Source organism: Thalia democratica, chromosome 1 (assembly GCF_965202585.1).
Source record: "Thalia democratica chromosome 1, ktThaDemo2.hap1.1, whole genome shotgun sequence".
Lineage (NCBI taxonomy): Eukaryota > Metazoa > Chordata > Thaliacea > Salpida > Salpidae > Thalia > Thalia democratica.
In genome coordinates, this window is record NC_139165.1 from 55,033,005 (window position 1) to 55,095,025 (window position 62,021).

The window sequence follows — 62,021 nt, forward strand, 5'->3', positions numbered from 1 at the left end:
CTTGTTAAATTTCTCAATGTCAAGTTAAATTTTGGCGGGGTCCATGTAACTAACAAGTACTCTTTTTAAATCTTACTGTTTTGTTTAAAACGAACAAGCCATGTCTTTTTTACACTAGCACTTTAACTAAATTGAATATTTAATTATGTTGTAATTACGATTTGTTTTTATTATTACTGTTTAAAAAAGTCTAAAATATAAATGATAAAATTTATTTTGTAGGTTTTAAATACAAAAAACTCAACATCAATTATCTCAAACCTCAAGTATGTAAATATTGCTTTTTTTTTGTATATATACACAATTACAAATAATACAAAGCAAGATAACGATCTACATAAGTATTACATAAATTCAATAGTTCATATTTAAGATTTTTGTACCGTTTGCAAAGTATTTATAAGTTAAATTTAAAAATTAAAGTATTTTATGTTTTAAAAAGCTTAATAAAAAGTTAAGTCATTAAATTTTACTTACTAACCACTACCTAATAAACTATTAAGGCTACACTAGAAATTGTTATTTTATTTATAGAGAAAGTTTTTTTTTTTTTAATTTGAACTTGTTTTGAGTGCTTTATAAATTGATGTTATCTCAATGTTTTGAAAAGGTATGTTTTTACTCTCTTTACACTACTCTGTATTATGTGAACTTTTCAAAAAGATATTGTTTTATTTTTTCCGTATAAAAAAGTGATTAACAAACTATTAACGACGACCAGTAACAAAATACACCTGTAAGAGCCAAAGTACGTTTACAATATAATTAATAAATATGTTTAACAAACTATGTTCAGTTTCTTCAATCCACGCATGTACGCCATAATTTTCAAAATCATCTTCAAAATCAGTATTCAATAAAACGTGGTTATTGTTTGTAGATAAAATTATAAATTTGTTGTAATAGTCAATAGCACTTAAATACGGTTTTAAGCTATTAGTAAGGTCACAGTAACAAGTTGTAAAGTTCATACATTCGCCAATACTGTGAAATCTAAAAAAAATATTCGTCCATTGTTATAAGCAAAACTTTGGATTAAACTTATCGTTTTCCTCATTTTTGTCTTTTAGTTTGATAACTTTTTTTTTAAGTTTTATTGTGATTTTAAATTTATTTTTCATTAAATAATAACTTATACAATGCTTAGATTTTTTAAGCTAACAAAGCAAAGCAACATAGCATTTTCTACAAAAAAGAAAAAAGTTTCTATAAACTATAAAATAATTACATAGACAAGTATAACTTTAATGTTAATATATATATATACGTAAAAAATAAAAACAAATTATACAGTAATCTTCCTTTATTCTACCAACATATGTTTCTGTGTGTCAACGAATCAACACACTTCAACTGGGTTGTTAATAGGAAAGATAACTAAATCAAAATTTACTTTTTCAAAATAAAAAAAGAGTAAATTTTGATTTAGTTATCTTTCCTATTAACAACCCAGTTGAAGTGTGTTGATTCGTTGACACACAGAAACATAAGTTGGTAGAATAAAGGAAGATTACTGTATAATTTGTTTTTATTTATATTCCAGTGAAGTTACTTTACTAGGACCTTTTGTTAGCAAACAATTAAAACTATATTTTGAACAGTTACGTAAAAAATATAAATTTCGATGCTATCTATCCTGAAAAATAGCTAAACCTGAAATGAATAAAAATTTACAAACAAAATTTGTGTAAACGCTAGTACTTTTCTATCTTAAGAAATAGTTTTATGTTTTTGAACTCATATTTTTAGAAGCTCATAATAGTTTATAGCTTATAAATCGTTATAAATCGTAGCAGAATTAGAAAATGAAAAAAATATTTTCTTTTGTTTTTAAATTTTGAGTTTGCTTACTTACAAAACTATTTATAAACTATTTTTTCGAGCACTAACGATTTCAAGTTAAAGTGATCCATTTTTTATTAAATGAAATTGTGTAAAGTATAACAATTTAACGCTAAGTTATTAAGTTACAACATTATTAATTCCTTTTTAAAGTGACAGTAAATTATAGAACTAAACAAAAGTATAAACATTTTCTGTCAGCTGCTTTGTAATATTTACATGGTGTCAGTCACTTTAAATAAAAGTATAAACTTAAAATATTTTTTTTCAAACACCGTTCCGTTTTCTTCTAAACCACTTTCATAAAGACTAGCATCTTCTATACGGTATACACTGTAGAAGAGATCATTTTTCATTCCCACTTTATTTTCATCGTGACATTTATAACCTTTTGGAGGACCCCAACGTAAAATACAGTTGAAGTCTTCCTTGCAATCCCAAGTAGGATTCGTAACTTTGTAAAACTCTGTAATAGTATATACTGTATCGTACAACAATTCTTATTTAATGGTTAACTATTAATACATTAAGTTTTTTATATAAGATTAAGTTATTGTGTACTGAAAGTAACATAATCGCAAAAAAAATTATTTAAAAGTTATATAAACTTTTAACCAAGTTATTTTTCTTTAATTAGTTTATAATTTTATTTCAATTTCACAAATATTAGTATTTAAATAAAGTTTTATAGAGCAAACAAAACCAGGATAAATTAAATTAGTTCATGAATTATAAAAAATTTAAATAATTTGTAACTGTATAAAGAAACAACCTCCGAAAACTTCGTTTTTCGAAAAAATAAGCACAGTGTATACTATAACTATTATTCTCATTTTACTTAATCTAAAAACTAAAGTTGTATTTGCAAGTTTTATTCATAAACTCAATAGAATCATATGATTTTTTTTTAATCCTTTTTAAAATCTAGGGCTTTAAGATTTATACTAAATTTCTAATTTTATCTTAAGCAGTTTTTTATAAAGTACTATACGAGCATTGTTTATATAATAGCTCTCTTAAAGTTAAGTAGCACTGTAAATAAACATTTTTGTAAAACTTAAACAAAATCTAAAGTGTGTAACTTTATGAATAATAAAAGAATTATATGGCTTTTTTTTGTATTAATTTAATTTGCTTTAATGCAACATAAAAGCTCATTTACTTTTAATAATAAAGGGCTGAAAAAAAAAAAACAATGAACATTTAATTTACTGCCAGAGTTCGGTGAATTATTATTGACCTGTTAAAGTTTTATTAAAACGGTAAACAGCACATAAAATAAAGCCTTTTAACACTAAAACCATTTAGTTTTGTGCTTAAAATTTATTAGCTTATCATGTTCTATAGCGCTTTACTTTAAGTGAAATTTAAGTTTCATAAAATTTAGCTGACGTATAATTGTATTGCTAAATTTATTTTAAATTAAATTCACTTTTTATACAGCAACAGTTTAATACACTAGAAGTATTTAATATTTAACAGTGTTAAAAATTTTACTTCCTTTGAAATGTTCCATACAAAATTTTAAATACCATTCTGTAAAAAATATTCATACTTTTTAACTTTAATATAGTTTTAACTCAATGTTTCAATGACATGCAGAACAATTTATTTCAATCATTCTAGCTTTTTCTAATATTAAAGTTTTAAAATTTAGTAGATTTTAACATCTATCTTAAACTTATAAAAACCAATCAGGCTGTTTATTAAAAACTGTTTAAATTCTTAAAAAATATAGATAGTAAAACAAAAAAAAGTTCATAAAACGTAGACAATAATAACTTTGCAGGTTTGAAAAAAAAAATTAAATAATTACTGTCTAATCTGTTTTTTTTTTCATTAGACTTCTGATAGCTTAAATAAATAGTTCACATATTTAACTAAAAAAATATCTATTTTACTTGAAAAACATATACTAATACAAAACCAGTTTCAATTTCAAGCAATTTATATGTTTACTGTGACAATTAACTTTTCGAATAGCATACATTGAAATTTAGCTCACTAAGATTGTTAATTTAAAGCTTTTTTAAACTTACTTCTTTGTCTTCTCGCTTAATATTTCGATGAAATTCAATATTTACTAAACAGAAAAACGACTGACTCCTTTTAAAGTAAAAAAGAGACTTACACTTGCAAAATTAGTTCTAGACGTAAAAAACTTACTGTCTAATAACAACTTAAAAAGGCATTTGCTTTTTCGTGATATTTGAAACTACTCATTTTTTTCTACAAACGTGTTTATAAACTGACATGAAGAAATAATGACTTAAAAACTAAATCTTTTTACTTTGTAATAAAAGTTTGTAACTGTTAAGAATTTTTTTGTTAAATGTTTTATATAAATGTATATGTGTTTAAAATACACACTTATTAACCCTTTTACTTTTTTATGTACTAACTTAAATTTTTAGCAAATTAATTTGTTTTTGTCACAACTTAATTTTCTTCGTTACAATATAATTAAATTATTGACAGCAACTCTTTGATAAATAACAAAGTAAATTTTTAATGTTTCTTAATAGCATTTATAAGAACCAGTGTAAAAGTTTTAGAATAATTTTTTTTAAGTTGTTTTTAAATTTTACATTGAGATAAACAAACAAGAATTCTAATTTTTAATTTTTAATTTAAATTTGCATATTGTTCAGTTTTAGCAGTGGAAATATTTTTTAATTCAAGACTGTAGTTATGTTAAATTTTTGTTTTTGAACTTAGAATATATTTCAAAACTTGTGTTTTTTGATACAGAAAACGTATATCTTAAATTTTCTAGTTATATTTGTTTACTAACTAAGACATCAATTGTATCATTCTGCTAAAACTACAAGAAATGTAGTTTTAAGTAAAATTTTAAATACTTATCACAGTTTTTTTATTCTTTTAGTGAATTGTAACAAGTTAAAAAGTTTGCAATTATTAAAAAAATATTACAAATTACGTTAGGTAGTGAAACAAAAACTTCAAAGTTTAAGACTATAAAAAGAACAAAATAATTTGAAATGATAGATGACTAATTAAGCGAAAGTATGAAACTTTTGTGCAAGTTAGCAAAGTAGTAATACAAAAATCTTACTAATATGAGAATATTTTTGAACTTAATCAGTCCGGATGATATCATGTGACGTTTTAAGTTTTTTGCAAAGTAGACAGTTATATATCAAAAGTATTTTATTCAGAAGCAAACTTATTTTAGTTGTTTGTCAAAAGTAGTGTGAATATGTTTTTTTGTTTGTTTTTAAACATTTCGATACTATGCTTTTTAAGCTTAACCATGATTTTCTTAGACTATATACCAAAAACATTAACTACTAGTTTTAATTAACAGTTTTATAAATATATATATTAAAGTTTCTCGTATAATATAAACAATTTTATATTTTATACTTTATTTGGTTTATATAAAAGTACTATTATTTAAAAAGCTAATCAAAAGACTAAAAATTTAATGCTAAAATAACGTTTATGATAAAATGGAAACTTATTTTGCAATAGAAAAAAAATCAAGGTTCAATAGTGTTCTAAATTTAAAATTTCATAGTGCTTCGTTTTTTTTTTTTTTTTTAAATTACAAAGAAAATTTAGTATTTTATTAATATTTGGAAAAGTTATAATTTACGTATTATTTATAATATTTTTATTCTATTGTTTGATACAGCGGATTATATTAAAAAGCATAAAGCATCGACTCATTTGGTATGTTCTTACTATTTATTGCATAAAGTTAGTTTTACTTTTGCTAAAAACATTGTTTAATTAAATTAAATTATTAATCAATTCTTTTTACAGATGAAATATAGTGTTTATTTTATAAAATATAGACTTTAAAATCGTAATCTGAAAGATAGTTCAATATTTTATCCTTTTTTTTAACTAATTTAGTTCAAGTAGTTGAAGAAAAACTATATATTTTAATTTACAAAATAAAACTTATTAGAACTTAAAAGTTTAATTTTTTAAGTTAAAAAGTACAGGGAACTATTTAACTTATTTAAAGAAAAACGATATATTTTAATTAAAAAATAAAACTTTATTAGAACTTGTGAATTTAATTTTGTAAGTTAAAAAGTACAGGGAACTGTTTAAATCTTAAATTTTAAGTATTATAAAAATAAAATGTTCTTTTCATAATTTTTTTATCTACATGTTTGTAATATTTAGATAACAAGCAGTTTAAGTTGTCTCAGTGTAAGTAATATAGTTATAAGTAAAGTTTTTTGTTTTTTTTTTTTCAATTTAAGTAAGCAATTAAAAAAATAATAGTACTAGAAAGTAACAAAGATTTTTTTTAATTGATAATTTACTTATAAACGATTTAAATTTTAAATATATAATTTTAACACGAAAATTACGTTTTAATATACTAATTCTTGAGCTACTCAAGTTAACAGCTATTCCTACACGACACAACTTTGTTGGTTTAAGTAACATATATGAAGTAAATTGATTTGTAAGTTAATAATAATAGCATGTATAATTGACTTTTAAGTACTTAAAGAAACAAAGCTTACTTCATTGATACCTAACTATAAATTTAAAACGAGCTTAATTAAATGAATTTCGATTTTAAATAAGTTTAGATTATATGCAAAAATGCATATGAAACAATTATACGGTTTTTTTTGAAATATTACATTTTATGTTTTATCATATTACCAAGTAGATAGTAAAATACTGACTGAGGATCTATTCTGTTCATCAGAACAGTGGAACAATTGTTTCAAAAAACTTAGTGTTGTATTAGTATATACCGGCACCTGCAAACCGTTAAAGAGACACTCTCTTTATTAAAATTTACTAAGTGTTAGAAGTATATTATATACATATATATTGATGAGACACTAAGTTTTTACTGATGCATATGTTTCTATGTTATGTTAAACAGAACAGATCTTCTGTTAGTTTAATACAGTAATATGATAAAACATAAGTTAAGGTACAAATAAAATTATGCAAAAAAACTATAACGTTTCTTAAATATATGTATATATATATATATATATATATATATATATAAAATAAGGTTAATGTTTAAACGTAAACACTTTCAACTGAGCCCACTTGAAGGGCTTTTAAATAATTTATTCAAATGGCGATTTTAAAATTAAAGCTTTGTGAAACATATGTTCCAGAATTTTTAAAATCGCTATTTGAATAAATTATATATATATATATATATATAAAATAAGGTTAATGTTTAAACATAAACACTTTCAACTGAGCCCACTTGAAGGGCTTTTAAATAATTTATTCAAATGGCGATTTTAAAAAATTCTGGAACATATGTTTCACAAAGCTTTAATTTTTAATAAAGCTTTGATCATCAGCCAGTTAAATTCAAAATACAAAGCACTGTACTAAACAAAGATACAAAAGTTATGCAAAAAAACAAAAAACAGTATGACGTAATATTGTACATTACAAATATTCAGTACAAAAATCGATCTACCCTCTAACTAATTAAACAACTAAAATTAACGAAAACAACAGTTATTTGACTATAAAATGCTTTAAAATTTGTTGTGTTTTAAAAGAAGCTTTTTCATATGTCTACAAGACGATATAAATTCGCTTCGCTTATTTAAACAACCTTCCTTTTTTAACGCACACATAACGGCTGTTGATTCTTTTAAGCACAGCCTACAAACAGGGTTGTTACCATCTGCTATTGGCTGTGCTCTTTTTATCACCTCCCAAGTTAATTTAAAATCAATGTTTTTGCGCTTAAGGCCGCAAACATACTTCGAAAGCTCAGTTTCATTTTCGTATTTTAAAATCGCCATTTGAATAAATTATATATATATAGAATTAAGTTATTTAACTTGATAAATTACGTCTTTCACACTGAGCCCACCTTAAGGGCTTTATTAATAAAAAGGTTAACGTGATGAGTGCATAGGCACGAAACTCGAGTCCTTTGAGTTTTACATCTTTAAATAAACCTTTTTATTATATATATATATATATAATTTATTGAAATGGCGATTTTAAAAATACTGGAACATATGTTTCATAAAGACAAAAAAGCTTGTCTTTAATCTTCAGCCAGTTCAAATTTAAAAATTACAGTTATTATATTCAGCCGTGATTTTTAAATTTGAACTGGCTGAAGATTAAAGACAGCCTTTTTGTCTTTATGAAACACATGTTCCAGTATTTTTAAAATCGCCATTTCAATAATTTATTTAAAAGCCCTTCAAGTGGGCTCAGTAAAAGGTGTTCAAGTTTGAATATTAACCTCATTTTATATATATATATATATATATAATTTAATAAAAAACATTAGTTGTTCCTTGGTTTACTGAACCAACTAGATAGGACATTTATAAAGGTTTATTGTAAAATCAAAGGATAAAAAATTTAATTATAATTTTACATTTCAGATCTTCAGCCATAAAATTTATAAATTTCTAAAAATAAACGAAGACAAAATACTTAAAAATACAAACATCATTACGTAATTTTTATTTTTATGCAAGAAGTTTTTTTTCAAAAAAAACCAACTGCACTTAAAACAAAAAAACCTAATGTACAAAAGTGATTTTAAAACTTTTTGAACTTTAAAAGTGTTTTTTATTGTGTGTACAAAAAAAATCATTACTTTTCATAAAGACAGTCCTTTTTATTTAATGCATTTACAACGGCGGTCGCTTATTTTAAGCAAAATCAACGCAACGGCTTATTACTATCGGCTATAGGCTGTGCTCTTTTTATTACTTATCAAAATAAACACTTTATGGTCCATATTTTAACGCTAAGTGACAAACATATTTCGAAAGCTAAGTTACATTTCGTATGTACTTTAGTTTCAATAATTAAATAGCTTTAGAGATGTCTTTATTACGTGATCGCATACTTTTTTAGTCAAAACTGTTAATTAAGTAAGTTATATAACTGATTACGATTTTTTTGTTTATGACTTCCTTTTATTACAGCTTAAAAAGTTATAGAGGAAAATAGATTTCTAATTTAATTTTTCTATAAACTAACAAAATAACTTATATGGAAATATAACCTTCTGTCATAATAAGTAATTTTTAAAAGATAGTTGATTACTTTAGTAATTTTTTACAAAAATAAACTGTAGTAAACTCAGATTTAGGTCTAATACTGAGTAGTTTTACAAGCTTTTCGAGCAATTATTTTAATTATCTAATAAAAATTCTTTGTATTATAAATTTTTTATTGGTATAGTTTTCAATCTGCGACAATTTACGATGCTTTACTTGAAAAGCGTTACATAAAAATACTAGACAAGCTAGGAAGTTCTGAAAAAACTAAATTGATAAAGTTTGTTTCTAAAACTAAAATTTGTTTTTATTTTTTTTTAATTATTAGCATCATTTAATTAAATTATAGAAAGACAAAATGTAACTTTTTTGTATTTCTTAAACAAACTATGTATATCAAAAAGTAAAAGACTTTATGTAAAATGAAGATAGATTATTTTTTGTTCAAAAATATATACACAAAATTTGCTGCTAACATTAACAAAGTAAAACTAATAGAAAAAGTTCAGAATTAATACTAAAATAATGTATAACAAAGTTAATATTAAAACTTTTAACTTAAACATCAAAAACGAAGTATAAGATAGTTTATAAAACACAAACTATTTTGTAAATAATTAAGTAAGGTATTATCAACTCTTTAAGTCATTGTTTCTTTAAAAGTGTAGTGAAAACTTTTTTGAATATCAAAGCGTTTTGAAATATTTAAGTTTTATATCTTAATTTTCAATTATTGTTTAACAAAGTTAAAATAAAAAAATAGTATTTAAATAAAAAATTCAATTTTAAAGAACTTTTTTTTGACAACTTTGAGTCATATGTTTATAAAATTAAAAACATTACTGCTTTAGATAAAAATATGGTTTAGGCGACAGTCTAATTAATTTTCTCAGTATGTACCCAAAAAACGACTGCCAGTTTGTACAAATACAAAACAAATTATTTTGCTTACTTTTTTTGCCTACAAATAACAGCACCCTATTATAGATCAAAGATGTCACAATAAAAAAACAGCTTTTTGAAATACAAAAAAGTTTTAAAAAGAAAGCTAGATACGATAACTATTTTTTTTGAGGAAAATAAACCAAACTAAATAGTTTGCAATCATTTTAACAGGTGAGCAAAAAACGGCTTGCCAACTTGCTTTATTTTTTGGGCTGCAAAGTATTTCTAGTTTGAAAAATATTTTTCCATATCAACAAAAATTGAACTTTTTGATAACAAATATTTCTATATGTGCCGTTAATTGTTTATTATTTTTTTTAATTACACAGTATAGTGCTTAATACACGATTAGTTCCTTGGAATCTTTCCATTCAAAGAGTTGTTTTAATTATTTTGTACAACTTTTCAAAATAACGCAGAACGCTATGATTGTTTATTAAAAACACGACCTGCATAAGATTTAAAGGCCCACCTAAAACTTACATCAGACTTTACTGGCAGTCAAAAGTAAATCATTATGAAAATTACTTGTTTTTTCATTGTCTTATAAAAACTTGTTTTGTATCTTCAATATTTTGTAAAACTGTGTAAACTTGATTATATTATAAAAACATTGGCTTTTTATCTTTTAATTCTAGACACTAGCTGAGTTTTGTCTAGTTTCTTATTCAGAGTCAAGCCGCCGCCACGAGGAGAACTATAACACTGAAGATGACCCGCAATGAAAACGATGCAGTGCATCAGCAATAAAGGAGTGATCTTAGATGTGTACCCCTGAAGACTCAACAGAGTCTTATATACTACTGTTCGCAAAAGTTGCGCTTTTCCTTTTTGATACTAAGAGCACATGGCAAAAAAACTCAATTAAGTAATAGTGAATTAACTTTTTATAAAAAATAGCCAGCACTAACCTTTAGACAATCTTTACCTAATTCTGCAACCAACTACAACCTAGTCAAGAGCTCGCCTCAAGAGAGTCATAATTACTAGCTCATTACCTGCGCTTGGCTTTTTTTCTACACCGCAAAAATGATGCACTGTGCATATCAACATTTTAGCAGTATTTGTTACCTAAATATCATTTTGTTTTTTCATAATACTAGGTTTAGCACAAATACAATAACAAGGTTTTGTTGTTTCAACCTTTTTTATACTGTAAATATAATTGTTAAACTGCTGCTTTTTAAATCTAAAACGAAATTTTTACAAAATCAGAGTCACAAGTAAAAAAATCCTACTTTAAACAAATCAATTAACTGCTTATTATCAATTACTTTTTCTTATGTATGTAAGAGTTTAGAGATTCATCAGTACAATACAAAAAAAATCAAGCTTAAAAAAAAAAATTCCTCCAATTCAAATTAAGTTATAAATTTTGAAACAAATATGTCACTTATTTCTTTATATGTTTGTATTTATTCAACACATTTATAACCATAAAACTACACATAGTGTTTAATGAGTTTATTGTGTATAAATTTTAAGTTATAATTTTTAAACTAAAACAGTTTTCATGAAAATTTTAACAGACATTGAATTAAAGTATACAATAAAAAAAGTGCAAACTATAAAGAAGAATGACATAATTAATAGTAAGTACAATTTCTTTAAATCAGATTTTTAAATGTAAGTAAAAAAAATTTTTATGATTATGTATAATGATCAAGCGAATCTCTTTTAATATTTTCTATGTTTAAAACTGTAAGATATATTGCAGAAAATCTACTACAAACTAAAATGTACTTGTAAACCTCAACTTATGATAAATGAACCTTAAAAACTTTTTAAAAGTTTTTGCTTAAATATACAAGAATCATGTTATTTAAAAACTTAGCTTTTTATTTAAATAATGAAAGTATTGTTTGAATATATTAATTATACATTTAAATTAGTTCAAACTAATAAAACAAATATGTTTAGGTTAAAAAACGTAAATACTTTAAGCAAATAGATAGAGAAACAAAATTTGTTATTATAGATTCCAAGAATGCTTAACTACATACAATTCTTGAAGTAACTAAATACTAATTTGCAACTTTGACGTTTGAAAAACATTTAAAATTTGAAAATAAATTATGAAATAATGTATATATTTTACAAGCAAAGTAAAAACTTTTAAATAACATTATAATCAGGCTTTTTTCTTATTAAACGACAAGCAACGAGAACCAAAACTATAAGGACTACTCCAACAATCATACCACCAATGAAGGATGCACCATCAAATTTTGCTCCTGAAGGAGTTGTTGTAGGTGAAGCTGCAGTAGGTGAGGATTTTGTAGGTGAAGCTGCAGTAGGTAAGGATTTTGTAGACAAAGCTGTAGTAAGTGAAGTTTTTGTAACTGGAGTTGTTACAACTGGAGTAGTTGTATTTGTCATATTTGCTGGTTTTGATGAATTTGTATCAGGTTTTTCTGTTGAACTTATTATGGTTGTAACTATGACATTTGCAGATGTTGTATTATCAGTAGTATTTTTACTCATCAATGAGACACTTGAAACTTCATTTGAAGCTAAAAAAATTAATACAACAATGAAAATTAAATAAATCTTCATTGTGTGAATATCTGTAAAATAAAAACATCTAAGTAACCAAAATCATGTAAGTTTTAATATTTTTTCAGGAAATGTGTTACTTTTACCTCACTTACTGAACACAAAGCTGTTTTAACAAAAGGGTTGATCATGCCAATTCGATCATCAGACCACAAGTTTTGGTAGACTGAGACCGGTTTCGTCCTTATTAGGACTCATCAGTCAGTCACAACCGAAAAACTTGTAGTTGTCAATCTACAAACGGTTTATCATGCTTTCTTGTGGTCTGATGATCGAATTGGCATGATCAACCCTTTTGTTAAATTTTGAGCTTGTCTCACGGCAAACGAAAGTCCGGACTTGTTCTGCAGACTTTTGCTGATTTTGTTGATTGAACACAAAGCTATATACAAATAAATTTAGCTTACCTCATCAGAATTTCAAAAACAAGAAACTGCTGAACCTTTTTACTAAGTATTGAACTTTTTTTATAACTATTAAACATTAAATACTTAAAAGTAATGGTAATGCTTTATTACAAACAGGATACAGCCAGCAAAAGGTAAAATGTGGACCACAAAATAATATTTTTAAACTTTGCAAGATATTCTAGAGTTTTCTAGAGAAAACAGAAATAAAAAATTTTATACTAGATATTTAGGGTATGTTATGAAGAGTTAGAAATAAAACTACAATTGCGGCAACAATTTTTTACTAAAAGTTTGCTCTCTACTACAAAATGTCTGCCGATCCTCGGTATAGGCAATGAAGTATTTGTAAACAATTAACTTTTACTTAATTGGGTTAAAAGAAAATTTAATTTGGACAACCTAAAATTTTATAAAAATTTAAAAAGTACCAGAAGGTTTAAACAAAAACATTATGATAAAATATTTTTTTATCATAAACCAAACTATGATTTAACTCAATTTTACTTATAATAACCATACTTAAGTAAGTTCTGAAGGTGGCTACTGGTTTTTTATAAGCTGTTTCTAAGTTTTTATATGAAAACTAAATTAAAGGTACAAAATTGTTTTTAGTAAAATAAAATCACTGAAAAGATATTTAAATTTGACTTAAAATGTTTTTATAATAAACAAAACCAAAAAGAGATGTTGTAGTATATAATAGTTATTTCCAAAAGATTATCTAATCTGATTAATAGTGTCTGGCACATAGTTCTACATTATATAGTTATATGTATCAAGTTTTTTTAAAAAGTTTGAAAATTAGGTTTCTAAGCCTCCATATCAGCATATCTCAATAATAATTAAATCTGAAATAAATTCTAAATGTGGAAAAAGATCAATTTATTAGGATTGTAATGGTTGTTATTTAATACTTATTAAAAAAAAAGAGATAATTCACAAGGACTCAAGTTATAAAATTGATTTTAATTCGTACTGTCTGTATTACTTAATAAATTTAGTTCATTTAATCAGAATATTCTTAAAATATAAAAAGATCCTTTTAATAATGTATACTTTTTATAAGCATTTACTACAACTTTAAACATATTGATATATAATTTTAATTTTAGAACTACAAGCTGGCAACATGTCTTTTAGTAGTTTAATGAAAAATTTTGAAATTTTAAAAACAAATTTAAAGAGTTTTTTTTTAGATTTTAGTTTAAAAATGTATTAAGCTACTAATATAATAAAAACTTATTAAAATTGTATTTTTCTGTAAACAGGTTGTGATTTTTTAATCATAAAAACTATCTGAAAGTCCTTAGTGACCTTAATCTTTCATAAGTCATCCTGAGTTTTCTCAAGTCTTTAAAAAACAAAACTTTTCAAAACCAATAAAAGTCAAGTTTTTCAAATAAGTCGGTAATAAAAAAACAAAATATGGAAACTAAATCACCACATTCAAAAACTATAAAAAAAAACTCCTGAGATTTTCAGAAATCTCAAAACTATCCTGAATAAAGAAAAACAATTCTAAGTCAGCCTGAATTTCAAAATATCCTGAGTTATCCTAGATTTTGAAAAGTTTCAAAATATCCTGAGTTATTCTGAGTGTGTAGCAACGCTGTTTATATTTAAATGGTTTAAGTTTATTTTAGAAATATTCAATTAATCATTACAAAAAAAAAACTACTACTAATTGTAAGTATTGAAATTAACAAAATGTGTTATGTAACTACTAAATTTTATGGGGAGCCTTTATCAAATCATAATTATAAATTAAATATCTTGGACCAAATCGCACAAATCCGTTGAAGTGTGCACAACTCCGGTGTGTTAACTTGCTTGACACACAGAAATATTTGTTATTCAAATAAAGAAACATTACAGTACAAATTTGCTAACTTTAAAACTATATTTCTAAAAATTACACACTAACAAGGCATTAACTTTTTTTAAACATAAAATAACTGTTAATATTAAAATGAACACTATTATAATATGTATGTGTCGTATGTGGTTTTATAGTTAACAGGGTTGCCACTTGTTTTTTCAACAACTTTTCCAGGTTTTCCAAATTTTTTCCACGTTTTTAAAAGTACACATTTTTGGGTTTATTTATAGTTTAGAGTTAAGTTAAAGGTAAAAAACTGTGTTAAATAGTATAAAAACATTGAAAAGTTACTGTAAAACTAATTTAAATATTTTACTAATAGAAAAAAAATTTAATGGTGACAAATTTTTTTTATTTATATGATAGATTTTTTGAGTCAAACCAAAATTTTATTACTAAACATATGAAAATTGTTAACATTCCAGGTTTTTTTAGTGATTTTTATTCAAAGTTACAGGTTTTTTTCAAAACTTCTCAAATTCCAAGTTTTTCAAGGTTTTTCCAGGTAAAGTGGCAACCATGAGTTTAGGATTTGTTTAGCTTTTTAAAGCCAGATAAACATTTTGCTTTCCCTCATAGAAGCAAATTACTAGTTTTACTTTTTGTTTTTAAAAATAATATATTTCTGTTCTGTTAATATTTTTAATTATTATACAACTCCAAAAACATATATATTTCATTAAATTATAAAAACTACTTTTAGCCTAATAATCATAGTACATTTTTGTCATACTAATAATAAAACTTATTTTGTTTGATTATGTATACATTTATCAAAAAGTTAATAAAAAATATCTCATCATTTTAGTGTATAGTCATTTTAAAAAACTTGAAATCAAAAATTGTTTTTCTTCTATTTATTAACAAAAACTACTTTAAACTATAGTTTGAAACAAATTAGACACAGTAATCAACCCACAGGGGAGACTGAAAATTAATAGTTTTTTATTTTAAAAAAATAATTACAATGTTTCAAGTATTTTTAAGTTGGAAATCTGTAATAAAATATTTTCATATTTGTGTGAATTAAGTTTTTTGTTGAGAATATTAAAATTAGAAACTAATTATTTGTATGTGTTCATAGGTTATAATTTATTAATATTATCTTAAAGGTTTTAAAGCGTTAATATTTTTCTAAATTGTTTTTTATTTTTCTAATTTCTAGTTTTCTGAACATTCACACAAATTTTAAACTATTTGTCATTTTTACCATTACTATTTTATTACAGATTTCAAATTTGAAAATCTGCTTTGCGTGAAACATTTTAAATGTTTTTCTTTAGAATAATGAATTATTAAGGGCACAAGGGGGGTAAAAAACAGTTTTTTCACAATTTGATTTTATTTTATATAGTTTTTACTAAGCTACAAGATGCTTTTCACAGATTTTAAAAATCAAAAATATTTTTTGAGATATAGCCGTTCAAAGTCAAATACAACAATAGGTTACTTATGGGATGCAACCTAAAACAGAAAATAACTAGAAATCACTAAAAATCTATCTCCTCCAACATTTTTTAAGATAACTACTTCAAAATTTCGGGAAGTGTTCGTTGATATATTTGGAAAATTCTGTCAGAAAGAATTTAAAAAAAAAAAATAAAAAATAATAACTTTATATTAAAAAAAAAGCAGTTTTTTGCTATATTGCAAACCCCCCTATGCCCTTAAAAACTGCTTTTTACATCAAGTATTCACAATTTAAATTTATTTTACAAATTTTATGTGTGCTTAAAATAAATAACAATAGACATTTAAAAAAGCTTTATTTGACACCATCATAAAGCTTTAAACACTTAATTTAGCATAACTTCAACTAGATATTATAAAAAATCAAATTGTTTTAATTATTAAAATTTTAATTTTTCAACAAAAAAAGATAAATAAAATAAAAATTTACCTCTTATAATAAGCTAACAAAAATTTTATTAGACTTTCTGATGAACTTAACTTAAAACTAACAATGTAGGTTCCCACTAATATTGTATAATCAGAAGTTGTATTAAAAGAGATATATTTTTTAGTTCATATTCTGATTTTTATGTAGTATATCTTATATATAATATATTATCACTTATTCAGGTAAATATAACTACAGCTATCAAAAAGTCAATTAAAGTTTCTGTGAAAATACTTCAAATAAGTAATACAAAAGTCTATTGCTCTTACAAGTTAAGTACTTGATTTAAACTTTATCAGGTTGCACAAACAACACTTTGACAAACAAACTTTTATCAAAAGAATAACTTTAAGGGCATGGGAGTAACACTTTTTTCAAAATTTAATCTTATTTTATATAGTTTTTACTAAGCTACAAGACGCTTTTACAGATTTAAAAAATTCAAAATAATTTTTGGGATATAGCAGGTCAAAGTCGGAGGCAACAACAGGTTTAAACTAAAATGCCAGAAAAGACTATTTTACTAAAAATCCACCTTTTCTACTCAAAATTTTATGAAGTGTTTCTAGATATATTTAGAAAATTCTGTTACAAAAAAAAATTTAAAAAAATTAAAAAATAAAAATTTTATATAAAAAATAAACAAAAAAAAACAGTTTGTTCAAAACCAAATGTTAAAATTTTATACTGGATAAGTTGTTGATCACTAATTCCTAGTAAAAGGGTGGGAATGAAATCAAATTAGAAAATATTGACATAAATTTAAGCAATGTATAGTTAAAAACAACATATGCCTTTATCTTTAAGAAAAATTTAAGTTACAACTAATTCATTGATTTACAATATTAATAGGAGTCAAAATTAATAACTTAGATATTTTCTAATGAGTTTATTTCTTTACAAGTTATTTCATGTGTATAATTACAATGATCAAAGAAAATAAACATTTTAGATACTACTTTAAAACAATAACAGTTTATTGGTCATCAAGCATTTTAGTGCACATATGCACAAATTCTTTTATCAACTAAGAAATTATTAAAACACTTATATATGTTAAAATTAATATCTATTTTATTTTGTTAAATTAAATTCTTACAAACTGTATTTTAAACTATTCTTATAAATTTTGAATACAAATACTTCAACGAAATGAAGACATAACTAAATGTATTTGTGTAACTAACAAATTTTAAATAATCAAGCACAACCAAAACAAACTAGGAGTGATTAATTATGGGCAGTTTAGTTTTTATAGTTTAGATATTAGTCTAAATTAGTTTAAAATAATATTATATGTTTTGGTTTTAAGAATTCTATTCAAATAAGATTTATTTAAGCACTGACAAGGTCTTTGATTAAAACTTAGTTTGTAAAATAAACTCTTGAAAGAATAAATTCATTAGCTTAATGTAACAAAGAGCTATAAAACAAAATTAAATAATATTTTTATAAACCTAATTGGTAAATTAAATTTTAAAATGATATCAAAAAACTTTTAGTATTTTTAATTTAGGTAAAATTTTTCCAACAAGTGATTAGAATATGCCACGCATTAGGTAACATTTTATAAACTATTAATAGATATCAAAATTAATTCATGTTTGTTTTTAGGGAAGACAAAGTAACATTTTCTATTATCTGCTAGCTACAGCAGTACTGCTTGAATTTGATTGGCTGAAATTTGTCAATAAGTTTATTTTAAAAGCAGAGTTTTCACCAGTAAATTTAAGGCGCTTCTGATAAGCTAATATCCTACATATTTATTTTAATTTTTGTTTTAATTAAAATAAAAAATTCAATTTATTTTCTAAAAATTTCGATTCAGAAAAAGGATACTAATTAAAATATTTAGGTAAGAATAGGGGTTTATAATTTTACTATACTGATGTTTTAACACTTTACCTAAACTTCATTATTGTTTATTAAACGACAAAAAAAGCATACAAAATATTTAATCCTAGAACCTCGTGCACGAAAAAACCTTTCGGCTATCGAGTCGTACAAACATCATTTAGATACCTTTTTACGTCTTGTCTAGGACAATGACATGCATAATGTTATGAATGAAAAAAATCCAAAACCATATAACTATACTTGTAAACAGGCATTGCTTTATTTACTAGAGCGTTAAGTTATTAACTTAAAACAAAAATAATACCTTAATTTTTGTTATTAAACTAATTATTTTGCTTTTTAAGTTGAACAAACTTTTCTGCTAACAATTAGATTCGAAAAAAAGTTTAATGTAATGAAATATTTAGTTAAGTAACTACTACTTACTTCATACAACACTAAATATTGTAAATCTCTTCAACATGTTGTAATTTTTTTTGTTTAAATATTTTAACTGCATTCAAATAGAACATAAAAATTCTTAGTTAAACCTCTACAGAAATAAAAAAGGAGAAAGATGAGGATATTGTAATAGTATAATGATAATCTTTAGTTTTTTAAAACAATCTTTTTTTTATCTTCAAAAGCGAATGATGTAGGATAGTTTATTGACACGATTTATAACAAGTTTAAAAGTTGTTAGTGAAAGATTACACAACAAACAAAAGCTAGACTAAAATAATTTTAATGAACTCCATTACAATTAAGCACTGTTTAACTATAAGATATCCAATGCATTATTGTCTCTAACAATTATAAGTACTTTTAAGAAGACAACAAAAAGTCTTATTTTATTAACTGGCCTTTAAAACTGAGACACTTTTAAATGGTAATAATGAATTCAACGTTTTAAAAAATATCTTAATAACTACAAATTTTCAAAAGTAAATTTCTAGTTGATATAAACAGCATAAAATGTTTATGTTTTTATACGTAATGACTTATTATAAGATTTGCTATTTTATTAGATATTTCCGCTGATAAATTTATTTTTACTTTTATTTTAAATGATAAAATGAAATAAAAGATTGCGCTAAAAATAGTTTTTTTAGTTTTGTTTCTTTTTCAAACTTTTTTCTTTAAGTAGGCTCATGCTTAACAACATAAAACTGATATATTTACTAGACTTCGAAAAAATTGAACATAACTACTTAAGCTAAGAATTCATTGCTTTTGAAATTCAGGCAACTCTGCATTCAAGCAGAGTTCTTAGATTGACTGTGAGTATAACGCTATATAAATACTTGAGTCTTTCAAGTTTAAATAAACAAATAGTTATGGACATGTGATATCAATAAAATACGTGAGTAAAAATACTTAAAATATGACAACCGTGCTAATAAGTTAGATTTTAGTGCATAAATAAAAACGACACGAAATTCTTTAAATCAGGAACTGATCATAATGTTTAAATTGTTTGTTAAAGCTCGAAAGTAGCAAACAGATGAAAATTTTTTTTGAATTTTATTTATAATAGAACTAACAGGATTTTAGAAATTCAAAACCTAGATAAGCTTAGTTTAAATAATAAGAAAACGCAAAAACTTACCACTAGGCTGAATTTGTTATTAGCTAGTTTTTATCATTAAAAACTAAAGTGAGATTTGGGCACACTTTTTAATATATAAAAACATATTTATACAAATACTGAAAAATACACTTAAATGTCAGTTTAGTTAGCATGTTTGCTGAGTTGCCAAATTATAAAAAAAAATATTTTTTTTTATAACGTTATCCGTAACGTAACCCACATCTGACCTCAACCAAACACATTGACAATTAATCAAAAATTAAAGTTTAAAGAAATAAGATAAAAAAACAATCTGAAAAAAGCTTTTCTGCTGACTCAGTACTTATGAAAATCAAATCAGACTGACTTTTAAGTTTACTAGCCCAAATTGTTCAACTTTTTATTAAAAATTAAAAAATTATGAATGTTACTGGGTAAATGGAAAACACATTTAAATTAGAAAAAAACAGTAAGACTTAAAGAAAGTAAGTAAAAAATCTTGTTTTCAATTGAATTAAAACAACTTAATCCACAAGACAAGACATATAATTCTAAGTTTTTTTGTTTAAAACAGTTAAGAGTTGTAAATATTAAATAAATTATAGACCTAGTTACAACTATTGTGAGTTTTATTGCTTTTCTTAATCAATTTTGAACCTTTGAATTAAAAAATTGAAATTATTAAAGTATGATACCAAAGCTTTTTCAAAAAACTAAGAAGACAAATTTTAATCAGTTAGGGTGCCTGAATATCCTCTTTTACTGCTCCTTACATGGGCTGAATATTCTACACATGTGTCGCTGATTGGCTGATCTATTTTCATAGAGATAAAGCTATCCAACCGTAAATTTTGATGCTATTTATCATATTTTGGAGCCACAAGTTGTTACAAGTTAGCAAAAGACTTGGTTTAAAATTCTAAAGTCTGTAAAAGTATTAAACCTTACTAGTTTCGGAAATTTGTATACAATTTAACTGTAATACATCTGTAGGATGAGAAAAAAATATTAAATAATAATTTAAGTTAGGATTATTTATTTTAACTTCTAATATAAGGTTATGAGTGGTGGGGTCCATTATTTTTGTTTAAAAATTTACAGTAATTACCTAGGATGAAATTGCACCAATGTCAAGCTGAAATTATAATGAATTTAATGTCTTTCTAACCATTATTTTAGGCTAAAAATCAATGTTTTATGCTAACTATGTTTAGCCTGAAATATACTTAGTTTTAAACAAGATTTAAATGCATAGTGAGAATAAAATTTATTTATGACAAACTAAAGTATTCGAATGATTATGTTTTACAATATCATAATCAATACAAAAATTGAAAATATTTAATTGCTTTATATTGTTTAATAAAAGCATTTATATATTTAAGTTTTATTAATTTATGATATATAACTCAATTTATGTACTTATAAATATAAATTTTTAGCCAAAAATTATAGTTAAGAATACATCAAATACAACATAATTTCAGTTAGATATTGGTGCCAACATCATACTAGATAATTATCAAATTCACATTGGCTTTTATGTAATAATATATATATATGATTGCCACACACTAATGAGCTCAGAGAATTTTCAAACAATAGAAAATTTCAGGGAAACTCACAAAAATTTTAATTTTTTTAAACTCTGGGAAACTCAAAGCAGTTTTAAGATTTTTAAGAAAACCTCAGGAAATTTTTTTAAATAGCTTATTAAAAGTATTTAAGGATTTGAAAAAAATTCTGGGAAGGTTAAGGTTACTCACAGAAGATTTTATGGCTCAAAGAGTGGCAAACAAGTATCTATTAGGATTTAATTTATATTATTTCTTGAAGTATTAGCTTATAATATTTACAGTTATAGTTAGTTTTAATTAAGTTCAGGTTAAATGTATAAAATAAAGGTCACAGGGTAACTTAGGCCTCTGATTGTTTTTATAACTTTGTTTTGGATCTAAAACATTGTTTGAACAACAGATATCTAATTTGCCACAATAACTTTTTTTAAGGGTATAGGGGGTTAAAAGCCAATCACTTCCATGTTTTTGTTTATTTATATAACTATGATTCTTTCATTAAATAAGCATAAGGAAATTACAGTTGAGGCCAGGGGGTTACATCCATGTAAGATACTCACTAAATTTTTAAAACATATATGTTTTATATTTAAAGGGTATCTTTAAGAAGTACGCATACGTGTAAGGTACGCACAAATTTTTCAAAATATATATCTATTACATTCAAAGAGTATCTTTAAGAAGTATGCATCCGTGTAAGGTAAGAATAAACTTAGGGGCATAGGGGGGTTAAAACACTTTTTTTTAGAAATAAATATTAGTTAAAGGTTAGTTAAAGGTCAGTTATTCATTAAGAAAAAGTGTAACCCCCCTGTAAAAATAAATTTAGGGGCATAGAGGGGTTAAAACAATTTATTTCGTAATGTGATCTTGTTTTGTATATTTTTTAATAAGCTACAAGTTGCTTTTTACAGACTTTAAAAATTCAAAACAACTTTTGAGATATAGCCGGTCAAACTCGGAGGCAACAATAGGTTCCATATGGGAGGCACAACTAAAACAGCAAATAACTAGAATTCACTAAAGATATATCTCCTAGCATTTTTGAAATTACTATCACAAATTTATAGGAAATGTTCCTTGCAATATTTGAAAATACTGGTGCAAGGAATTATTAAAATTATTAAAAAAATATATATAAACATTTTTTTTTTTTTTATAAAATATTTATTTTTTTTTTGCAAAAGTTTTTTTAAACATTGCAAGGACATTTCCTAAAAATTTGAGGTAGTTATCTCAAAAAACCTAGGAGAAGATATATTCTTAGTGATTTCTAGTTATTTGCTGTTTTAGTTGTGCCTCCCATAAAGAACCTATTGTTGCCTTCGACTTTGACCGGCTATATCTCAAAAGTTGTTTTGAATTTTTAAAATCTTGTAGCTCAGTAAAAAGTATATAAAATAAGATCACATTCTAAAAAAAGTGTTTTGACCCCCCTATGCCCTTAAACCTTATCTTACACGGATGCGTACTTCTTAAAGATACTCTTTGAATGTAATAGATAAATAATAATTGACTTTTTATTTATTTTTTATAATTATATGTGGTTACTTACATAATTATATAAATAGATAAAAATATGGAAGTGGTGGGCTTTGAACCCTAACACAGGTGTTTCTGAGCAAAAATACACTGCCTTAACCACTCGTCCATGTTGTCTGTGGTATAACAGCATATTTTGCATTTATAAATGTAAAAAATTTAACAATTTTTCAAGAGTTTTTGCTTTGAATAATTCATTTATTCATAAATACTAATTCAATAAAAATATGATAATATAATTAATTATGTACCTATTTTGTTAACATAACAAAACAACTAAATTAATATTTAAATTAATTTTATCATTATATTTAATCAAGTATAATACTTGCTATTTAAAAAAATACAAACAACAAAACAAAAATTATACGTAATACACACAACAAGTTAATACATAAAACAAACAAGATAATTGACTTACTTAAACTAAATTAAAGTAATAATTACTTTAATCTAAACTGTTATGCCTAAGTATAAGCTTAATATTTTAACCTACAATTAATAAAATCCTACGCCTACCCCTTACACTCATTTTATTTCTAAACTATATAGATCTCATAAAATTTACTCCTTTATTAAACTAACTCTTAATTATTTTTAGAGCTTTGTTTTTCAATAATTTTAAAACTTTTTCAACTATACTTTTATGTTTATTTTCGTAAAAAAAAAATATTTTAAGTTTATATTAAAAACTTGCTTTAATATTTTTTTTTACTATTTTTTGTTTATATGTGATAAAAATCTCGAATCAAGATGTTTTGTAAGCGTTTTGTGTTATTTTTTATTTAAAATTTTGTTTTCTCTGAGTGTTTTCAATGAAAACAGCTTGAATACAAATGAAAAATTTTGTTTTAAAGAACAAAGAATTAATAAAGTTTATTACTAAACGGGTTATCTACCAATGAGAATTTAAAATAAAGTTTTTGATTGTACGAACCTTGATTTAATTCCTTTGGTTAACTTGTTTTGACAATATATTTAATATTCTATCATTTATTTATTAAAGGGTTATAAGTAGAATTCAAATTGTTTATAAAGTGTATTCTTGTCTCTTAAAACGTGAAATTTTGTTTATGCTTAATTTTTCTATAAACTTTCATCAAACCATCTTTTAATAATATTTTGATATTTACATACAAAAAGTTGATCTATACATGACGTTTAAAAGACGTTTTATTGTTTATTTTATATACAAAATGTACTAAATACCATTGTTTTTATTGAAACTGATTAAGTTATAACGTTTATAGGTTTTCTTTTTTTTTTCCGAGTTTTAACATAAAAATTTAATCACTATTGATTATTTTATATTTTTTTACCCAAAAGTACGTTTCTTTTACTTGTTTATTTTAAAATTTACGTAAATTTGGTTTTTTATAGGTAATTATTAAAAAAATTAATAATACTTAGTGATTTATAAAAATACTAATTAAATTATTAAAAACTAACTGTTTTATGTTATATTACTTAAATTAGTTATTTTTTAAGTTAACTTAGTACATCTATCTTTGAAACATTAGAGTTGTTTTAGATTTTTTATTAACAACATGTTTGCTTTTTTAATGTTATCGCATCATTTTGTCCCTGGTTTCGTAATAATTTAAAAAAATTAAAAACTTTTTTATGCTTTTTAGCGCTACAAATTTTAAACAAATCAGCGACGCATTGGTGGAATATTCAGCAGTCCTTACATGAGCTGAGCTTGAGAGAGGTTGCAGAAGCGGGGAAATTAAGCAAGCATTTGAATAGGGGTAGCTTCTGATTACTACTACTGTTTTTGAACACTGCAGCATTTAGTGTAGTATTCGCCAAGTATTCGATGTAATTTTGTTTCGGAGAATTCTCATATAAAGAGTCAAAGTTGGTCTTTAAAAGAGGTATTGGCGTCTTCCTTAAGGTCTGTAGTTTTGCAATTCAGTCTTTGATTTTTAATTTTTGACTATTTTGTTCAAAAATGACGTCACTAAAAAAAGTTGTTTTTGACGAGCATAAAGTTAATTTTATAGGCAAATTTATTAATTTTTCAAAAAACAAAAAACTTAAATGTCAATTATTTTCCTTATCTTAAAAGCTATCTAAAAAAATTTTTATTTTATTTTAAAGAACGCACCTTTGTCTTTAATTTAAAAAAAATATATTTGGTTTGGGGTTGGAATTATTTCATGTGGTCCATCCAAAAATAAAGGTTTTTTATTGTTTTTTTTATTAATATGGTATTTAAACCAAAAATAAATATTTTTTTTTTAATTTTATTTCTTTTTCCCTTAGTTTGCATCTTATTTAAACTCTTAAATGTTTATTTTATAATTAAGGGCATAGGGGGGGGGGTAAACACCCTTTTTTGTTTTTTTATCTTATTTTATATTGTTTTTACTAAGGTACAAGATGCTTTTTACAGATTTTAAAAATTCAAAATAATTTATGAGATATAGCCGGTCAAAGTTGGAGGCAACAATAGGAACCTTATGGGAGGCGCAAACTAAAACGGCAAAAATAGACTATTTCACTAAAAATTTATCTTCTCCTAAGTTTTTTGAGATAACTACCTCAAATTTTCAGGCAATGTTCCTGGATATATTTAAAAAATTCTGTTGGAAAAAATTTTGAAAAAATTAAAAAATAAAAATTTTATATAAAAAATAAACAAAAAAAACATTTTTTTTTTAGTTTTTTTGTTATAAAATTTTAATTTTTTAATTTTTTTAAATTCTGTTCCGACAGAGTTTTCTAAACATTGCAAGGAACATTAGCTGAAAATTTGAAGTAGTTATCTCAAAAAACGTAGGAGGAGATAGATTTTTAGTAATTTCTAGTTATTTGCCGTTTTAGTTTGTGCGTAGTTTGTGTAGTATACATCATTTTGATTTGGGGCCAAATCGTAAAAAATATTAACATTAATTACAAAATAAACATTTAAGAGTTTAATAACATGCAAACTAAAGGAAAAAGAAAAAAAAATATAAAAAAAAATATTTATTTTTGGTTTTATTACCATATTAATTAAAATAAACAAAAAAAAACCTTTATTTTTGGAGGGACCCCATGAAATAATTCCAACCCCAAACTAAATATATTTTTTCTGAATTAAATATAAAGGTGCGTTCTCTAAAATGAAAAAAAATATTTTTAGATAGCTTTTAAGATAAGGAAAATAATTGACATTAAAGTTTTAAGTTTTTTGAAAAATTAATAAATTTGCCTATAAAATTAACTCTATGCTCGTCTGTTTTTGAGTAGCTTGAAAATCATGCATGTCATTTGCTTATAAGAAGTAATTCGTATTTGCTGAGTTAGCAAAAAAGCGTTATTTTCATATTTTTTTCAATTTTAAAATTAAAAAAATATTTTTTTAATTTTTTTTATTGTGGTTTAGGAATAAGGGCATGAAAAAAAAGCTTTAAATTTTTTTGGTGACTCAGTAAATATGCAAATGATTTCCATGGTTTTCAAGCTTCTCAAAAAAAGTAATGGAAATATGAAGCCACCCCTGAAAACGGTAGTTAAAATCTGATGTTACCCCTATTTAAATGCTTATATATGATAAGAATTTTAATCTATAATATATATCTATAATCTGATTTTAACCTTTTTAGGCCTTTTTCATATAAAACTTGCAAAGGAATTATTGTAATCTTATTTACCAAAACATAATTTATGTGAAACAAATTGTTATAAAAGAGAGTTAGTAGCACTTATAAGTGTGTTTATTTAAAATTTGTTTACATTTATTATTAAAAAAAAATTTTGTAGTCTCATATATGTGTATTTTTAAAAACTCTATCACACATGATTAAAATTTTAAAACTTACATTAAAAAATGTCAACAAATCACAGTTTTGTGATACATATTGTATTTAATGTTTTATATGTGATTTGTAACAATAATAAATTAATGTGAACTGATAACAGTGTAAATTACCTACATAAAAAAAATTGTTAATCCTAATCTATTATGATATCAATATGAACAAAGATTAAAAAAGAATATTTAAAAAAAAATTAACAAGATATATTTAAAAATAAATTTTATAAATAAAAAAGTTTTAGTAAAAACTTTTATATTTTTTGCTGAAAAGTTAAGAATTTATTTTAAACTATTGTGTTAGGGTCACAAATCTTTTTTTTAATTTAATGTAATGTTTTTCCAATGTTTCAAAAGTTAAGTTTTAAAAAAATGAATTTTGTTTTTTTAAAGTGTTATTTAATAATAAAAACTTATAACAAACAAAATAAATCTATGTTTTTATTAGTATTTGATTAAGGAAAAAAAAAAAGATCTCAACTTTTTACAGTGATCATTATTTATTAGGATAAAATTGAAAAAATATTTATTATTGGAAGACTTGAAATGATAAAGCTTTCATGGAAAACAATATTCATAGTTTTATTGTTTGTTAAGTTTTCTTTTTCAAAAAATTATCTGTATGAAGTTAAAGAAAAAGTAAAACCTGTAGCATCAACAGAAGATCAGTATATTGCCTTTAAACAGTTATTGTACAGAGTTCTCCATGAAAAAGATGCTCAAGACATAGAGTTTGAAATAAATCCGAAGTATGCACCAAATATTGAGGTATTAAAAATAAAAAATACTTAGTTTTTTACATAATTCAAGTTTTATTTTGTTATGTTAATTGCATATACTATTAGTCTTTTACAGCTTTTTACAATTCACACAAGTTTTTGAGGTATAACCCATTGAAGTTGGAGAATACAAGAAGCTCCTTATGGGAGAAGAAAACTAAAGTTGTAAATGAATAAAAATTGTTAATTATCTATCTTCTACTATTTTTTTTGAGATAAATACCTTAAATTTTCAAAAAAAGTGTTCCCTGTAATATTTAGATAAGTATTAATAATATTTATATATAGTATACACATAAAAATTAACATCTGCTTATTACAAGTTTTTCTACATATAGCAATAAACATTTTCTAAAAATTTAAGGTATTTATCTCAAAAAATGTAGCAGGAAATAGATTTTTAGTAATTTCACTGTTTCATGTTTTTTCTCCCATAAGAAATCGTTTGTAACGTTCAAATTTTAACTGGTTTTACCTAAAAAGTCAATTTTACTATTAAAAGTTTGTGAAATGCAACATGTAACTCAATTAGAATTACAAAATAAAGTAAAGTTAAAAATTTATGATTTACCTTTTCTATGGCCTTAATAGTTGACTTGATTTAAAATTAAGCTTTATAGATGCTAACGGACGAAGGAAAACTAATTATATTTGCACCAACAGCTGTTGATGCTGCCTATGGTTTAAATTACTACTTGAAATACTACTGCAAGTTGGTTATTTTTTTAAAAGACTGATTTTAGTTTTGTTTGCTAAAAATGTATTTATAGAAAGCATATGTCATGGGCTGGAGATAATTTAGGTAGATTACCTAGACCCTTTCCTGAACTAAATCCAGTGAAGATAACAGCAGGAGTTAACTATCGTTACTATCAAAATGTTTGTACTGTTAGCTATTCATTTGTTTGGTGGGATTGGAAAAGGTTGGTGTACTAAATAGTTTTAATAAAAATTACCAAGTTTAATTCCTAAATAAATATTGAATATCTTAAAGTTTAAAACAATACTTTTTAATTTACTTTTTGACCTTTTAATCCCCTTTTCATAGTTTTATTTTATTGTTAACAACAGTATGTAATTTTGTTTAGACTAAAAAAAAGTTGTGGTTTGGTAATCAAAGTGGTGTGATCAAAACTTTATGTTAATTTCCTGCTTGTATCACAGCATATAAAAGTCCAGGCTTTGACTATGATAAACTTTTTAAATTCTTTTTTTTTTAATCAAGCGTACCAGCTGTCTTGCCAAGTGGACATTGTAAAAAATGTTGCATGACAGTTAGACAAGGCTGATGTCACTGATCATACCAGCAAACGGTAGCTTCATGTAATCATCATAAACTGTTTGTAGATTAAGGACTGCAAGTTTTTTTGTTTGCAACTGTCAATTTTCATAAAAAAAGCATCTGGGTCTCAGTATACCAAAAGCTTGTGGTCTGATGATCTAAGTTGTATGATTTAAGTTTTATATTATTTGTTTTAAAAGTATATAAATTGTTTAATAATTTTCAAACTTAAATGTATTTGTTTGTTATTAAAAAAATTATAGTACTGTAATTATTAAATTAGTATAATATTTAAATGAAAAATATTGACAAATACATTGCATTTTTGTTTAAGTGGAAAGTTTTTCAAAACACACTTATCTACTACTATTGTGTTTAACTAAGTGATAAAATATAATATCAACATGTATTAAGGCTAGATAATGGTTATGTCATGGTTATGTCATAATGAGTTTAAATAAAAAATGTGACATAAATACTGTTTAGATAAGAATTTTGTAAAAATTAAATAGATACAAGAGTAGTAGATAAGTGTGTTTAAATTTTTTTTTACTTAAATAAAAATGCAATTTATTTTTCAATATTTTTATTTAAATTTTGTACCCAAAAAGTTATTTAGTAAAATATTCTTTTCAGAGTTCAATAAACAAGTTTTGTATTGTTAATTATACAGTAAAAAAAAAATTAGGATCTGTCAAATTTTATTGAGTATAAAGTATTAAAACACATCATAGTTTGGAATTTATACTAAAAAAGGACAGTAAAAATTATGATTTATTAAAGCAATTTAAATAAATTCCCAACAATGTGATAAACTTGTCATCTGCATTTCAATTAGTTTGTTAAACACAACTTTTTTATACGTATCACAAAATGAAATTATAACAAATTATAAATAGGTGGGAACGAGAAATTGACTGGATGGCACTTAATGGAATAAATCTTCCACTTGCTTTTAGTGGACAGGAAGAAATTTGGGACCGTATTTACAAATCTTATGGTTGTACACAAGAAGACATGGACAGTCATTTCACTGGTCCTGCATATCTTGCATGGTAAGAATTAGTTTAAAGATTATTTAGTTTCAAGTTGGAAATTGTTGCAAGAATTTTATAATGAAACTTTAGGGGAAGAATGGGAAACTTAAAAGGTTTTGCTGGTCCTCTACCAAACACATGGAAGAAAAATCAGTTAAAAATGCAACATTTAATACTTAAAAGGATGCGCGTATTAGGTATGATACCAGTTCTTCCTGCGTTTGCCGGTCATATTCCTGAATGTTTAACTAGAATATTTCCAAAGGTAATATTAAATTTACTGAGAGGTATTTCAGTTAAACAGTAACTTTTTGTCTAAAGATAATAAAAGACTTAATTATTAAAAAAAAACCTTCTTTTATCTTAAACATTGGTTATTTCCAAGTTTTTAAAGTTATTTAATTTAAACTTTAGAACTTAAATATTTCTATGTTCTTTAGTTTAGTAATTTAAGCATTTAAAAAAATATTTAAAATTCTACTTATATACATGTAACAAAATAAGAAGACATATTGTGTAGTTTTTGTTTTTAAATTTAGTTCTATACACTTGATAGATACTTTTAGGATTTTTTATACATTTTAAAATTATGTGTAAAAAATTGAAATTTTAATATTGTGTGTTATATGGTGAGAATAAGCAAAATATTTCAGACATTTCTAATGGACATAATTTATTCTAAAACTATAATATTTTTTAAAAAACAATTTTGTATCACTTATGGTTATAAATGAAAATAAAAAAATATAAATGCAATAACTACAGGGTTGCCAAAAAACCTTGAATCCTGGAAACACCTGAAAATTGACAATTTCGGCTAATAAAACTGGAAAAACCTGGAATTTGAGAAAAAAATACCTGGAGTTTTGAACAATTTTTACATGTTGATTTTTTAAATTTTAATTAGACAAAAAAATTTAACAAATAGATAAAAAAATTTGTCATCATCAAAAACTGTTTTTATTTAAAAACACATTTAAAGTAGCTTTACAGTATCTTTTCAATGTTGATATAATACTTTGCACAGTTTTTAATCTTAAACTTAGCTTTAAAAAATAAACCCAAAAATGTGTACTTTTAAAAGCCTGGAAGAAATTTCTCAAAAAAATTTGGCAATCCTTTAACTAGATAAAATTGTTGCCTCATTTATACTTAAGCTTCAATTTGATATTTTGATCGGAAGTCAATTGACAAAAGTTATGATTGTGTAATGAATATTAAAATATGAACATTATTCATAAACTTTAATTTTTTATATTTTTTCTCAACACTATAAAAAGTAAAACAGTCAATAAAAAAACAATTAAAGCAACTCATTTAAACATAAGCATATCGTATTGAAATAGTTTTGATTAAAATGTTGTGGAACAAAACTTTAAGCCTTCACCATCTTCCAAGATCATATTGTAATATAAGTTTGATGCAGCACTACCTTTTTTATGTTGTTTTTTGTAGAAAAGAACTTAGTTTTACAAGTTTTAGTTTTATCTAAACCAACATTTGCAGGCCAGTACACTCCTTAATGTTCATTTTGTTTTGTTTCACAAAAATCTTGTCTAGTTTCTTGTGTCTTTAAACTTTGCTCATAATTAATCATAGATTATGAGTTTGATAAAAATGATTTCTGAAGCTATATGTTTTGTAAAGTTGGCAAAACAACAAGAAATACTACTTTAATTCTAAAAAAACTTAGAGTTTTATTGACCAAAAGTTGTTCTTTGCCATATTTAAGCAGAAAAGCTGTCCCTTTCAATCAAAAAAGCCAAAGGTATACTATACATACTTAGAAACACTAGTGGTGAATTACATATACTTACAGCATTTTTTACCAGAAATTCCTAAAGAAGTTTGGCAACCCTGTAATTAGAGACAGAACTCCAATAAAAAAAGCAATAAAATTTACCACTTGAGCTTCATAGATTTATGACTATGTTAATAGAACAGGGTGCACGATTATTCAAATTAAGACAATTCAAATTCGGACAATTCAAATTCTTAAAAAAAATTGAAAGAGTCACAACTAAAAAAGTAATGTATATTTGTCAAATATAAAAAATACATATGTAAGTCCTGTTAATACATAAAAGCCATTTTTTTTTCTTTTTGGAAAACATTAAATATTTTTTGAGATAAGGCTTAAATAAAGTAAAAAACATAGTTGTTTTTAGTAATTTCAAAATATCTTTAAATATTCAAGATTTTGCTAAAAACAAAAAGTTTCTTGTAGTTTTAGATAAAATCTACATATGTATTTTTTATTTTTTTCATATATATATTACTTTTTGAGATATAATCTTTTAAGTATTTTTTTAAGAATTTGAATTGTTGGAATTTGAGTTGTCCGAATTTGAATTGTCATGTAACCAAAGAACGTCTCAGTTAATATATATAACTAAAAAAACAAAAAACAAACACCCTGCTAAACCCCTTAGATAATAGATGTTATAAGAGAACAACTAAGCAGGAGGAAGTGCTTTTGCTGTTTAACAAAGTTTTTTAAACTATGTAAATGCATAAAATTAATTGAAAACTTACTCATTTTGTTAGCTAAAGGACAACATGTTTAACATTTAAAGTACTTGAAACTTAACTCATGTAAATTAAAATTAATTTAAAAAATAAAAATTGTATTTTGGTTTGTTTTATAAGCATTTTTTTTTAATGTTTATCAACAAACTTAGATTATTTACTTAAAAAAACCAAAACGTTTCGTTAAATAGTTTTGAGATTTTACCGAGCTTATAAAATTTTAGGTATTGTTTCTGCCCTTTTTTGCCTATTACAAACAAACGTACCAGATATCTCGCAAGTGAAAAATTTATTTAACCTTGCACAGAAACCGACAAAATTGATGTCAGTGATTATAATAGCAATCAGTAGCTTCGTTGTAAAACATGATAACTGTTTGTAGACTGTCAACTGCAATTTTTTTTACCACTGATGACAAGTTTCAATATCAAAAAAACCTAGGTATAAGTCTACGGAGAGTCCTGGTCTGATGATCTAAATGGTGTAATCAAAACTTGTTGATAAATATGATTGTATAAAGGTTTGATCGTATCACTTCGGTCATCAGACCACAAGCTTTGAGTAAACTGAGATTGAAGTGGTATGATTAAACCTTAATGTTAACTTGAGCTTGTCTTAAGAAATACAAAAGTCCAGGCCTAAGACCTGTAGAATTTCGCCGATTTTTTTCTATAAATAAGATTGGACATAATTATGTTGTCTATTTGTTGTTGTAAATTAAAATATATATCAAGTTTCAATAAACAATTAATTACAAACAGTTTATTGCCAGTTTCCTTACTGCTTTCGATTAAATTGTACATCTTAATAGCAACTGTTTTAAAGTTTGGTTAGTACCATGATTTAGTTGTTTAATTTTGAATAAAGATAGTAACAAGTAAAAATAAACAATTTTTTATTTTTTACAGGCTAACTACACACGCCTGTCTGGTTGGTCTCATTTTGATTGTAACAACTCTTGTTCACTATTATTAGATCCTAATGACCCTTTGTTCAAGTAAGTTTCAAATTAAGTTCATACAAAAATTTTAAAATGAAATAAAATATTTTACTTAGAAAAATAGGCAGTCAATTTATTGATGAACAAATCAAAGAGTATAATGGAACAAATCATATTTATAACTGTGATATTTACAACGAGATGATACCCAGGTCTAATGACCCAGATTATCTTGGAAACAGCAGTTATGCAGTTTTTAATGCCATGCAAGCTGCTGACAAAGACGCTCATTGGTAATTTTTGCTTTTATTTTGTAAATACTTAACAAAGTAGTATTATACCATATAAATAGTTTTCAAAATGATATTTTCTCAAGAATATTTTGTTCCAAAGGTTAATGCAAGGCTGGTTGTTTTACAATGCTGGTTGGTTCTGGAAAGATCCACAAAAAAAAGCTTTACTAACATCAGTGCCTAAGGTATATTCCTAACAATTTTTGTTATGCATTTAAACTTATCATCTTTTTGTGATAGTACATTTCACTTTGTGGTTTATAATTTTAAGAACTGGGTTACACCACATTTTTTTGCATTGAAAAAACTTTTAGGGACGGATGATAGTTTTAGACTTGTTTGCCGAATCATTTCCTATGTATTTGGAATCTCATTCATTTTATGGCCAGCCATTTATTTGGTGTATGTTGCATGACTTTGGGGGAAATCTAGGATTCTATGGAAAAATACAGCATATTAATAAGGTGCTAAAATGTTCGTATATCTTTGAAAATAATAATTTTTAACTAAATAGGTTTATAATAAAAGTAATTAATTTTACTTGTAACTTTGAAACATATTTTAATTAAAAAGTTTTATATAAAGTAATCATAAAGTTCTTACAGCCATATTTGATTACTAGTATACATACTTTTGTTAATGTGCAACAAATTTTTTTTTATTAGTAGTCTAAAAATTGAAAACCGTTTTTGCAACTCTCTTAGGCTAACTCATGGTAAATTGAACCGTTTTTTGAACAACTCAGGTAAATTTATTATAATTTAATACTCAAACTAGTTCAAGTTTATAACGTATTGATTTTATATTAATGTTTTCTTGAAAATTATGTTATATTTTTTGACTAAAAGTTTACTACTATAGATGATTTTATGTTTTTAATAAATAAAGTAGTTTAATCTTTCAAATTTCTGCTAATACTGTTTAATACATATTTTTTCCAAGTTTTATGCATTTCTGCTAATAGACTCAGACTATTCTGTAATGAATGAGTCAGGTCAGTTTTCGCTTCAAAAGGTTGACACTGTAAATTTTTTAAAAAATACTTAGCTGTTGAAAAATGTTTTATTTATAATCCTAATAAACTTAATTGAAAAAAAGATAAACTAAGTAAAGTACATAAATATACTCTTAGTAAGCAAATGTTAAAATGTATAGTTTCCATATAGTTATTGATTTAAAGGATCCCATGATTGCATACAGTTCAGTTAATTCTTCCATGGTAGGAATTGGTATCAGCCCAGAAGGAATAAATCAGAACTACTTTTTGTACGAAATGATGCTTGATATTGGATATCAACTCCAATCAATTGATGTAGACAGATGGATGGAAGATTTTGTTGAAAGGCGGTCAGTTATTTAAACATTATAGTTTTGAAATAAAACCCTATACAAAATAAAAAGAATACTTACTGATTTTTACTTAAAAATAAAGTCTCACATTCAGGGTTCGTGCGCGTCAGGCTAAATCAGTTTTTTTGAAAAAAGTTGAAAAACGTCAGGCTAAATCATTTTTTTTTATTTAAAAATTTGAAAATTTCAGTTTTTCCCAGTTCAAATGCTTGAAAATTTTTATTAAAAAAAAATTGAGAAATCATTTTAAAATCAAATTGAAGTGTATAAGCATTTCTAAATAAAGATTTAGTTAATTAAGACAAAATCAGTCAGTATTTGTAAAAATAAATGCTTAAAACCTTTTTTTGAATCTCTAAAAAAATTTTACGAATCTTCATTGTTTTGTTTTGACTAGATTAAATAAATCAAAATTATAAAAATTCATTAAAAAAATACAGTTTAACCATTACAGTTTAGTAAACAACTTAGCTGTTTGTTTGAATTTTAATACTCTTGTAAGCGTTTCATTTAAAATTTTTATAGAACACGACAATGCAAGTTGATTTATTATAAATCTTTGGTTATAATGTTTTTACTTAGTGCTTCATTAAATTGAATATTGTGTTTAGTAATATAAATTGAATTTTTACACTAGTAATAGATTAGATATAACACTTATTTTTAAACTTATCACTGAATTTGTTATGTTAAGGGCATAGGGGGGGGGGGGTCAATCACCTTTTCCACAATTTAGTCTTATTTTATTGAGTTGTAACTAAGCTATGGGTTGCTTTCTGCAGATTTTAAAAGCTCAAAATATTTTTGAGATAAAGCTGGTTGAAGCCGGAGACTACAATAGTACTAATCAATACCTAAAATGACTTCTAAAAGGGATATTACTTAGAAAAAATGTCAGGCTAAATTGGTCTCAGTCGGGCTAATGAAAAAAAATTTTGCGCACGAACCCTGCACATTAGTTTTTTATTTAAACTTCTCATTTAAAATAACTTAACGTTTTTAAAGACTTTGAAAAAGCCTAGTTAGTTTTTAAAACTAAATATATAAACAAAAAAGGTATGGAGTGTATAACGAGGATGCAAACGTTGCTTGGAAAATTTTTGCTAATACAATCTACAATTTCACGCAAGAAGGCAGACCTTCCACTAAAGTTCTGATTAGAGGACCGATATGCAAGCGACCTTCCCTCAGTTACTCTGGAGTTCCTGATTGGTACACTGTTGATAGGTTTCTTAAGTTTTATTTGTTTTTAAATATCTTAGGTTTTTAACACTTTTTTTAGATTATAACCAATTTTTATTAAGTTTTAATACAACTGTAAATTTTAAAATTTAAATAAGTTTACATTGAAGTTCTTACAAAAAAAAATAACTGGATATTTAATTTGATAAAAGTAAAATATTTTTTGATTTTGTCTGTAAAATGCAAGTATATATTTAATACCTACCAATATACAGTTGCTTTCAAAGTGTATTGATTAAAAAGTAAATAATGCCTTTTATTTATTTAGGTTTGCATTTATACCAAAACTTTGTATATAAAAAACCACTGTATTAAAAAAAATGTTTTAAATTGTTATAACAAATTTAAACCATAATAAAACGTGTATTTAATATAATAAAATGTTCACAACCTGTAAGTTTGAAAGAAATATGTAATAAAACTATGATCTAATAAAAAAAAAATAATCTTAAAACTATTTTACTAAAGATAATAAAACTAAAGAGTTATGCTTTTCAGTTTTTAAGATTTTCATACAATATGTTTGAAGAGAATTTTCTTGCTTATTTGATTATAGTTTTCTAATAAATTCAAAATACTCAATTTTTACTGATACTTATATGCTTCGTTAAAAAAAAAATTTTTGAATGTTTTTTATTTAGTCTTGTCTCACGGCAAACGAAAGTCCGGACTTGTTCTGCAGACTTTCGCCAATTTTGTTGATTTTTTATTTAGTATGAAAAAATTTAAATTGATTTACTCAAAGTTATATACATAAGCTCTGAATATAGTTACACTTTATCTTAGCCTTATTTAAATTAATGTACAAAATTTTTCTTGTGATAGTCAGCTTCTTAATTAAACACTTTTGTAATTGATATGGTGTCTGAATTTTTATTACATGCCATTTTCTTCTTTGATATTAGCTAAATAGCTAAGGTTTTGGTTTAATTAATTAAAGTTGCATTTTGAAGTTTTTCAAATTTAAAACTTAAGATTTTCAAAAATGATTTATGATATTTCACCCATGAAATTTTGACAATCTGGTTTCTATTTTTGACTATATTGAGTAAGACAGTAAAGTGAAGTTTGATGAATTTAAACAATATTATCTAAAATTTTGGTATAAAAACAGTCAACTAGAAGCTTGGGATTATTTCATGTCTGCAATCAAGCATTTACCTTCTACTGCCACTACGAGGTATGATGCTGTCGATGTTACTAGACAAATGTTGGAAGAAATTCACCGATACCTCTATTATAATATTATTGAAGTTTGTTAAATTAAAAAAAAATACTTATGAAATTAGTTTTTATATTTATTTTATAACATCGTAAATGTTGAAACATTCCTTAAAAAAATTATAAAGTATGAATTTTGATTTGCTTTGAAATGATTTACTATTATCATGTATACTAAAGTATTATACAGTATTTTAAGTTATTATTTTTTAAGTGTTTAAAAAATGTTATTTACAAGGCTTGTTTTGTATTTTTGTTAAAAAAACTTTCAATTACGTTTTAATTGATAGGCTTACATGCACAAAAAATCATATAGTATTTACAATGTGAAATTTTTCGGGCGGCTGATGATGATTCTTTTCGATCAAATGGACAGAATTCTTTCTACAGATTCCAATTTTACACTCGAAAGTTGGATTAATGCTGCAAGAAATTCTGGAACAACTAAAGAAGTTGATGAAATTATTTTATTGATTTTTTTTTGATTCATGTACTATGAATTCATTTAATAAAATTAATTTTTTTCTGCTAGTTTATAACATCTTTGTTGAAAAACCATACAATAGACTTGTTTTTACCAATTTTAGATGAGTTTAAGATTTTGTAATAATTTCGATGGTTTTGTTAGGAATCTGACTTATTTGAGAAAAATGCAAGGTTGCAAGTTACAACATGGGGAGAAAATGGAGAAATTATGGATTATGCTGACAAGCATTGGTCAACCCTCATGTCACAGTATTATAAGTTTGCTGATTTTATATGGTTTTTACATGAAATTAAAAAAAAAATATTTACAAACATAAAAGTTAGCATGCTAACGTGTTATTAAAATCTAACAATATAATCTCTAAAAATAGTTAACCATATCTGAAAACAGTATTAAGTAAAAAGTTTTTAAAATCACTTATAGTTAAAATAAATATAAATAAACACAAATTGTACAATAATCTTCCTTTATTGTACCAACATATGTTTCTGTGTGTTAACGAATCAACACACTTCAACTGGGTTCTGTAAAAAATAATTACTGTAATGAAAAAATAGAATCATAGAATAAAGTGAGTGTATACATGTTTTTCATTAAAATAAAATAATTTCTACAGATAATAGTTAATAATAAGTAAAATACTTAATATTAAATCCGACTGTTATAAAACTATATAATATTTGTGATTATTAAGTCTAAAACAAGTAAAGTAAACTAAAATACACAACAAAACAACAAACCATAATATAAACAAACAACTCACGTTAATGGTAAAGATAACTGATTCAAATTTACTGTTGTTAATCAATCAACGAAATACATTCATTACATCTAATAATTACGTCACAATATAAATGAGGTTATTTCAACTGTTTAATTTGTATTGCAAAGTTTGTTAATTTAGTTTTTATGTTTGTGATCTATTTTGAACTAAATAAAACATCAACCATTAGTTAGTGAATCAATAAAATTTAAAAAAACTTAACAACGGCGAAGACAATAAAAATCACAGAAACTCGATGTAACATGTATATTATATATTAAATGCTTGTAAAGATTAAATCAAAGTTATATACAATTAGGAAGCAGATTTAGTAAAATAAAATAAATATATGCATAATAGTTTATGTTGAAAGTTAGTCGTTGTTAATTGTTAAGGAAATGTAAAACATACTAGTACTTAACAAAAATTATGTATTATACATCTTTTTTGAAATATAGTAAAATAACAGTTAATTAATTAGTAGAATTGATTTAACAATATAGTATGGTTTTTAACTTTAAAATTAGTTTAAAAGGAAGTAAAATTAAAAATATCATTAAGGTTGTAATATAATAAAAACTGAAATGTAGCAAATTTATAAGTTTTAAAATTAAAACGCTCATTTTACTGTTACTACAACTACTAATAAAAAAGAAGAGATATTCGCAATTGTTAAAGAAATGATTCGAGATTGAAATAATCATTAACCAGTCGATACAAATAGTACAAATAATATACTTAAAATGTTCAAAATTTATATCGTCAGAAATTTTGAAAAAAAAAAGAAAATCAAAACTAAAAACTAATATGTGATAAATCAAGATGACAGAGCTTTCTTTAACCATTTAACTTATTACTCTCCCTTTGAATTAAGTTATATATATTGAAGTCAGCAGATACTGATGGCTCAGTATCTGCAAGACCCGTTAACTTATTTTTTTGTCTTAAGCCCTTCTTAGTCTTAATCATTCTAATGGTATAGTAATCACTTAAATAGTAGCTTAAATTAAAAACAACCGGTTATAAATTACACAGCACAGTTTAATTAACAATATTTTATAACAAATGTGATTTAAAAAATACGTATTAACTCAAGTAAAATTATACAAAAAGTTGATAAAGCTAAAGAATAATTCAATAATTTCTTTAATAAGCAACAAAGTTTAATCTATAATTTGGTACTTCTTATAAAGCAACAAATTTACAAAAGTTTAAACACTCAACTGCAATCCACTCAGAGTTCCAATTCAATGATATGTCATCAGCCAGAGTTCAACAATAAACTGACCGTTGCTACAACAAGAATAGCATTTTGTATTAAAAATTCGTCGTTAAGCAAACGTCATAGTGCTTTAATAAATTTAAACTTGTCAGTGTTTACAACTAGTTATTTTGTAAACTTATTAACTATTATCACAACGCAGGGCAGATATCGATTACATTTTCCTTTCTTTTTACCCTTTTTTGGCATTCTTGGCCAGGCTCCAATGATAAGCCTCAGGGTCATGAGTAGACAGGAAAGAAAAATCACACATACTGGTTTGCTAAACAACTACTGACGTAACTCATTAAACTGCTTCTTTTCTCTTGCAGCTGAAACAGGTTGCCCGCCTGCAACAATTCACACTTCTCTAGACACTTCTGGTGATTTCAAAAATGTCACGAATCCATGACATGTCAGCTTTTTTTTAGTACCAAATTAAAAAAATTAACCAATTTTGAAGATTTAAGAAAAAGAAAAAAAAATTAAAAAGGAGAGAAAAACTTGTATTAAATTCGTACAGGTATTTTAACCAAAAATAATATTTTAATTGCAACAACTAAAAAAAAAATCAACTACTAATAAATCGTTAAATAAATTAGTTACCAAAGAAATAAATAGAAAGAAAATAAAATTATAACCAGTTGTTTTCCATTCACTACCCCTAAATATACATAAACGCTTAAAAACAGTAAAAAAAAAGATACTTACGCCGAATGAACGTTTAGAATTCATTTGAGCTACATGCTTCGGCATAACTTATGGGGACTTTTTAGTTCCCTATTGTAGCTATCGATCTCCCTACACGATGCGACCCTTGGAACAAAAGCTTTCACTTTCCCTAGTCCTGAATTGTTCTGAAAAATCATACTTTTTTCTGACTCGTAGCCAGATTCACTTCTTTCTGACGAAGAATCTCGATACTTGTTATAACTGAAGCTTTGCTTGAAGCTTCTAATATCCTTCCTTGTAAGTTGTAGGCTCAAATCGGAATTGTAATACCTTCTGTAACTATTTGGTCTCCTATTTCACTGCTGCTGATTGCTTAGTTTGTTGCAGCTGTAGTACATGTAACTATTTCGTAGAGGCGGTTGCTGCAATTTGAAACTTTTGTTATAGATGTGTCTCTTATCTTTAGCATACCGTGAACCTCGAACTGGTTTATTGTTTGGACCTGTAACATTAGCAGCCTCTGGTAAGTTTTTACTACCCATGACAACATCAAATTCAACTACCTCCCCTTTTGTAACTGATTTCATTAATTTTCTAGGGTTATTTTTGATTATGGCACTATAATGGATAAAAATATCACTGTTTAACTCTTCATTATGGATGAAACCATAGCCTTTGCGAACATGAAACCACTTGACTTGACCAGTCAATCTAAAGGCTATAGGTTTTCTGGGAACAAAAATTTTCTGCTTAGATACTTTTGACTGCTTTTTAGTGGATTTACTTGTCACGTTAGTTGGAACTAAATGGCATGACAAACAATGAGAAGCTTCAACCATCTTTGTAAGAGGTTTTCTGACCCCATCCTCAACTCCTCTTACTGTGTGTAGGACGGGAGCTCGTTTTTTTGGTGGTGTTGTTGCTCTAACGGAGACATAGGACAAGTTGCGACTGCAGCACAATAGTCTGCACTATATCCCAAGTTAGCATGTTTGTGACAAAGCGCGTTCTGTTCGTAATTCGTGCGCTTGTTATACCCTTCCTCGAAATACCCCTGACTACGATTGTGTTCATTACTGCGGAAATGTTCCCTTTTTTGTGGAATGTTCTCATGCCATTTTTGTTTGTAAGAGTATCTCTTATTGTGCTTAAATCGCTGAGGTTCGTATGAAAAGTTTTTAGCATTTTCAAAGACCCTCTGTTCTTCAATATCGCATATAAACTCCGTGCGCCTAATAAACTCATTATATTCAAGCCCAAAACATTCCTTAATTTTGTTTTTTAAATTATTAGGGGCATGTCTGTGCATAAAGTATTTAATTCTGTCTTCCTCTTTAGACTTTGCCCATTGCTTAGCTGCCAAAAACAAGTCCTGGAATTGAACTGGCTCTGGCCATGATGGGCTTGCACCTAATATACGAGGCAATTTGCTACCTTTGCCTTGTAAAAAGTTAACAAGACTGCTATATGTTCTGTCTTCGTCATGTGTTTCAACGAAGTCAATTATATCTGAACGGGGCCAAATTCTCTGGAGAATTTCAAACTTCTCCATTTCAGATGTTATACCATAAGCCGTACACCGGTCTGCAAAAAAACGTAACTCCACAGCCGGATCGCGTACGGCATCAATTTTTTGAAAAAGCTTACAATTTTCAAGAGTTTTTTTCTTGAAACTTATTTGTGTTGACATTTCGCCTAAAGCGTGCGAGGTGTGATTGTTAAGGGTGAGGCCGCTGTCATTTATGGTCTTATTGGTATCTAATCTTCTATAAATTGCTTTTAGTTCATTTTTTAGTTTATTTTTTTTCTCTAAAACCTTAGCTTGCTCTAATAAGTGAGCTAAATCCTCAACGTCTAAGTCAACTTCATCTAAAGCATTAAAATCTACAATTTCATTATTTTCCCTAGTCTGCGCGCTTACTTCTGTATCATGAGCGCTGTTTATGGTCGCTTGAATATTGCTGGGAGATTGTGAGTTCGATATCAAGTCAGAGTCGCCATTGAAGTCAGCAGATACTGATGGCTCAGTATCTGCAAGACCCGTTAACTTATTTTTTTGTCTTAAGCCCTTCTTAGTCTTAATCATTCTAATGGTATAGTAATCACTTAAATAGTAGCTTAAATTAAAAACAACCGGTTATAAATTACACAGCACAGTTTAATTAACAATATTTTATAACAAATGTGATTTAAAAAATACGTATAACTCAAGTAAAATTATACAAAAAGTTGATAAAGCTAAAGAATAATTCAATAATTTCTTTAATAAGCAACAAAGTTTAATCTATAATTTGGTACTTCTTTTAAAGCAACAAATTTACAAAAGTTTAAACACTCAACTGCAATCCACTCAGAGTTCCAATTCAATGATATGTCATCAGCCAGAGTTCAACAATAAACTGACCGTTGCTACAACAAGAATAGCATTTTGTATTAAAAATTCGTCGTTAAGCAAACGTCATAGTGCTTTAATAAATTTAAACTTGTCAGTGTTTACAACTAGTTATTTTGTAAACTTATTAACTATTATCACAACGCAGGGCAGATATCGATTACAATATTATAGTTATATTATATAAATTATTTAATTTTATGAAAATTATATAATATTTATAAAAATTATAGTTATATATATTAAAGGAATTTTTGTATTTTGTAATATTATTCTCTAACATTTAGCATTGTGTTAAAAACGATAAATTGTTTATTAATTTTAATCTAAAGCAAAACATAACTCATAAAATAAAGAAAAGCTGTTTGTTCATACGCTTTACTTACACAAAAAAATAATTTAAAACTGTTGTAAAACTTATTTATAAGTCTAGGTCTTCGGATTATATATAACTAATTTAAACATAAATTTATGACAATCTTATCTTTTAGTAATAATAACTTTAAACAGATACTTTTTACATTTGTAGTTATATAATTATGATAAAGTTTAACAAATTCATCTTATCAATAAATATTAGCAAATTAAGGTAACCTTATATTCTATCCAAACTGTTATCAAATTTAACACACTTTAGAAGCTGTTATTTTGATAAAGTAATTAAGTTATTACTAAGTACTTAATAAAATTGTAAAAGCTGCAAGTCTACAATAGCTTGATTATTAAACAAAAATAAATAAAATTTTAGTTTAAATAAGCTAAAGTAATATAGATATACTTTTTTATTAGCGATGTTATTTTTGATTAAAAAAAGCTTAAGTTAATTTTTAGTGGTAGATTTATAAGTTTATGAAACAGTTGACATAATTTACTGCTGATAAAAACTTATACTCAGTATATTTATTAGATTAAATTTTATTTTATCTTTCAAAACTTTTCTGTTATAATATTTTCTTATATCATTTATTGAAATAAATAGACTAAATAACTTTGATTTAGACCGCGCTGGGAGTTGTTTATTGAATACGTTGAAAGTTCAATGAAGAGTAATACAACATTTCCCCATCTTAAATTTGTACAAGATGTTTTCAACAACGTTGAAAAACCATTTACTGAAAAACTTACTACTACAACACTTCGAACTACATCTGGAGGTCATTAGTAGTTTTAGAATCTAAAATATTAGCATTTTAAGTTTTCAAGTAAAAAATGTTTTGTTTCAACTTTTGTGGTGAAAAGTGATTAAAATTGTTATATAGTAATATGTTATAATAAATTTAAAATTTTTCACTCGACTTTCAGAAAACACTTTCTTCGTAGCAAGAGAAATTTATGATTTTTGGAGACCAATGCTTGACTCAAACCCTAAAGCTAGGTGGTTACTTCCAAAGAACGAATAAAGTTTGTCAGGAAATTAAATTTAGTTTTTTCCATTTATAGCACCGATTTTTATATATTTAAATCATAAAGTATTTAATCATTAACTTCATCCTTTATTTTTGTTCGTTTTTATGCATTTGTTTACATAACTTTGTCGTTATTGTGCTCAAATAAGTTTGTATTTCTGTAAAGAAACTATTAATACTTGTAAAATTTTAGAATTAATAAATTTTGTTTAAAAAATTGAACTTCATTGAATTTCAATGTAGTTTATATTGTCTTTACACTAAAAACTGTTTAAATATGTTTCTTAAATTAAAATAATATTAGTTTTGTAACATCTTTATCAATTGTAAGTGCAATTTATGCAGTAATTCTGCAACTGAAATTTATTTGTAAGTGTTTTAGTTTTTGCGCTTTAAAATTAGCATAATTAAAAAACTAAAGACATCATTAAAAATACAAAATTGTGCCAACAAAAGGAATTCTATTCTAAAGTGTCTTTATTTAGTTAAATTAATCATTTTGTTTCCTTTAGTTGTACTTTAGTTTAATTTAATGATAGCTTTACATTGATTATTTATTACTCTCATTGATCACTTAATTAGTTTAATATATTTTTGTTTTAGTGAGAAACTTTTTATATTTAGTTCTACTCTAAGTTTATGATGACAAATACGGAAATATATTAAACTGTCACAAAAAGTTATAGTGTGTTATTTTATTCATACCTAATTAAAAGTAAAAGCTATTTTCGAAGTTTTAAAACTTGTTGTTTATTAAAAAAAATATTTTGCCATAAATTGAATCGCTTTACCGTTAATACGAATTAGTTTATTACTAGCTATGATCGCGGGAAAACATCTTGGCTTTGCCGACAATGGTCAAAAAATTACTAATAATTTTAATAGCTAGCAATTAATTGAAATAAAACTACTAATAATAGTCGCTAAAGTTTTTTTTAATGATGAGTAAATGTTTGTTCGACAAAAACTAACATTTAAAAGGTATATAAGTAATTAGTCATTATATGTGAACTAATTAGATAAAAAAATTGACAGACTTCGTTTTTTATGTAGTTCAATCTTGTTTTTTCAAATAAAAACATATTGTACTTCTTAAAACATATTTATACATTACTAAATTTTTGATTACCATCCTTTTTTTTTCTTATAAACATTATGTATGGTAAAGTACATTAAAAAACTACCTCTGCTCTATATGTATCATTATTAAATGATTTGTTTATTTACATAAGAATTATTTATCCTGGTAAATACTTATTAAATAGGATCAATTTTTAGGTATGGCAAACAAATACAAAGATAACACTCAAATTAAATTATGGTATAAAAATTAAGCACAATGTGTAAAAAAAATAATAATATAATGTTAATTAAACCTTATGTATAAAAAAGTTTAAGACATGATTAAAAATATTAAACATTCTATGGTAAAATGTAATTTGTTTGAAACTGTCTAAAGAAATTTAACAATCTAAAAACTTTTGTCTAAGTTATTAACTTACTTTCTGAATACATTGTTTCATTAAATTTTGCTTTATTTTCTTATTCTACTATTGTTCTGAACAATCTGGATTATTTCTGAAAACTAAATTCTTTATGAATCATCTGTTATTGTTTGGGTATACTATTTTAATTGAATCGTTTCTGGTTTTTTTAATGATATTTTACAACCATGTTTTTACGGGAACGGGTCAAATATGTACGAAGATACTTTATATGTTACTAATACTTGTTTATATATGCACGAAGGGTTAAATATGCACGAAGAGACACTATTGCACGAGGAATCACTTTTGCACTCAAATTTTTTTACACTGAGGGTAATTTTTGCACGATAGTAAAAAACATATAAAAAAAAAAGTAAAACGATGATATAAAAAAAAAGTTACCGACCAAGGGCTGGGGGTAACAGTGATAAAAAAAACCTAATTAAAAGTTTAAATAAAACTAATACAAGAAAATGAAAAAATTACTAAAAAATAATTTATAAAAATAAAAAGTTACCGACCGAGGGTAAGGGTAGTAAAAATAAATTAGTAAAAAATTTAGCTAAAAAAATAAATTAAATTATCTTTAACCCGTGCAAAAGTGTCTTCGTGCAAAAATGTCCCTTCGTGCATATTAGACTCCTACACTGTTTTTACATTTAGTAGCATTTTAAAAGTTAGTAAAAAATCAGTTGCGATACAAAGTAGTTATAAAAAAAACTTTTTGTTTAGGGAAGTGCTTAATTTATGCCAACCCAGTTATTTTTTTTAACATTAGTTTACACTTTCAATGGTTCCAGATTAGAGAAACAAAGTTAAGTTTCAGTTTAAAATTAGTGTGTCCAAAATTACTAATTAAAATACTACTGACCACTTCAAGTAATAAATATCTTAAAACAAAATATCATCAGCTTATAAAAAACTATAATGGTAATTTTAATAACTTTTGAAAAAAAAACTTTATTGTATTTTGTTTAAAATTAAAATAAATTTTCTTGAAAAATGGAAATCTGTTTAAAATTTTATTTTTAATGTTAATTTTTTTATTAAATTACAAAATTGATAAAAAAGTTTAAAGCATTTTGCACAAATAAGACAACTAATTTCTTTTTAGATAAATAATTTGTAGTTAAAATAATCCTAAAAACTATGGTAGCTTAAGCTTAAAAAAATTACAAGTTGAAACTTGAGCCAAACAGTAGGTGTACTTATCACAACCGTTAATAAAAAAACTTAGTTTTTAATCATCAAAACACATTAGTCCAATGTTGAGGACTTCTTTTTAAGTATTGATCGGGGTGAGAACAATTGAAAGTTGCGACGAAGGCGGGTCATCAGAGAGGGAGTCGACCTTCTGACCACGTTGCTCATGTTAGACGCCTTGCTGTCAAGTGAAAACCGACTCGACCGCGACGAACACGTGCTTGGGTTTTTCCTCAGCCCGTTGTGAATTCCTTGTATCCGCTGGGAGGTGATGTTGCAACGACGGGAAACCAACGAGAAGGTCGTGCTGCCTGTTGCCGCCGAAGTTTTGGAATCACAGTACTGGGGACTGCCGCCCGCCCCGAAGTTAAACACAGAACTGGGCGCGTTTGAAGGAGCAGCAAGACAGAGCCAAGGCGACTGAAGCACTTCGGTTAAGCTGATCCGCTTTGAAGTTTCGACAGTTAGCATGGCGCGAATAAGTTGCTGGCAGTGAAGAGAAGTTTTGGGAAAAGGAGGAAACTCGATAGATTTTCCTTGAGCGTCAGCTACTTTTTTCACGCACGCCAAATCATTTCCTTCTCCGAATGGCATTTGTCCAACAACCTGTTGAAACATTTTATAAGCATTTTTTTTAGCAGCAACTATTTTTTCATAAAGCATCAATCTATTAAAACGTAGAAATAAGCGGCATATACGTTTTAAAAAATAATTTTTCATTAAAAATTTTTACTTGATATGCAAAACGTTTGTTTTTTGGGTAATTATGTTATACTGGTACTTGGTATGCATTAAAAATAGTTATTGTATTAACTTTTCACAAAAATTTTTAGATGTTGAATAAAAGATAACTAAATGGATTTGAAGAGTACATAAAAAACAACTTTAAACTAGTTTTTATTAGATTCAGCTAAAAGCTATTAAAATATTTTTATTTTTTTAATGTTAGTAATAATTTATTATAACAAAAGATCAAAATTATTAAAGTTCATTAAAATGATCACATCTATTTAACAAAGTGCTCAGTTTATTAGTAGAGCAATAAAGTTTTCTTTGAACGTTGGATCATTTTTTTTTAAACTCCGTCTAACTTTGTTTTTTTTTACAGCACAATGAAACATCCTTAGTTTAACTATTCATAATTCATAATTCAATTCCTTTAAAGAAATTAAAAAAGCTATGGCCCCTTTCAAAAAGATTACTCAAAATACTACCAATAAAAGTACCTAAAACCTTTTTTTTTTGTTTTTCGTCAACAACTCCAGAATATCTAAATTAAGTTTCAAATTATGACCTTATAGCCCCCTGTGGCTCCTTTACTGCTCATGGCCCCCTGAGTATCTGTCATGGTCTATGTTTGGGAAACCATGATTAAAAGTATTACTCAAAATCAATTACTTAAATAATAAGTCTATTTACAATTTTTATTGATAATAAAACAAAACAAATAAAATACTTCGCTATAATTGAAAGTTAATCGTGGTATGTTTTTATGAAGCTTTTCGTCCAATAAGTGAAGTGTATATATTTTTAAATAAAAATAAAGTGTACAAAAAAAAAACTCTAGTAACCATTTTGTAAAGGACGACACCAAGTGACCAAACATCACTCTTGTGGGGATCATAAGGAGTTTTTTGCAAAATTTCCGGTGCGCAATATGCTATCGATCCGCAAAAGGTGCGTGAATGTTCAATACTAGCTTCCGTTGCTTGCTGTTTGCGCGGTGGGGCCACCAACTTCGAGAATCCGAAATCACAAATTTTTACATGCCTTTGCTTATCAATAAGTATATTTTCAAGTTTGATGTCGCGGTGCGCCACTCCATGCGATTGCAGATACTCAAAAGCTGATGTGAGCTGGAAAAACCACTTTTTCGCTTGTTTTTCACCTGTTAATGATAAATAAAAAAAAACTTCAAAACTTGTATCGTGAATATTCTAAAACAAAAACTTTTAGAAAGAATGTAACAGTGATATTCTAGATAATAAACTTAAATTTGGTAAATTATTTTAATTAAATGTTTTCCTTAATAATTAATGTTGCATCAAAAATTTAATCTTCTATTTAAATATATGTTTATTTCATGTTAAAATTAAAGTAAAATTTTTAAAATAGTCTTTTTTAACCTATATATGAACGGTCATTAATTTCTTTTTTTAAACTCGAAAAAGCAAAGTCCATTATTATGTAAATTTTGTTTTCATTTCGGGAAATCTTGCGAACCTGTTTTAAAAATAATTTACGTTATTTTTGTTTGTAAAAGGTCTTACGTAGTTTAAACTTTTTTGTTTTATGAATTTTGAAGGTTTAACACATACCAAGTACCCCAGATTTTTGGTAACAGAGTTTGGTTGCATACAAAATAACAACACCTCGTAGTTGTTCACATATATAACATAAATACCTATACTGAATGTATTGTATAACCAAACCATATTTTCCAACAAATAAAAGATGTTCTAATAACAAAAATACACTATAATTACTTTGATGATACTGGGATGGTTGAAGCGCTTGATATTGGAAAGCTCTCTCGGCAGAAACCGGTCCCTAAAATTTCTACTGACTGCATTCAGGTTAATGATTTTGATAGCAACTACATTTCCGCTTTTCATTTCCAGACCGCAATGGACGATTGAAAAGGCTCCCTTGTTGACGCGACCTCCTAGAAGGTAGCCAACCGTACGTAAGTGCTTAATGTCTTCCGACAGGTCTAATCCTGTACCATTCGTAGAGGCCATACCAATGTTTTCTCTTGATTTCAATATTTCAAAAAGAATTAATACCTACCATTCTGTTTTTAATGTTTTATAAGTTTCATAAAATAAGAAAAGAGTTTAAGTAAACATCCTAAGAATGAGCTTTTACAGAACTTTATGAAGACTTACAGCATTATTATTTTTAAACTTAGTTTTTAATACTTCTAGTTTTTAAGTAAAAATGCTTTGAAATAAAAACCTAATAATAGTTCATAACAAGAGTAAATACTTTTCCATGGTATGAATGTATTATCTTACAATATGAAAACTTCAGTTTTAGTATAAAATTGAATACAGTTTAAGAGTTTAATTTGTGATAGCAAGACAAAATACTATAAACAGCAGAAAACATTTAAAAGTTTAATTTTATAATGTTTTCCTATCATATACTTTAATGTAATTAGTTTAACATTACAAACTATAATAGAAGTTTTAAAATCGAATGAATCCTTGAATGAAAAAAAAGACGATCATTATTCCATTTAGTAACAAACGTAATTCTTACCTTTTAAAACTACAAACACTAAATTAAAGTAGTGAAAGGAAGATCTGACTCTAAAAACGTTAATTAGAGTGAGAGTTCCACGCTCCAGCACATACTTCAACTGTTACCCCCATTTCTTTTACGTATATAAAAGCAGTAAACACCAAACAAAGTTGAAAGACTCCCAAATGAAAACATATACTAGGATAAACAGCACAAGGCCATATCTTCAAGAGATGGACTTGGGTAAAACTTAGTTTGTCCTTGTTTTATGTTTTTGTACAAAAATAAAAAATAAATTGACGTCATATTTGTAACAAATTTTATCAGTAAATCAACTATTTTTATTATTACTTTTTTCAAACATAATCGATAATCTTTTTTTACTTCGATACGATACAAATTTAGCAATATTAAACTTTTATATATTTCAATTTTCCTTTGTTGAAAAATATGTCTTTAAAACGGACATTGGTTGTAAAAAATCTTTAATTAGACCTTGTTTCAGAAAAGCTAAAATTGTATAAAACAGGTTGCAAACATTTAATACGTTCTTTTAGAAAAAAAGCAATCTACTAATTTATGAGTTTTTTAGTTTAAATTCTCTCACAATAAATCTTTCAGTTTTCTTAACTGTTGACAAAAACATCATATTCGTTTTAAATCTTAAGTCAAAAGTGTTTAGAAAGAGTCAGCATGATTTAGTTTTATATTGATATACTTAGCTTTTAAACTTTGATAATTTAGCTTTTTATCATTCGAAAAATGAATGAAGAAGAGATAATAAAAAAGTTATATGTAAACACGATTTCAAAAACGACCAGTGGCAAAATTAATTTTTCCAAAGAACAAAGACTATGTGGAAGTAATTACCACAGGAATTCGTATCGCGTGGGATGGTGGAATGTTTTCTTTGTAAAAAAATAATTACTTGAATACTATTAAAACAATAATTTTAATCAAATACAAAAAAAATAATAAGTAGTTTATAAACTTTTTATTTCATCTTTTAGATCAACTACTGATAACTTTTTCTCAACATGTAATTTATTTTTTTTTAATCCCTTCGCTTCCCTCCTACAGATTATTTGTTTACTTTTATTAATTTTGTACAAATTTGTTATGTATTTTAAACAAAGATTCTAGAAAATCATCCTTTTAGTTGTACTTTTTTGTATAAATATGTATTTTATTTTAAAAGAAATTGTTTTTTGTATGTACCGAGTTGTTGCTTTTTATTTTAAGCACATAAGTTTAAACTTTTAGGATGTTTTTAAGTCCGTGTATTTAAGAAATAATTAAGTTAATTAAGTATTAATTTTCCGACAAAGCTTTTGTATAGTAGATAATAAAAAACAAGATAAGTGTTTTTATACACGTAGTAAAAATAATATAATCTATTACTTTAAACAAGGTACAATAAGCATTTAGCTAAGGTTTTAATGCTTCAAATAAAACAGTCTGTACGGTAATTACGTTTAAAAGAAAACAAAAATTATTTTAATGGCAATTTAGGTATTAATTAAAATTTGTATATTAAACTAATGAAAAAATAGTTTCTTAAAAATTAATTTCTAGGAACAAAGAAAGAAGGTGTTTCAAACTAAAGTTAATAAAATAAAACTAAAATTGTTTTGGTTTTTGGACTAATGTGTAAATAAAAAATTAACAAAGTCAATTCAATAATTGCACTTCAAAATTTATATTGATTATTTTATGCACTTGAACACAACAAATCGACACGTAAAATTAATAGCTCGTCATTAGCTTTATAAAAATTAAGAATTTAGATTTGCTTCTTTTAACGTTATAAGATAACAGATTTAGCAAGTAAAATCAACTATAAGCATGTTTTGTTATGGTGTCAAATTCATATTTTATATAAATTTAAATTTGAAATAGATTAAATGAAAGAAAAAAAAAATAATTTAAAGAGTTTTATCGTATATAACTTTTGTAAATTATTACTATTTTTTTAAAAGTCAATGAGTTTTGGAAATGATAAAACAGTTAGTAAAACCTTATGTCTTTATTTATTATGTTTGTTTAATGAGAAGTTATACTATGTGTAGTTTTTTATAAAACTTGAAACATTGTCGAATTTTCTTAAAAAGGTAGCTATTCTTATAACCTAAAAAAGACAACTTTGAATATATTTAAAGTATAGTGTAGTAGAGCAAGCAAATTTGCTTTAATCAGATATTATTTTTATACCTTCTAAGACCTTAAGAGTAGTTTAAATTAAATATTATAATACAATAAAAAAATATTACACTAGAAAAATAAAAGTTAAAGGGTTATCTATTAAGTGATATTTTGTTTAAAATTTTTTCAACTTTGTCTATGTAATAAGAAATCAAATGCCTGTTAATTTAATTACAATTTAAACAGTAAATCATATTTTTGTTTGAGGTAGTTTATTGCTTATCATGATAAAACCTGGTTTGTTTTTTTGTTGGATAGCAATTTCTATTGCTTTACTTAGAGCATCTGAGGAATGTTGTTCGAAAGAAACAAAAGAAAACGAACAACAACAAGATGTTGAAGAAAATGTTGAAGAAAAGAAAAAAATAACAGAAGAAGACTACAAAGGGGAGTTGCTTTAAAAAAACTTGTGTGTAATTCAGTATATTTTAAATTATTAATTTTGAATATAATTCACTCTATTTTTAAGTAACGTAGCTAATATTAGTCGATTTATCTGTTATAAATATCAATTTGAACTTTATTTTTTTTCTAATTCAACACAGCAATTTCCTTAAAGATGATTAAAAGCTATTATTCATGCAGAATAATATCTTTGTTTTTAAATTTGAATTAAGTTCAAAATTATTGGCTATAACACTTTAAATGTTTATTAACGATATTGTTTTGTAACTCCTTATTAAGTATAAGTATTAAGAATTAAGTAAATTTTGCATAAGAGTTATTAAGTGTTTAAAGTTCTTAAATAATTTTGTGAATCATATTATATGTTTTATGTTACTTTATCAGTTTAAATTTTTTGTTTTCAATTTTTTACAGTTTTGACTTATAAAGCTAGTTTCTACCTAAAACGTAATAAAAAACTAAATTAAACTTTTTTTACAATACGATTTAAACTTACTTAATTTAAGATACACTTGTTAAAATGTTGAAAACTTAGAACATAGTTGTCAGCTTTTTACTCTTCGAAATGTAGCTGTTGTTGTATATGTCACGGGTTTTTAAAATTAAATCGTCATGTGTCTATTTAAAAAAAAAAAGTAAACAAAAGTAGAAGTTTCAGACGTTTAGGAAATTTCATTAGTAAAAAACCTGCTTTGAAAAAAATTTTAGTCCCAAAACTGTGGAACGTCTTAAATATTATACGTCAGTCCATTGTAAAGGACGTCTTAATCTGGCAAGCTGTCTGACTATAATGACTACTGATGTTTTAAAAAATACGCTTAGTGCCTAAAATTAATCTTCATGTAAATAAAAAATAAAGCAGATAAATCTTATAAAGCACGATTTGCTGAAAAAATTGTTTAAATTTTGATTTATTTTAAAAGACTATTAGACTTATTTTAATTGCTATTGCATCATAACAGGACCAGTAGAAGACAAGCACTTTTTGCAAATTAAGTTTGACGAAGACATTTGGTGTAATGAAGGTGAAGTACAGGAAATATCAAACTACTTTTTTAAACATCATCCGAACAAAAGCCCAATAGTGCTTGTCAAACCAAGCAAGGTTCATGATGTAAGTGAATACAAGTTATTTGCTTTATAAATTTTCAAAATAGTACAAAAAAATTTCTGTACATTGCATAAGTAAATTTTAAAGTCTTAAAGTTAAATTTTAAATTTTATCAAAGTTAAATATTTAAATGTTTCTTTTAACTGAAAGGTAGATTCATCGGAAAAATAATACGAAGTATACTTTAAACTTAAAATATATTTGTTTAAAATTTTATATTCAATAACTTTAAAAAAAATATACACAATACTGATATAACTATTTATCGTAACTATGTCTGCCTGTTGAGTCCTTGTAAGAACGAAACCAGGTCTCAGACTGTCACATGGATAGTTGTTGAAAAATTTGTGTAGTTCAGTTTAGTACCAAGATACAATATAAAAATGCTGCTAAAGTAGCTGTGAACAAAACACGCCTAAAAATATTCATAGAAAAAAAACTAAGTTTAAAAAATAAAGTTCAAAGATTAGCATATGCGACAAGTAAAACATTTATTTTTAGAGTTTTGGGTTTCCCAAGTTAATTGGAAGAAATAATTCGAAAATTAAAAAAAAACTTAATACTACTTTTTACTGACTAGACTTTGTTATTGCTAAAAGTTTAAATAAAAAAATAATTTAAAGACTTGTAATAAAATACTTGTAAATTACTTCTATTTTAAACACATTTAAGTTGCAACTTTAGTTTAATTACTATACCACAGAATTATTTTGTTTGAAAAATGGTTTCAAACTTCGCTCCACTTACGCTAAAAAGTTAAAAAATATTTAGACTTTTTTTGTTAAAATAGTAGTAAATAGTAATTTTTAAGGAAAATGCAACAAAACAAATTTAACAGTATTACCAGTGTAAACTATTAACACTTAAATTTACTCTTTTTTCATAAAACCATCAGTTTTCAATTTAACAATAGATGTTCTTCTTTGAACAAAACTAAATAATAGTAAGAATTTATTTATAAAAACAAAAATAAAGTTTATAAAGTCCTCACATATTAAAACAGAAAAAGTTAAGCTTTAAAACTGAACTTAGAGAAATATTACTACAGGTCTTCTTCATTTAGATTAAAACATTTTTATTTCAGAAGTTTATGAAAAGTTTTAACTTGAATCTAATACAGAAAACTTTAACTTTCAAAGCAATTATAATTATTTCCTTCAGATGTTTCAAAAGTAATCGCCGAAATGACTTAATGTATAAATACTAAAAAATAATAATTTGATCAAAGACCAATTAAAATTTATGTTAAAACTATTAGTTTAAAAACGTGATGTAAAATGTTTAATAAAAACAATAGAAACTACTAAATATAAAAGTCTACAAATTAAAAGAAACATTAAAAAAAAAAGTTTATAAAACAAACTATTTAAAAATTCCACTTGTTACTATGTGCTGGATACTTTATTAAACAATTTAAAAACTAACTATATTAAATTTTTATAAACGATTGAACTACAATGAATAGCAAAAATGCAAGTTTGAAGTTGTTTAGGCACAACGAAAATTACAAAAATATGGTCTGTGAAAAAGTCTTCAATAGAAAAAAATAATTTTTTTGGCTTTGTAAATAGATTGGAACTTTGAAAAAAAAATACAATGATATAGTTAGATTCCGGAGTAAAATAAATGGTCATTAAAAAAATTTTAGTACAGTAACCTGCCGCTTAGGTACGCATTTATTAGGTACGAATTGCCGGTTGGGTACGCGATTTTTAGTCGAAATACGCTGTGTTAAAATGCTTTTTATTACTTAGAAATTCCAAAAACAAACCTAAAGTAGTATTACAAAAGTATTATATTTTAAAATATCTTATATTGTATCAAATCTAAATAGACTAAAACTAAAAAAACCAAAAGAATTACATATTAAATCCATTATCAAAAAAAAAAGTGTTAAAGTTTATTTGTTTACTGAACTTATAAAATCTCCAATCATAGGGCTTAAAAATATTATAAAAGAAAAACTTATAGTATTCATTTAAGGTTTATTTAAAAATGTAAACATAATACAATTTTTTAGTTTATATTTGTTGAAGATAAAATAATTTTAATAACAATACTAAAATAAGTACAGTTTTAGATAGAAAATTTACACTTAAGCTATGATACTTCTGTTATTAAAACAAATTAATAATTTTGTTATAAATATAACATATTTTAAGTTTTAGAAGGCTAGTTTTGTAAATTAAAAAATCTTGTAACTCAATTTTTTATAATCTTAAAAGCTTGATTTAGTTTAATGTTTCTAATTATTGGTGGTATGTGTTATAAATTTTCTGTTTTCAGTTTGTGTATGCATTAAAAAAGAATTAGTCTTATTGGTTTTGTGTCAACAAGAATTTTTTTTTGTCAATTATACATTTTGGAAGAACTTGAAATTCTATAAGTAATTTCAAAGTATCTGTTAAACTTTAACAACTTATCAAGATTTAAAAAAACGCTTAGTTATTCGATAAAATTCTTTATTCAATTTATTCTCAACTTATATTATCAAAAAATTAAAGTTAAACAAATTAAGCAAGGACCACTAATAGTAAACTTATAATATTTTAAATTAAAATCATCAATACTTTTACCAAATTAAATACTGTCCTGAACAATGACGTTAAACTGTATCCAAGTGGTGTACGACTCGATGACCAAAAGGTTCCTTCATACACCAGATCCCAGGACTAAATATTTTTAGTGCTTTTTTTTTGTTGTTTAATAAACTATACTTAAAATACTAAAAAAAAAAAATAAAAGTGTTAACAAAATAATTTGATAAGTAAATTTTTTAACTACATTTTGATGATTTCAGTAAAAGTTAAAATGCTAACTTATTTAATTAAAAAAATTAATAAAGTTAATACTTCAGATAAAAATTTTAATAACAGTAGGCAAAACTTTTTATAATACTTATTTTTAAGAAGACTTAACCAAAAATAGTATTTTTTTAATTTTTTTTATAAGAAGCTTATGTCTAATATAAAACTTCAATAAAAATATATCAAACTAAAATGTAAAATAAAACTTTTATTTTATATATTAAACTAAACAAAATTTATAAAAATTAAAAATCTATGTATTTTTGATAAATTAAGAACAGGGTATGTTTAATATTCTAAACATAAAAACATTTATTAAAAAAAAACTTGTAACTAAAAACTCAAAAAGTTTTGGTTTAATACAGGACAAATACTATGGCCTTTTAATGGTTGACCCTGACGCACCAAGTAAAGATGATCCAACTAAAGCTGACTGGCTACACTGGGGATTGTACAACATACCCGGGGATTTGCTTAAATATGAAGCCCTTGATGTAATTGAGCACGCTGCAAGTGGATATTCTCTTATGGATTGTTTTGCCCGTGTGTTTAATTGTTACTAAACAGTTATTTTAGTTTTTTTATCAAAATTCTTAATGAATATTTTTAAACTTTAAAAGTGTTTTGAGGCTCAGCTACAAGGTATTTTATTGTCGTAGGTTAAACAATTTACTTGTGCGTGACTTGTATCAAAAATAATAAGTCCAAACTTAGATATTGTTAACCTTTAAGATTTTATCAATTAACGGATATAGGTATAGTTGCACAAAATAGATTTATACACTTCGTTATAAAATAATTATCATATCTTATAGTTAATTGGGTTTACAAAGCCAAAACTAATTGGTTTATATATATGTTGTTTTTGCATGGTAAAGGATTTTATAAAGTCTCCAATGTTTAATTGACAATTAAAGATTTAATAGTTCTTTTGGGTATCTGTATATAAAATTAAATGACTTAGGTTATTGTAGATCTGATAGCTTAAGTTTCATGTACTAAAAATTAAACTTAAAATATTTAGTACAATACTGTTTGTAGTGATATTAAACCGTTTTTATTTATGCTTTTGGACAAACCTAAAGACTTGTTTTTTAGAAATCGATAAATACCGTTTACTATAAAATGTAGTTCTTTAATTTTTGAACTACTATTTTTCATTTCGTTTTTTTAATAAACCGAACAAAATGTATATTAAAAAGATATAACTTAGAGTAGGGGTAGGGAAAGTACGGCCGCGGGATAGATCTCACCCGAAAACAAAATTTTTTTGCCTACGGGTACTTTTTGGATTAAATTAAGTCGTACAAAATAAATACAACTAAGTTTTTTTGTTAAAAAATATGCTTTTAATTTGATTTTTCATACAAAGTTGTGCTTATTAAAATTTCATTGTATTACATTTTTGCCGATAAAGATTTCAAATAGCTAAAGTATCATTTTGTAAATATTTTTAGACTGCAAAAATTTTTTGAAATAAGTCCAGGCCGCAGAAGAGGTTTTCTAGTTAGTTGAGCCTGCTGATTTGAACATCATTCACTTCTAAATTTGAGTATTTACAGGGTTGCCAACTGTTTTTGGCAAAATTTCTCCAGGTGTTCAAAATTTCTTCCAAGTTTTTAAAATTACACGTTTTAAGGTCTATTTTTAGTTTAAAATTAAGTTAAAAGCAAAAAACTTTGTTAAAATAGTATAACGACATTGAAAGGATATCTGAAAGCTTCTTTAAATGTGTTTAAAAAAAATTGATGATAATAAAAGAATTTATCTGTGTCTATACGATATTTTATTTATATGATAAGTTTTTTGTGTCAAATCGAAGTTTTACAATATAATATTTAAAAATTATTTCGAACTCTAGGTTTAACAACTTATAACTAGGTTTAATAGCCATTTTTGTTTAAAACTTCAGGTTTTTTAGTGATTTTTGTTCAAAATTTTAGGTTTTTTTTTCAAAATTTCTCAAAATCCAGGATTCAAAATTTTTTGGTAACCCTGAATATACAGTTACATTGTTTAACTTGGCATCATAGTTTCAGCACGTCTCTTTGATACGACTAATAACAAATTATTGCAACGTAAGTACTTACTTTTTAAAAGTTTAGTCAGTATTTATATAAATTTATTTTAACTTTTTTAAAACGTATAATGCTGAAACAGACTATCAAGCACCGAGCCCTCCGAAAGGTAGCGGACCTCATCGCTACCAAGTCATATTAACTGAGCAGAAGTCCGGAGCAATTTATAAGGAAATACCCCGATGTCGCAGCAGAAACAACTTCAACACAACTCAATTTATTGAAAATAACAAAATGACTGAACTAGTTCGCGTCACGTTTATTACTGAAAACAGTTAATTTTTTAAACTAGCTTTTTGTAATTTAATTAGAATAACAAATTGGTGCTTTTCATGTCGTAATAAAATGAAACTGATCAAAAATATAGTGTATTTAGTATCAACTTGAAACCTAAACGGCTTAAATTAGTTTATTTATAATTAAGCTAAAGTATGCATTGTACTTTGTTGTACTACATGGTAGTGATCTACCAAATCCAAGATTCGGACTCGGATTCGGACGAATTCGGCCTTTTTCGACTCGGATTCGGCCGAATCCCAAATTCAAAATGAGACTCGGACTCGGATTCGGCCGAATCCGAAATTTTGGATTCGGTAGACCACTTTAAACTTTTTGAATTTTACCTATATGTTTGTCTAAATTTTAATGAAATGTAAAACTAAATATTGGTTTCACGCTTGAGTGGATAAAAAATGGTTTTTCACACTTATAAAAGCTACATCAATTTTGATTAAGAGTTTTGCACACAGTATAAAAACTATGAAAAGTGTTAGACTCTATAATAAAATTAAGTACATAGTTAAAGCGTTTTATCTCAGTTTGATGGATAACAGCTTATATTTAATCATCATATGTTTAGTTTTTTATGTTTGCTCATTGTAATGAACTGCTGCAACTTAAAAAAGAAAAAAATGCAACTTAAATATGTAACATTAAAGCAGATGCTTGCATACTTTTAGCTATATACTTTTTGTTCATATTTTATCTTTCAATTAATTGATAATTTTAATTTATGGCATATATGTTATACATACCTTCAAACATTTTAATATTTTATTTTGAAAACAATGTTCTAAAGAAAAAAAAAATGTTAACAATAAAGTCTTAATTAATTTGAAATGTATCTTTCGCACGTTGCTTGTGGTTGGTCTGATGGACCAGGTTGGCTACGGCGCGAAGAGTGTGGGTCAACACCCCTTTTGTTGATCCCTCTGTCAATGTTACGTTGGCTACAGCGAGTTTCGGGGTTGTTGACCTTGTCTAAAGTATGATGTATGTTCTCTTTAGAGAACATACTATCCTTTTTGGGGGGCTTGGATCTATTACTCATTATGCTATATCAAGAGTTAGGTGTGGCCCACTAGTTATTTAATTAAATTTAGATATTTTAGATATTTAGATATTTAGATAAATTTAAACATTTAAATTAATCAAATTTGATTTGTAAATTTCAGAGATTATTAAGAGCACCAAAAAGCAGCTTGCTTCTTAATTAATTATCCACAACAAAGCTTATTTATTCAATTTTATGCAAAACCAAAAGTACAATTAACTTCAATTTAATTTTATCAACAGCAGAGTTTATTTATTCAAATTTATGCAAACCAAAAGTACAATTAACTTCAATTTAATTTTATCAACAGCAGAGTTTATTTATTCAAATTTATGCAAACCACAGTAAAATTAACTTCAATTTAACTTTATTAGAAATTTCAATTTAAGAGACAGAACTAAAAAATAAGAGATTAATGACAATACTCACAATTTAGCACATAGGAAGTTCAGCTTGAGCTTTCACACATCTGATAATTCAAATCTAAGGCGGCAATTTAGAAAGTTAACAAATTAATACAAAAAACCCCTAATTAGAGAAAGCTCTTTTGCTGAATTTAATTTATAGCCAGAGGCGTTACAAATGAACTGCTGCAACTACTTGCATTATTAACTGTTGAACTCTGAATATTAAGAGAATATTTAGAGCTTGCTGCAGTTATGAGAAATAAGGCTTAAAATCAATGATGCAACATTTCTTCAAAAAACTTTTGCCTAGTGATTTAAAAAAGTTATAAAAGCAGCTTATATTTTTTGAGTAAGAAATTTTGAAATATAGTTTTTTGGTTTTTTTATAATAGATAAACCACCCAAACTATATTGCCTAATTTATATCAAGTAGTCTAGAATAGTCTTTAGTATTGATAGATAAAAGTCACTGATACGTTATAATAAGTTAGTATAAAAGAATTTTATATTTATTATGTCCAATTCAAATAATATAAATACCAGGCTTCCTGTAGAGGGCCCTAAGCACAAACGTGCTAGAAATTCACCCCGTCTGCAGGAAAAGTATGGGCAAAAAGGTCAGGTTCACAATATTTCCACAGACAATCAACCTGACCCAACTGAGAGACTTTGTATGTTGGGCCACCAACATCCATAGCTCACAAATTTTTAATGAATTTTTATTTTATTTGATGTTCTATTTTTTCAAGTGAAAGATTTTATGAAAACAAGATCTGAAAATAATTGAAGTTATATCATTCTCTTTACAGAGTTGCCAAAAAACCTGGAACCATGGAGTTAGACGATTTAGACCAGGGTTTCCCAAACTTTTTTGCAAATGGCCCCCTTTAAAGAGTTTGAAAAAGCAATGGCCCCCTTCAACATATAGGTTACTCATAAACTATACACTAAGACCTTTTTTTTGCTCTTTATCTGCAACTCAAGAATATCTAGTGTAAGTTTCTAAACTACCATAAAATACACATAAGACCTTTTTTTTTTTTTTTTTGCTTTTCATCTGCAACTCAACAGTATCTAGTGTAAGTTTCAAGTTATAGCCTCATGGCCCCCCTGTGGCTCCTTTACTGCTCATGGCCCCCTGAGTATCTGTCATGGCCCCCTAGGGGGCCACTTGGCCCACTTTGGGAAATCCTGATTTAGACTAAAAAACCTAGAAAAA

At 25.4% G+C, this 62,021-nt stretch overlaps 4 protein-coding genes across 5 annotated transcripts in view; 2 read left to right on the top strand and 2 right to left on the bottom strand.

The window, feature by feature from the left end:
- The window catches only part of LOC145845171 (uncharacterized), a 7,835-nt gene extending 3,829 nt beyond the window's left edge, over nt 1-4,006 (bottom strand). The window contains exons 1-4 of one of the 2 annotated variants that reach the window (XM_082952603.1): nt 3,882-4,006; nt 2,095-2,308; nt 788-993; nt 1-49 (exon numbers count right to left, since the gene is read on the bottom strand). The exon at nt 1-49 is cut by the window's left edge and continues 127 nt beyond it. In XM_082952603.1, the coding sequence (XP_082808729.1) occupies nt 1-49; nt 788-993; nt 2,095-2,198 (359 nt within the window). In that variant the 5' untranslated portion in view covers nt 2,199-2,308; nt 3,882-4,006. Of the gene's footprint in view, nt 50-787; nt 994-2,094; nt 2,309-2,614; nt 2,688-3,881 lie in introns of those variants that run through there. The other variant, XM_082952596.1, reaches the window with a different exon arrangement.
- Nucleotides 4,007-27,364: 23,358 nt separating this feature from the next.
- Nucleotides 27,365-45,117, top strand: LOC145829788 (alpha-N-acetylglucosaminidase-like). The gene is made up of 16 exons (XM_082937692.1): nt 27,365-27,637; nt 28,269-28,360; nt 28,419-28,571; nt 29,830-29,985; nt 30,058-30,232; nt 33,405-33,493; nt 33,553-33,729; nt 33,830-33,914; nt 34,044-34,193; nt 34,910-35,076; nt 36,136-36,306; nt 37,436-37,574; nt 37,833-37,994; nt 38,171-38,286; nt 44,117-44,271; nt 44,420-45,117. Exons 1-16 carry the CDS (start codon nt 27,416-27,418, stop codon nt 44,515-44,517), a joined length of 2,307 nt encoding a protein of 768 aa, XP_082793818.1. The 5' UTR covers nt 27,365-27,415; the 3' UTR covers nt 44,518-45,117.
- A 2,150-nt stretch (nt 45,118-47,267) lies between these two features.
- LOC145837719 (testis-specific serine/threonine-protein kinase 6-like) lies at nt 47,268-49,954 on the bottom strand. The gene is made up of 4 exons (XM_082945146.1): nt 49,700-49,954; nt 49,340-49,436; nt 48,785-49,101; nt 47,268-47,819 (listed from the first exon to the last, which is right to left on the bottom strand). The coding sequence occupies exons 1-4, from the start codon at nt 49,952-49,954 to the stop codon at nt 47,268-47,270; spliced, it is 1,221 nt and encodes a 406-aa protein (XP_082801272.1).
- Nucleotides 49,955-52,844: 2,890 nt separating this feature from the next.
- Nucleotides 52,845-59,418, top strand: LOC145844593 (putative odorant-binding protein A5). Its single transcript, XM_082951994.1, has 4 exons — nt 52,845-53,046; nt 54,027-54,180; nt 57,350-57,527; nt 59,145-59,418. Exons 1-4 carry the CDS (start codon nt 52,886-52,888, stop codon nt 59,339-59,341), a joined length of 690 nt encoding a protein of 229 aa, XP_082808120.1. The 5' UTR covers nt 52,845-52,885; the 3' UTR covers nt 59,342-59,418.
- The last annotated feature ends 2,603 nt before the right edge of the window (nt 59,419-62,021 follow it).

Excerpts from the sequence above, each read along its gene's own strand:
- LOC145829788 (XM_082937692.1), top strand. The coding sequence starts at position 27,416 with ATGATAAAGCTTTCATGGAAAACAATATTCATAGTTTTATTGTTTGTT. Across the intron at positions 28,361-28,418 it reads TACTTGAAATACTACTGCAA|AAAGCATATGTCATGGGCTG; the intron begins GTTGGTTATTTT and ends ATGTATTTATAG. Across the intron at positions 28,572-29,829 it reads GTTTGGTGGGATTGGAAAAG|GTGGGAACGAGAAATTGACT; the intron begins GTTGGTGTACTA and ends AATTATAAATAG.
- LOC145837719 (XM_082945146.1), bottom strand. The coding sequence starts at position 49,954 with ATGGCCTCTACGAATGGTACAGGATTAGACCTGTCGGAAGACATTAAG. Across the intron at positions 49,102-49,339 it reads TAATGACCGTTCATATATAG|GTGAAAAACAAGCGAAAAAG; the intron begins GTTAAAAAAGAC and ends TATCATTAACAG. Across the intron at positions 47,820-48,784 it reads GTGTCGTCCTTTACAAAATG|GTTGTTGGACAAATGCCATT; the intron begins GTTACTAGAGTT and ends ATGTTTCAACAG.
- LOC145844593 (XM_082951994.1), top strand. The coding sequence starts at position 52,886 with ATGATAAAACCTGGTTTGTTTTTTTGTTGGATAGCAATTTCTATTGCT. Across the intron at positions 53,047-54,026 it reads ATAACAGAAGAAGACTACAA|AGGACCAGTAGAAGACAAGC; the intron begins AGGGGAGTTGCT and ends TTGCATCATAAC. Across the intron at positions 57,528-59,144 it reads TCTTATGGATTGTTTTGCCC|ACTATCAAGCACCGAGCCCT; the intron begins GTGTGTTTAATT and ends ATGCTGAAACAG.